The following is a 72,089-nucleotide window of genomic DNA, read 5'->3' as shown; positions in this document are numbered from 1 at the left end:
TAGCAAGAGATTATTATCAATGAGTGTATATGATAGCAAATAAGAATGCAACGTTCACGCACCATATACAAACATTATCCAAAGTAGGTTGAGAGTCTACTTACAAATGTCTGAAGCAAAACACAAGTATCACAATCAAGCAAGCTGAAAATATGATTTAAACTATTAGACGAAGTGACACACAAAACCTTAATCCAAGTGGGTGCATGTGTGAGTGTGTCGTGCCTAGGGTTTACTCCCTCATGGCTTATGAAATCCATTCCATAGCTAGAAGGGCTCTTCATGCATTCGGACTTCACTCATAAGGCTAAAACTCTATGGAGAAAGGAACCCTAGTTCAAACTCAAAAGGGTGGTCGTGGTCTTCCTTCCCTTCCAAGGTCTCATGCTCACGTGTATAATGCTAGTGGTGGTTTGTTCTTTCTCTCGAATATGTTTGTGCAAGTGAACACATGGATTCAAACCCTTTCATCACCCTTTTCACTCTAAGTGGCCATGTGTGTGTGTGTGTGTGTAAAAATGGTTGAGTGGTCCTTACCGTCCATGTTTCTTCCTCTTGGGTGGATTCATGACTTCCTTCTTCACTTGTGGGATTGGTCGGATGAAGATGGATGACACATACACGATGCTTAGTTGGTGAGAAATGGTGAGAAACTGAAGATGTAAATTTCTTCCCAAGCTGGTCGAGTGTGGGAGAGAGAGAGAATCCGTAAATCAAATGGGAAGAGTGTCCCCTTGGTGTGTGTCTCCTTTGGGTGCTGGCCCTTGGTCTTCCTCTTATATAGACCCTTAAGCTCCCACACTCCCAAGACATAGGGAATCTCAAATGGTTGGATGCATGAATGCCATGTGTCATATGGCTTTGGCTGAAACCTTTCATCTTCCTCTCTTAGGAAGTCCACGTGATTTCTATTGTTTAAGTGACAAGTGGCTCACTTTCTAGTTTAAGAAAACTGAATTTTGTAAGTGCCCTTAGGCGTGTGACACAAAGTAGTCTAGGTTCATTGAACCTCTAGAGCGTGTTGCTCATTTGACAAAATCCTAATCTTAGACTTTGGGCTTCTTAGGCATGTGCATGGTTGCCAAATAGCAAGTGGCATATAGGGATGCGTGTGCTAGTGCCTTTTTTCCGCCCATCCATTGCTCTTCACCACAAGAATTCTTCTAGAACCTTTGTGTGTGTATGTGTGTGTTGACACCCCTTGCTTTTTCTCACAAGATCTTTCCTTTCCTTTAGACTTGGGTGGCGTGTGATGCATGTTTCCTAGGCATCCTTTCCTCTCATCTTGACTTGGGTGGTGTGTGGTGCATGTTTCCTAGGCAACCTTTCATCTTCCCCATGAACCTTTTCCTAGGATTCCAAGTGAATGACAAGTGGCGTGTGTGAGGGAGAGTGGTATGGTGGCCGAAACCTAGGGACTAGGGTTTTGCTCCATCCCATGCGTCTCTTCCAATTCCAGTCATTTCCATCTTCTAGAAAGTCCCATGCATGAGTGACACTCGATAGAAAGGTAGTTGGAACCCTTAGGTAGGCGTGAAGCCCTTCTTGAAACTGAAACCGAAACCCTAATATTCATAATGGAACATGCCGTAGCCCCTTGAGCTCCCCCATGCACCACTTCCTTATGCAATCTTCTTGGAACTCACATGGCTTTGAAAAGTGGCGTGAAAAATGTGGGTGGTTGGTGAGTGGGTGCATTGATCAAGTGATCCATCGTCTTCCCTAGGTGCCCCATGATTGCCTCCTTTTAGAAACCCTACATGTGTGACAAGTGTCAAGACAAGTGGCCTTTGCCATGGTAGGTGTGCTTGGGCTTTTGGGTTACCAAAACCCTAAGTCTCTCACCCCTTCTTCTCACAATCATGTCTAGATTCATTGGGCCATGAATGTGTGACAAGTGGCCTAGAGGTTGGATGTGTTGGGCGTGTGCCTTGTTTCCTAGGGTTTAAGTCTTTAGCCCAATGGACTGGCTGAATTCCTAAGGCCTAGTTGGGCCTATCTTATGTGCTTAGATGCCTAATGCATTAGAACCAAATATAGTCCAAGCTTTCGAAATACAAATGAAGACTTGGCTAGGTTCGGGTTGTCAAATATTTCCTCAAGATGAAAACCATATATCAAAGTCCTAAGAACATCATATGTGAATATCAAGACCATAGGAGCATATTTTCACAACAAAAGATCCAAGCTTACTCAAAACATAAACTATTTTTACACCTCCAGTTTCCAACTTTCTCATATCATACAAAACTCTTAGTAAAAACTCTCAATGTGCAACAAATTTAAATGCAACTTTCATTTTAATATTATAAATCTAAATCATAAAAGGATCATACCAAGATCTTGTCAAGAATATTATCAAGAAAAATCAAAGAATCACACATTGTCCAGATTATCGCCCAGTATAATCTGGAGTTATGCCCTAATGCTTTCGTATGATGGGGAGGTGGTAAGGTGGCTTTTTGCCTTACCATCAACCACTATTTGGGGTTGAAATGGGCAGTGGAAGTACACTCATGGTAGTGGGGAAACTTCTCCAAGAAGCCATGCATAGGTGGTACAATTCGGTGGGCCTTAATGGTTCTAAACTTATTGGGCCTCATTTGGGGTTTTAAAAGGGTTTAGTTTGAGGTTTCGGTTTCTCTCAAACCCAAATTTAATTTTTCTTAATCCAATGAAAATACTATAGTATAAAATAATGGATAAAAATGTCATGACATAAATTTGAATGGTTAAAAGTATGTAAAAGTGATTTAATCAAGTGATTAAAAACTAAGCTAAAGCGGCTTCATTTAGTGTTTGGGAAACCATTTAGGTTTTCGATTTCCATGAGGTATTTGAGGTTTCAATTAGGTTCTAAATATTTGGGATTTCACTAGATTTGAAACCCTATTTGGTTTTGACACAAAAATGGATTGTTGGATCGAATAGTATTTGGTTTAGGTGGCATGATCACAGAGCTTGATTTTTCCTTCATTTCCTTCACATTTCCATCTCATGGTTCCTCTTGGTGCCAACCATCCTATACTATTCATCAAGTGTGGCTAAAATCTTACCAAATGTCTAAATGAAACTTCTCTAGACTGATTTGGACATTCCACACCATGATCAGAAAACAATTAGATTGAATGCTACATGGCACCAACATAGGAGTTACTATTCACTTTGAAAATGGTGAAAATAACTTAGCACCATAAAATCCTAAATAATCATACGAAACTAGGAGCATACTTCGTTTCGTAAATTTCAACTCTTAAGTGCCTCGAACAAATTAAAATGTATTTTTGAACAGTTGTTGTCCAAAAAACCAAAATCATTTTGTAAAATCTTAAATATTCATTAGAGACTAATGGTGCAAACCATTTCTCATTCTTACATTTCTAAGAACTTCAAATAAATAAAATTGCATTTTTGACACCTAAGTGGGCCAAAAACTGACTATACTAACATTTTCAATTCTACGCGATTGCTCTATTCGTAATACCTTTCTGGGATTTTCACGATGTTCCTAGAGCCTAAAGAAATTTATCAACTAGATTTATGGCTGGTTGTTACAACTTGGCCCATAAATATTAAATGGGATTTAAATCAAATAATTGACCTAATAAAATTATCCATACTTATATCCTACTAATTTTTTGATCGGGTTGTTACAGTCTTCCCTCCATAAAAATTTTCTTCTCGAGATTTGCTACTACCTCAAACAACTACATTATCACTCTAATCTCCATTACTAAACCTGCATAATATTCTAATCATTTCGGTGTACATGTCAGTACGCTATGTGTTTACCATAGTAATTCCGAATTCGATTCGAGCCTAAAATATAAACCTAAAAGATGGGTTCGCTTAAAAGTCTAACAATAATTTCTCCCAGCCAATTATCTTAACTCCACAAAATAGTAAATAATAATCTCCATATAAAATAATAAGTAAACCTCTCCACATGAAATAATAATAAAACCCTTCATATAAAATTATAACCTCAATAAATAATAACCTAAAACTCTCCAAAGTTCGGATCCTAAATCTTACAACTTGTACTTGATGATAGAATTGTGTTACCTATGGAACATAAAATATAATCCACCAATCATCATGAGATACGATACACCATACATGAATCTATGTCATAACTTCAAAACCCACTAAATTCATCTGTAATTTCCTTAGATAAAACTCCACAAAATATATGACTATGAACAAGATACACCATCAATATTAAAAGCAAAAGCTTCCTAACCTTAACTTTAGAAACTTAATTCCACATCGCATGTGTTAAAGCCCTTTCACGAAGTAGGTGCATTTTGACATATGTGTATCTAAAAATTTTATCGTTCATAATTTTCATTAAAATAATCAAATAATGAAAATTAAAAAAAAAAAAAAAAAACTTACTGTAGAGTAGGACATGCCTTGGAGAGACTTTGGCTGTGATACCCTAGACCTCGCTTGGGATTTGACTGAGGCTAAAGTGTCAGGACATATAACCCAAGGTCACATACCTTTCGTTCATAACAGTTAACATATAACGCACCTAGTACGTTTCTAGTAGTATGCAATATCTGTAATGGAAAAAATTCATTTCTAATTAAAGTTTGAGCAATTAGATATGGTACCAAATTAAACATCTATAAAATAATTGTTTCAAAATATCTCCCAACTACAACATGAGGGTTTTAAACCACAAACCCTATTTCCAATAGTACCATTATAATGTATCAGAACATAATGATTTATGTCATTCCACTTTCCAAGTGGAATCATCCTATGGGGTCAAAATGTTCTAAATTTCTTTTGCTTACTCCAGTAATCCTGTGATGAGGATTACTACTTCTTCAAGATTGTCCTTCCTAGTGAGCTGGGAACTAGATGCCGCCCCATTCGTGCCTCTCTTATGGGTCTCATCCCTAAGTTTCTCCTTCTTCTCTAAGGAATCCTCTCACTGGCTTTTTGCCATCACTATCTATCAGTCCTGTCACAACTTCTATCATTCCGCTAGAGGGGATGATAGTGGAAACTACTAAGTGAGATTTCAAAAAATCTCAATAAGTTAAACAAAAAAAATACACAAAGATAATATAAACATTTATAAGGTACACAATAAGTATGAATGCATGAGCATGAACATGTACTTTGACCAAAAACGTATTTTTGTCCCATATGCAACCTTCTTAAAAATTCATCAATCTTGTAACCATGTATCAATGTAACAAAGTAAACATGTAACAAAATACATCTTTCTATTTCTTATAAAGATTTTAACAACTTATTCCATATAACAATGTGGGTGGATAGCTCACAGCTACCCTTAGGAATCATGGGCTCCCTGCTAGTTATCACATCACATTGCTGGCCCCATTGACTGGATGTGAGTACATCAGAGTCCATATGATACGACAGTTCGCAATTAGCCTTCACTGCATTTTTCAATATGTTTCACCCACTAGCATTAGTGCAATTACTTCACTCATGAATCTTTTAAAAAGAACCCATTCAAAATTCATTGATTGTACTTCGTCCATTTAGGGATTATCACTCTAATTTAAGCACTCTAGAGTGGACAGAGGAGTTTCACAAGGATATTTTCCCATCCTAGCATTGGTGTCGTGACAAAATCATTTCTTTGAATGCATAACCCGAAAACATGTGACATGTGACCATGTAACTTTCATGCAACAATGTCATGTATTTATGTCATATACCAAGAGTGCATCACGTGTATAGCTTGAAAGATTTATAACATGCCGAAACATATACTTGTGTACAACATATGAAAGCTCAACAAGCATATACCATTTCTAAAAACTCCAAACAAGTCATTTGAACCAACAATTCAACAAGCAATATTTGAGCATAGCATGCACATATACAATACGAATCATTGCACGTAATAAGTAACAATTCCATAATCTAATTTGAGCAACCAAAATACAGAATTTACACATAAACATAAATACATTATCCAAGAGTAAGTTAGAGGCTAACTTACAAAACTTCAAAAGTATTTTTTTGATAATCAAGCAAGCTGAAAGTGTATGTTTCAATCATTAGACTATTGAAAGCAGTAATATTTCAAACCAAACATATGCTTCGTTTTTTAGGGTTTCTTTTATCACTTCATGGCCTTTCTCTTGCTTAAGCCTCATAGACCCATGACTTGAGGAAATCCTAGTTTGAATGTTATTAGCACTCCCCTTAGTTAAAACCATAGTGGTTCGGTGCAAGTTGGTCCTTGTAACCCTAATGGTCGTTTGTGTGTATTGTGTGAAAAGGGCATACTTGTGTGTGTATAACAACCCTATGGCTGAAAGTTTCTTAAAGATGTGCAAAAATCTCTAACTTGTGATTTACTAGAAGGAAACCCTTCATGGAAACCCTAGTGGTGGCCAAATGTGACCTAACTCTACAAGGGTTCCTTCTTTTCCACTTTTTGCCATTGATGATTCAGGTTCTTTGAGAGGAAAAACCCTAGAAAACCCATACTCAATAAAATTAAGCATGATTGCCTTCTCATGGTCGAACCAAGTACTCCATTAATCACGTTAGACTCACAACAAAGTCATAACACATCCCTCAACTCTCTTAAGTCGAATCTCTTCAACCCAAAAATCCTTGCAAGTGCATGTGTGTTCATGAGAAGAGAATGAGATACAATCTTGAAAGTTCATACTGTGTAAACCTCCCCAATGTGATGTCTTCGGTTTTCCTCTTATGCTTGTGTAAATAGTGTTTGGATGGAAAGAAAATGGTGTTAGAGTGGGCGAGATAGAGGAGGAGGGAATGAAATATGAAAATGAACAAAATAACCTTTGATCTTCCTCTAGCATATGTATGAGCATTGGCCATTAATGGCCTCTATTTATACCCTTTGTTTCCCACTTATTCTCTCTCCTATCATCACTTATTTTTGGAAAAAAGAAAGGTCTTCATAAAGTCCCTTGCATGGGCGCGAAGTGGCCCTTTCTTCTATCCCTAGCCGATACACTCTTTCCTTTCCCTTTCATCATTGTGCTTCTTGGGAACTTATGGGACTCACCTTGCATGAGAGACATGTGGCGCCTCCTCTAGGGTGACCTAAACTTTCTGCCCCCCCCCCCTATTCATTTCTAGTCAAGATGCAATGAACCTAAGGGAAAGGCAATTCATGGTTGCCAAATGGAATAAGGTGGGTGTGTGGCTCTTCCCATACCTGTAATCCCTCTTGTCTTCTTCCATCCATAGATTCTTCTAGAAGCCATCATGAGTGACATGTGGCTCTTTCCAAAACCGATCCCCCTCTTTACTTTCCTCATTATTACTTATTTTAGAAACCTAAAGCCCTATGCATGTGTGACAAGTGGCCATGTGAAAGTTGGCTTCCATGGGGTTAGGCGTGTACTCTAGTAAACCGAACCCTAAGTCCTTCTTTCATGTAACTTTTTATGCTTGCTTATGACTTTGATTATGCATTCATGCATTTGCTACCATACATGCATCATTAACCTATGTGGAAGTTCTTTGTCAACTTGCTGAGATTTGTATTCAAATCTCACCTTGGTAGTCCCAACTAACATTCCCTTCAAATGGTAGGAGATGCGTTAGGTCGAGGAGAAGGAATGGAGACTGGCCGATTGGAGGAGGTTGATTAGGCGCCGCCAACGCGAAGCGGAGCTTGTGGCCTCCTTTGTTAGATTTTTGGACAGTATTATACCATTGTTGGTCGAGTTATGCGAGTTACTCAACAAACTAACCCAAGTCGTTATATTTTTTTGGTGTTGTAATTATAGAACTTGGTCTCCCATGCTTTTGAGATTACAGTCTTCTGAGACCTATACTTTAATCATGGATGTTTTTCCTTTCAGTATGCATGGATCATGTTTTAAGTATTTGGGATATTATTAGTTTGGTGGATAGTGTTGCTCAAAGAAAAAAAGTATCTGCAACAAATATTGCATATTGCTAGATGTATGTTAGGAACATTGCATATTTATCTGTTATGAACGAGGTAGGTAATCTTGTGTTGTATGTCTCGACGCTTCAGATGTCTGTCCTATCCCAAGCAGAATTTGGGGGCATTACAAGTAGCATGATCATACCCTTACAAGTATGTACAGTAAACGACATGTGTTTTATAAAAGTATTATGCATGTACACCCTCCTTTGATAATTTGTAAATATCATAACTTATGCATAAGTTTCGTGTTAGATACAAAACATGCACTAAATATTTTATGAAAATCCATTATTTATGTGAATATTTATGCATTAAAATATTTATGAAAATTTATGATTTTATGAAATGAGTTGTACATCGACATATTTATGAAAAATCATAATTTTATGTGAGGAAACATGTATCACGACATTTTATAAAAGAATGTGATTTTATTTGAAATCTATGATATGAAAATTATGCAAATATGATTATGATGAAGTCTGAATGATAAGATATGTAACAACCTATGTTATGATATGAAGACAGTACCATATGTTATGGGCATATTGCATTGCCAGGTTGCACATACTGGTAGTGCACCCGTGTGTCTTCTTTATGTATGGATTCTACAACGGACGAAAGCAGAATCTACTTAGATCCACTAATCTTAACTCACGAGGGTCAACACTGGGTATCAGCCTATGACAAGTGAAAGATAAGTTCATTTTCATGCTATTTACGTATGTATTTATGAGTATGCATATTTTTTAAGAAACCTTATGTTATTATGTTTACTGTATGATGTGTTGTTTATTGAGTATTCGACTCATTTTTTTATGTTTTTATATTATAACCTTCCCAAGTGAGATTTTTATGAGGATAGAGTTGTAGGACAGGACTCGGCCTAGGGAGGCAAGAGAGAGGCCTAGATAGTTTATGTTATGCTAGCTTTATGATTTCCAGTTTAATAAGTTATTTTGATAAGCAAATGAGACTTTATGGATTTGCAATAAGTACTTTCGCAGACTTTCTTTTGAATTTTAAGTATTTAATAAAAACGACTTATTTATTTATGGAATCTTTTGTATCTAGCGCTTTGTTAAGAAAAAAAGTTTTTAAATCAAAGTTTAGTAGCACACTAGTTCTCAAAAAATTCAAAAAATAATTTTATTGGGAAGCGGGATGATACAAAATAAGACACTACATAAAAAGTACGATGAAAGAAAGCATGTTATGATGCCATTAAGTTCACTAGATGTTTTAATAGGAATATGGATGGAAGAAAAATACACATTCAAGTTCATGCATACATGTTCATGTTTATCATATTCATGCTCATGTTATATCAGTGTATGTTTATGACATAACTTATTGAGATTTCAATAAATCTCACCATGGTAGTCTCACTACCATTTCCACCAAGAAAGGTAGAAGTTATAACAGGGTAGGAATTAGTTGGGCATGACGGAGAGGAGCAAACCAATTCGAATGAAGTTGATTGAGGACGAGCTCGATTTCGATAAGTGAAAAAAATTGAACTAATTATATTCTTCTTGAAAATTGTTCTGCTACTAATGGTAGAAGTTAGGGGAATGCTTTGATGATACATTTTATAACTTTTGGAATATGATACATTTCTATGTTACTTTGAATTGTGGATGAGGAGACTTGTTTGATTTGGGATAAATAATTATTTCGGTACCAATGATTACTTAGTTAGTTTCCACTGTGATTTATTTATACTGTTAGAAACATGTTAGATGCATTGCAAGTTAACTATCATGAACGGGAGTTTGCAATGTTTCATGTCCCGATACTTCGATCACCTCCAAATCCCAAGTGGGAGTTGGGGGTGTCACATCATTAGTATTTATATTGCTTGCCTAATATAGAATGTGTATTTCTTTGTTTGCCTTGTTAGTTGCTCGTCTAAGGTGACACTCAACTTTCTCACTTGTGCTTCTCATCTAGTGCCTTTGCTTTCCATGATGTGTTGCTCACCCTACAATGCTTTCCACTACATCTTGCTTGCCCACGTCGTTGTCTAAATGTTACTCACCCTCCACATCACTTGTATGTCCCTTCAATTAGGTAAGGTCCTCACATAGGCAATGGGTACTTTTTCTCAATCGTTAACTTGTTTAGCTCTCTGTAATTTATGCAAAGTCTCATTTATCTATCTTTCTTTTTCACCTAAAAGCATTTGTGCACCCAAAGGGGAAACACTAGGATGTATGTACCCTTTGTCCAATAGTTCTTGTTATTGCTCCTTGAGTTTCTTCAACTTTGCTAGTGCCATTTTATAAGGGGTATTGGAGATAGGGGTTGTACCAGGTAGTAGGTCGATAGAAAACATAATCTCCCAATCCAATAGTAATCCTGGCAAGTCTTCTGGAAAGAATCCTAGAAATTCTTTTACTACGGGAATATCTTCCAGTTTAGATCCATTACTCTATCTTTCAATTACACTAGCCAAAATTCCCTTGCAACACTTTCATAAAAATTTAAAGGCTTGAAGTGTAGAGATCATCACCAGATGAAAGTTTTGACGTTCTGGATGAAAATAAGATTCCTCCCCTCGTGGCAGTCTGAACGCTACTTCTTTCTGTTGCATTCCAAACAGGCATAATACTAGACTCACCAGTCCATGCCCAATATTATGTCGAATCCCGACATTTCAAAAATCACTAAGTCGGTGGGGAGGCATTGTCTTTGAATTGCCACCTCACAATTTCTAAGAATCGACCGACATACAATATGATCTCCTGATGATGTAGTCACAAACAACACACAATTAAGAGGTTCGAGAACCCTATTACATTTACTAGCAAATGCACTCGAGATAAACCAGTGCTTGGCGCTTGAATCAAACAATACCAGAGCTCTTCTAGAGAATAAAGGGTTGGTACTTGTCACTACATCAATGGACACATCAGCATCATCCATTGACAGCAAAAAGACTCGAATATAGACAATATTCTTTCTTTGTCTATTAGCATTGGCTTGGATCGTAGTGTTGGGGAGTTAAGAGCAATTGCAGGATATGTATTTGGGCTTCCCACATTTAAAACTTGTGTTCGGTCCATAGAGGCATTTACCCACATGCATTTTGCCATAGTTCTAGAAGGTTGGCAAATACCAGGTTCGATTTGAATTGGCTCGTTGTTCTACACATTGGTTGGCACATTTCCTCGAAAAGGTCTCTTGTTCTGCTAAGGAATCTGCCTTGTGGCTGCTGCTATAGTTTGCGCTTCTTCTAGTTGTTTTCCTCAATGTTAGTGTTGATATAATCCTCTACTACCGTGGCTCTGGTAATTAATTAGTAGAAGTCTCAAATACGAAGGGATATCTGTCGACTATGGATCCTTAAGTTTAGTCTAAGCTCAAAATATTTGGCCTTCTTTTCCTCATCTACAATTAAATACTCGAGGAAGTAGGAAAAGTAAAAAAATTGGTTCTAATACTCGTCTACTGTCATGTTTCCTTGCACTTAGTCAGCAAATTGTTGTGCACGAGCTTCACGAAGTATGAGAAAAGAAACGTCATTCAAAGAAGGTTTTCTTGAAGTTTTTCCAGGAATTAGGACTCCCTCACCATGCTCTTGTTGTAGGAGTCCTCTGGACGCCCTTTACCATTTGTCCGCCATATCAACTAGGGTGTACATGGCAAACTTTGCTTTATACTTGGTGCAAAAAAAGTGCTCGGAAGATCTTTTCAAGCCTCTCGATCCAATTCTTGACATCCATGGCTCCTTTTCTACCATCAAACGTTGGCGGTTGTTGTTGAGTAAAATGCTCCAACGTGCAACCTACTTGCGGAGCTTTGGGCGCTACCATTTGCCCATCCACCACATTTTGGAATAATATTGTCAATGTAACAACAAGAATCTCAGGGCTTTCACTTTGCCTACCTTTCTTGTTAGAGCTCTGTAGAGAATGTACATTATGTCTAGTAGTAGGGGCCATCTATTCTACATGCATTTAAAGCATTCAATTCAGTCAAGCAATTTAGTCGAGAGAATGAAACCTCAAATATCCCTTTTGCCGAGTGGGATCAACCTTGGGAAGAAGCTGACTTAGGCTTTTCTGCGTATTTTTAAAAGTTCTTAACTCTTAAAATAATTTTCCTCTCTAGTTTTTTCTAAGAAGTCTACAAAATCTTTTAAAGCCTGAGCTATAATACCAACTTTAACAACCCATCCTTCTGGGACTTGTAAAGCTAGGAAATAGATGGTACTAACTCGAACATACATCCTTTGTACTAGGTATAAAATATTCCTTGAATCTAACAACTAAAGCAAAATATTTCATTAAACATAAGCTCTTAAAAATAAAATTTTTCAGAAGAACTTAATAAAACAAGTAAATTGTTTTGTACTACAAATTTCGTTAAAAGATTATAAAGTGAACTCAAAGGTCTTCCTAAATTGCCTCAAGCCTCAACGTCATTGTCGATCATATGATCATCATCCCCGCCCGCAACATCCTCATAGACTTCCCCACTTGGGGTAGGGAAGACAAATAAAATAATTAAAATAAGTTGAATGCTCAGTAAGAATCACATCATGCAATAAACATAATATAAACATAGGGTTCAATTGTCATTATCATTCTTGAGGAAACATTACCTTAGAGCATAAAACATTTACCTTGGAGCATAAAAATGTACTTTTACCTTAGCATTTTAGAAAAATTTTCATTTCCTTAACCTTATAGCATTAATCATTCATTTCCTTTATCCTTATCCTTTATGGTCGTTCTACACTGTTAACTCTCGTGTGTTGGAGTTGGCGACCCTTGCGATCAATAATTCTTCCTGGAGTGACCGGATAAGAACCAAACCTCAAGAATGGTCTAGGTGCACCACTAGTGATGCATTTCGATGTTGCAATCTGTCCCAACCTCAAAGGTACCTTCTTCATCCTCATATAGCCCATTCCTTTTCCTCATCAAGCACATATAGTCATACGTTTTCATTTTCCTTTCTTTTCTTTAACCTTACCTTACCTTACCTTCCCTTTCATTGTTTAAAAATACATAGTTGTACTACATAGTATTCAATCACATCATCATTCATGCAGACTCTAAAATCACTTACAGGTACCATCATCGTAAATAGGATTCATAAATACGGGGTGCCAACAAAGGTTCATACTCATACATACTTTCATAAATACTACGTGTATATATATATATATATATATCTATAGTTTCAAAAGAGACCTTATAGTTTACCTAAAACGATGGAAGAATATGATCATAGTCACCCTTGGTCATTATGTAAATTATGTTAACAGTGTGTCTCCAAGCGTCGAACCTATAATAACTTAAGTAGTGTCATAAGTATTCTCAATCATCATGTGTCATATGAGATCTCAAGATACCTACATTCCTTGGTTATAACCCTTCCCTCACCCTACTCACATTTATCACCTAATACTCATGCCTCTCCATTGCCCAAATCTTTCTTTGCCTTTCCTCGCCTAGCCCTTTCCTCTTCTTTTCCTTGCCTTTCATCACCCAACTCTTCCTCATCTTTCTTCGCTTAAAACGTGAAACTTACATTACTCCATAGCACACATAAGCCTACGTTGCCTCATGCTTATCCCTTACACCATTTTTCCTTGTTTCACTCCACTTTACAAGCTCTAGCCCTAGGTCTTAAAGTTTGTCTAACGGTCTATATGTGTATGTGATAGGAAAGTTCATGAATCTGGGAAGGAACTTACTAATCATAGTGTGTGGTTGCGGGTAAAGATATGACAATCTTTCTTCCTTCATCTCCTTGTTCAGGCGGTCAAGTGATGGTCAACAACCTTTAATTGTACAACTCAATACGACAAAGGTACTTTATGACAACCTTTATCCTCCTCTATTTTTGGTTAACAAAATAGAGTGAGTGAAACATGATTTGTGTGCGTGTTGAACATGGGTGTTGTGTTACCATGACAAAATGGACTTTACCGATGGTTCGTGAACGTCGTATGAATGAGTTATGGTAGCTTCTGATTATCGTGGCTTCTCACAACTCCCTCAGTGTCGAAACATTATTCTTCCTTGTGAGGTTGAGCCAAGATTCACGAATCTCTCAACACAAAGACAAGAAGGTAGTAAGAGAAGAAGAAGAAGAAAAATGTGAAACAACTTAGAACTTTGGAAAATGACTTGTGAAGGAGCAATAGAGATATTTATAGGATGTTGAGTCGGTTGGATAAGCGGCACTACCTATTCCATATGTTACATCGATGTAGTTATCCTAGCAATTGGGATAGGTCACAGTTTGGGTCACATTATGGGCTTTCGTGAGAGTCTAGATATAGCTCTAGACTTCTAGGCTAATCTCTAACCTATATTGTCTTCTAGGCTCGTTTGGAGAGTGAGATGAGATGAAAATTTTGTGAATAGTAGTAAGATAGTTTGTGAATAGTAGTGAGATAGTTTGAGTTGAGTATTTTTTGAGTTTTAGAAAATGAAAGAAAAAGTTGAATCAAAAGTATTATAAAGTTAAAATACTGTTAGAGTAGAGTTTTATAATATTATTTTTGTTTGGAGATTTGAAAAAACTGAATTGTTTTTTAGTTTTTGTATGAAAGTTTGAAAAAATTATGATGATTAGTTTGAAAAAATAGTAATGATTAGTTTGAAAATGCTTGTATTTGAATTATGTTTGGGAAGGAGATGTGATGAGATGATATGATAATTTTGGAATGAGATCTATTTCCAAACAAGCCAAGAAAATATGAAACCTCTAAAAGTTGAAACTGCCCCGTTTGGATACAGAAATGGTTTCATCTCATCTCATCTCATCTCATCATTACAATTTTCTCAAATTTCTACACAAAATATAATAAATAATTCAATTTTTTTAAATCTCAAAAAAATAATAATATTAAAAAAATAATATTCCAATCATATTTTATTCAACTGTAAACTTTCACTTAAAACCATCTTATATCATCTTACTATCCAAATGTAGCTTAGTCTTTTCTAACTTAGACCAAATTCTAACAATAATAAATCCTAGTGTGTGTGTATATATTTACAACCAACAACCAATCATATAATAAAAATACTCTAATTATTACGTACAATTAACTGGGGTTACAGGTGGGGTGACAGTGATGAAAATGATGTGCTCTGCACATTTCTGAAGTTTGGCTAAGGAAACGAGGAGTTCAGTCTGCCACTTGTGAATGTAGCCCACATGGTGGAAAGCTCCTGCGTATGGTTAGGCGTATTCGAGTTTGTGATCTTTCTTTCCCATGTGTGCTTATTGGAACGTTGCCGTTTGAGTATGATTTTTTGTGAGGTTACCTGCTACTCTTTGAGCACTCCTAGGTTGCCCTTGGGCCCTCCAAAATTTTTGGGTGCTTAGTTGATCTTGCACTGCATTGTTTCTTGTTCACCCCAAATTGCGTTCACGCTACACATTGCTCGCCCATTGTATTCCTATTGCCCTTACCATATTGTACTCATTTATCTATACTCGACCATGTCGTTGTACACACGAAACATCATATTGCCTATCTATCCTTTACTTGCCCAATGTTAATCTTGCATGCCCTTTAGACTTTTAGTTGCCTTGCCTTTGCTCGCCCAAGGTGATCCTTACTCCATTTATTCATTACTCTTTTCTTGAATCTTTTTCTGCTGAGGGTCGCACTTGTCGCACTTGTCGCACTATTTGTTCACCTAGGCTTTTGCTCGCCTAGACTATTTTGGCAAGGCTTTTGTGTCTGAGATGTTGAATCTCTTAGATTGTGTTTGGATAGTGAGATGATCTCAAATATTCTGTAAATAGTAATGAAAAAGTAGTGAAATTTAATGATAAAATATTGAATAATTACGAATAATAATAAAAAGTAGGTGAAAATAATGATAAAATAATCAATAGTTCATTCCACTATTCAAACGGAGTTTAGTCTTATGTGAGGAGTTCCTACCTTCGAAGGGCATTGTTCTACACAATGAATATAATTAAGTTACTTTATTAAAAAAAATAATTAATCTTACAAACTACTACCATCAATTTACATAAAATTATAAAAATTATAAGTTGATATTTTTCCTATTTAAATGAAAGCTATTTTTTTTTTTAAATAAATGAAACCAACTTGATACATATCACCTCATCAACTGTAACGGGTAGTGATAAGTGCTAAGATAAAAAAATCTAATTGGTAGAGATATTTACCATGACTTACAAATAACGTGAACTTACAATGAGCGTGGCCGCCGATGATCGGAGCCGACTTTCAAACTAGGACGACCCATCTATAGTCGGTCAGAGACGTCAAATATGACAGCAACAAAGAGGCGAATAAGATTCAAACCCCTTCCAAACTTTTCTAATCTCTATATACCAACAAAAGGTCCCAGAATCATTTTCTCTTGAAAATTCCTACATTTTCTCGAGAAAATTCGGATCCCCAGATACATTCGAATATTATAGATAATGAAAATATTCTCCGGTCTTTGGCTTTTGCTCGTACTATTTTTCATTTCGCTTCAATCCAAGGCCTCCGCTGAATCTCCGTCCTCGAAGGAAGCCTACGTCACGCTCCTGTACGGAGATGAGTTCCTATTGGGCGTTAGGGTTCTCGGGAAATCGATTAAGGACACTGGATCGAAGAAGGACATGGTGGTTCTGGTCTCTGATGGTGTCTCGGACTATGCTAAGAAGCTTCTCCAGGTACCGCTTTTTGTTTGGTTTTAGAGAAAAATCGAGCTGTGAATACGAAGCTTAGTAAATTATGTCTCTCACTCTCTTTATTTTTTAAATTAAACTTCTATTCTTTAGTTTCTATTTCGTTAGTGAGAAAATTGGGGAGAAGAAAGGACGCAGAATTTTGCAGCCCAATATTCTTTAATTTTTTTTCCTCAACTTTGCATCCCGGTATTCTTTGATGACCCCGTTTTGCTAAAGATTTCAAGTCTACTAATTTTTGTTAATAATCGTGGTAGGCTTTAGCTGACTTTTTTGGGTTATTATATGAAGAATGTGTCAGTAAGATGAAATCGATATAAGATACAAATATTAGATATTATGTATTTCTTTCATTTGAGCGAGATTGAGAGTTAAGAGTGTAACTGTCTTTATGTCTAGAGGACTTATAAACCATTTGGAATGCTTTCTTTTCAGAATTTTGGTTGCTCGCAATGAAAATGCTTCTGCACAGTTTTGATGAGTTAAAGATATAGAGTTTTGGTTAAGACTTGGATTTAGCTTATTTTTAACTTATTGAATTTATTTGCTGTTGGGTTTTGGCGGAATATTGTGCAGGCTGATGGGTGGCTAGTGGAGAAGATTAGTTTATTGGCAAATCCTAATCAAGTGCGGCCGAAGAGGTTTTGGGGTGTCTACACGAAGCTTAAAATTTTTAACATGACTAACTACAAGAAAGGTAAAAGCTTTTGCTTTATTGTTCATTACATTTGGTTGCTTAGGAAAAATTGAGGAATTATGAAGGGCACAGAGTCTTATCTAAGTTTTGTTTTTTTATTTAAAATGGGCAATCTTTGACTGGCTCTCCTGGCCATCGAAACACAGATGGGTTGAACAAAAGGTTGTGGGACACAACCAATTGATAATATATTGGATAATAAATTTCCATTTTATCCCTGCTAATAGATCTACTCATGCACATCAGATCATGAACGCCCTTCATGGGAAAAGGCTTTCAGTTATACAAATTAATGAGTTATTTCATTTTAAGGCTTTTACCACATTGATGTTATATTTGTCGGGACCTTGTTTTCGGACACCCAGTGCCAATAAAAAAAAATTGTGAGGCGAAGATATTTACAAATATGGAACATGTTAGCATAACTTATTATGCATCTTTGCGTAGCAAATCGGAAACCTCAATTCAGGCCAGTTATTGATTATTGATTGAGTCGGGTTTTTCCTTTGATCTCCCATGGTGTGACGAATCTAAGATGGAGAATTTTTAGTTCATTGACTCTCCAACACTCATAGTGGTCCAAGTGAGGTTATTTCCAGATACATGAGATGTGGGTTCATTTCCTTTTTTGCTATTAGGACTAATTTGGCACGTCTTTTAACAGTTTGATTGATGAAATTCAATTTTGCAGTTGTATACCTTGATGCGGACACTATTGTGGTGAAAAGCATTGAGGATCTGTTCAAATGTGGAAAGTTTTGTGCTAACTTAAAGCATTCTGAGAGGCTGAATTCTGGAGTGATGGTACTCGAACCATCTGAAACTATATTCAATGACATGATGAGCAAAGTTACGACCTTGCCTTCTTACACTGGAGGTAAGGCATTTCTTTGTGCATTGCTTTTGCTGTTAAACAAGTTCTATTTTTAACCCTCTCTAGTAATCTTTTTTGCTTTTAATTGATCTTGATGATTTTGTGGTTAATTTTATAGTTGGAAGATATGGGTTATAGATTTTGTCTGATTTGTTAATAAACAAATCGCTGGATTCACATCTATATGCTTAATTCAACCAATTTGTGGAAAAAAACATGAGCTTCCAAGTCTAATTTGCTTTTCATGGCAAAGAAATCTAGTTCAACTTCATGTTACAATGTAGCAAATCAACCCCTAGGGGTTGGCTCAAGTGGTAAAGGCCTTAGGCTTAGGGGTATGCTCCCCCCAAGTCTAAGGTTCAAATCCCCTTGAGTGCAAGCAATCCTAGGGGCAATCGGATTAGGGGATTTTCTCCCTGAATTACCCGAGGTGCACTTGCGGGAAACTCATTGTCGAGGGCCTGTGTACCCCCAGGAATAGTCAAAACATTGTTCCCAGACACCCGGTGCCAATAAAAAAAAAAAAAAAAAAAAAAAAACAATGCAACAATTCAAAATAGTGTTGTTGCTAAGTTGACCTTATTACAAATTGTACTGTGGATATCTTTGATGTGCTAGTTTTTGTTATATTCATATGCAGTGTCTTAGTGCAGTTAATAAATTAATTTATTTGATAAGTAATGGAATTGTATTAGAAGCACAAAGGAAAGACCAACTAGCAAGAAGAAACAAAGAGCAAAAATATGTTTAGTTTAGACAACTAGAGAATTGGGAGCCATGTTGAGTAGCTATCCAAACATAGAGGATGGGTGCTAAAAGGATAGCTTTATTTTTGTCACTGTCATCTCTCAGTCTTCAAAAGTTTTAGTTGTGATCTTTCCAAGTATGCCACATAAACCATAGGGGAGCTACCCTTCAAGCTTCTAAATTTCCATGATCTAGTGATTCTGCCAACATACCGAAAACTCCACTCGTTGGGGAGTTTTTGTTGGTTACCATCCAAAGATAAATTATTTTTTTTATCAGTAAATATGAATTTTATTAAAAATAGGTGAAACCAAGTACACGAGACATATATAAGAACCACACCTATGCATGACTGTCAAAAGATACAAAAAAATCATGTACGTTCATGCCATTAAAATCTATTACAATTGACCAATGGAATAATGTATGAAGAAAAAAAAGTTTTAATCTCGTCCACTGTCCGTTCACGATCCTCTACTCTGACCATTCCTCTCCATCCATATACACCACCATAGGCAAATCGGTTTCATCTTCCACATCGCTTCGATTTGAGAATTACCTTGAATGCCTTAAAAGTCAACGACCCTTCTTGGCATTACCTAAACGAGTCCCACTCTAGGAAAGATATCATTCCATAAGCTCATGGCTACATCACAATGCAATAATAGGTGATCCACAAACTCCCCACTTTTCTTACCCATATAGCATCAATCCAATACAATTAATCGGCGTTTTCTTAGATTATCTAAGGTAAGAATCTTCCCTAGTGAAGCTGTCCGTATAAAAAGAAAGCTTTTAGGGGGGCCTTAGTCTTCCATATGTTCTTCCATGGGAATGCTCTTGTAGAGTGTGTCATGAGGGACTTGTAGTATGATTGTGCAGTAAAATCCCCCTTCTTGGACTGTGACCACATAATCTTATCCGCTCCTCCAGTCACTCGACAAATATACACAAGGTTGAAGAAGTCTGTAAATGTGTCAATTTCCCAATCTTGGGCTGCTCTAAGGAAAGTGATATCCCTCTTGAGAGATGAGTCATCTCAAGTGGTGAGGGATAAATCTTTGAGGTTTTTATCCCTCTTCAATGTGCTTCTTCCCTAGTTGACTCTTCATTTTTGTGTAAGTGCATTTGGAGAAACAAGGTGCCTTTGAATGTTTTATTTTAAATTTGGTTGGCAACCTTAGGAAAGATCTTAGCAAATTTCTTTATTTTTTTTTCATCTGTAAACAAATTTTTATTGATCAAAAGAGTAGGCAAAAGCCCAAAACAAATAATAACATGAGGATGCATATTGTTGCACCTTCGATGGTATATGAAGTCAACTAAGTAGTTGCACAACAACTAGAGTACTCAATTTTTCATTTGAGATGCTTGAGTGGTCTTGCACCATGGGTCTTTACAGAAACTGTACTTCAGTGTGTAAATGGAATTTTCCTCATGTTAACTCATTTGAGTTTCTCTTTCGTATGCTTCCTATGTATCTAGGCTACGCATATTTACTTGATCCAAATAAACTTTATTTTACTTATAAAAGGAATTGTATATATTTATAGCTTGATCTTATTTCCAGCTCTTTTTTTTTTCTCTCTCTGACAGGAGATCAGGGTTTTCTGAATTCATATTATACTGGATTTCCAAATGCACATGTTTTTGAGCCAAATTTATCCCCGGAGGTGTTGAAATCCAGACCAGTTCCTGAAATGCAGCGCCTGTCCACTCTATATAATGCAGATGTTGGTCTTTACATGCTTGCAAACAAGGTATGTTGGGTTTTTTTTTTTTTTTTTCGGTGTGGGGGGGGGGGGGGGGGGGGGTCTTTATTTCAGGCAAATTAGCTACTACTTAATGTTTTCACTACGCTATGGTGATGGTGCTATTTCCTTGTGCTTTTGCTCTCAATATATCAAGTACTTCAAGACTTAGTATTCACTTAATTTAATTGCATCAGCTGCAAGTTAATTTCTTAATGCAAACATCTCTACCATGCTTAGTGCTGGTGAATGCACTAGACGCACTTGACCACAAATGCCACCTAGAGCCTAGGCACAAAGCACCAAGAACAAGCGCACACCTGATTGAAGAATAGAACATTTTTGAAGATGTATAATAACAAAAAATCCATAAAATACAATAAAACAAGGTTTGAAATTTAGTTGGTATGCAGCATGAAAATCAAGTAACCAACTAATACATAAAATTTAAACATAGTTTGCCTCTAGAATAACCAGACGTCGAAAAAAGGAAACTTGAAATATGACGCCATTTGGTTCAGACAGGGGCATACAGCAAGTAAACCGAAGCAGTTTGAGGGAAAGGGACGCTTTTATGTAGCTCTTCATGTTCCTTTCCTAGATAGCTTTGGATATTTTAAATTTTCCCATTTTGTTTTCTTGAAAAAATTAAAACATAGCATTTTATGTATAGTTCTCTTTTTCTTTGCTGAATATACACATTGATGATATTTGATAGTTATAATCAAATTAAAGTACATGGTTGAATTAAAATATACCCTAAAGGCCATGACCAAGAAAGTTCAAGAATTATAAGTATTGACTTTTATGCTAATATGAGCAATCAAATATCAACCTGTCTAGAAAACCCACTTGGACTATTATTGGTCAAAGCATACACATTACATATGACAGCATTTGGCGCCATGATCCATAAATTATTTTCAATATAAACTGAATACTTAGAATATTGTTTACATCCTTTTCTGGGTCTTGAACTAATACTTCATAATTTTATAAAAATTACGAAAGCACACTTTTCTATCCTTTAAGCTTGCACAAAAGGCGTGCTAATGCGTGCGCTTCACTTTTGGTAAGCAAAGTGGTTTGGCCTAGGTTCTTTGCGCTTAAGCTTTTACCAATACTGATCATGCTAAGATGTACCTTTTGATTATGGCATATAGATTTTATATTATCTTAACCCCACTGTGCAGGGACCTTGCCAAAGTATGGATCTTTTTAATTTAGATAACACTATGCTTATATTTATACCAGAAGTTTAAAGGTCTATCTTCTCCTCAATACCCCACCCTCCACATGCATCTCCTTTTACTTCATTAGACATGATGTAGTGCTTTCGACTTGGTTGAGTATGGGAGCTATCTGCAATTTTTTACCTGTGGACTTTATGTATACAGAAAAATCTACTGTTATGCTAGTTATTACATTCTTTCAAAGAGGATAGGTCTTTTTTATAGTCTACCAGGATTTTTATAGCGTGATTGCAAATTTTGGATATTGCATGTCCCCGGCTGTTTGTAATTCAAGAGAGTGACTATTCAACTTGAAGGGGTGTAAATATATAGAAACCTAAATTATCTTATCCCAAGTTAAACCATGAAAAGATTGCTATTTGTTGGAACAAATTACCAGATCAATGTCTGTTGGATAACCTAAGGATGTTATTTATATTGAGTACTCATTTCTTAAAAACAAATCATATGTTTTCTGCTGCTCTATAATGGGATATTGGAAAATTTCACAGCGGTTGGATTTTATTTTACTGGATTGTGAGATCTCTAGCTGATTGCTGTTTCATTTTGCAGAGGCAGAGGACATGTGGCCCCCTTTTGGTTTTTTATTAGTGATTTAAATGCGGATGCTAAATGAAAAAATTGGGGTTTTTTATATACAGTGAAGGCTTAAATTGCTCCAATAGGATTTAAAGAATTAGATAGATGAGAATATAACTAGCTCTATGCACCAGAATCTGCATTGGCAGCTGTGGGGGGTTTTGGTGGATTAATGTAGTCCAAATGAATAATAAGTTTATGTGACGAGATGGCGAACATGTTAACATTCCTATATGAGTGTTCTAGGACTTGTAAAGAACAGTTTTCATCTACTAGGGGTGTTGTGCATATGCACTTATCGTTCTATTGATGCCTTTTTATGTGAAAAGCGTTATAACTTTGTTGACTGATGGAGTGTTGACTAAGTTTTCTTTTTATGTACTTTTGTTATGTATACAGTTTTCCTACATAAGTTGTCTAATCTTTTTTTAAATTGTATATGCAGTGGATGGTAAATGAGAGTGAACTCTGCGTTATTCACTATACACTTGGCCCCCTTAAGCCTTGGGACTGGTGGACATCTTGGCTGTTGAAACCTGTTGATGTCTGGCAGGTATCAGCTTCAGATTCTTTTACCAAATTATTTAAATTTTCTGATTTTCTATTTTAATTTATCAGTTCTCTATCCATCTTTACAAGTAACTGTTATCTCGCTTGTTTCTAAAAATTTTTAGGGAGTTTTTGTCTTTTTTCTTGAGAGAGGAATGGGAGTTCTTTTTTTTTTTTTTTTTTTTTTTTTTTTTTTTTTTTTTTTTTCTAGTTACAAGGGATATCTGCGCCTCTGAATTGGCATGCTATTCCACATGATGTGGGTGGGTGGTATAGGAAGAAGAGAAAGTGCACCTGCTAAGTATTTATTATTCAAGATGGTTTGTTATTAAGTTGTAATTACTGTCTTATCTAGTGGCAGAGGATTACATTAATATTCTGCGACTTCTATATGTTCTTTATTTATTATTATTTTGTTTGCTTATGTTGCAGAATGTTAGGGAACAGCTTGAGGAATCCCTTCCTGGAACTAGAGGGGGCGGAAATCCTAATGATGACCTTCTTGTCAAATTTCTTTTTCTACTGCCGCCTTTTGCTTTACTCTTTTGTTATTATCAGTCTTTTCTTCAGGTCAGCGCTTACATGTTGTATCATCACCATTATCTTTTATCAAGCATACAACGAAATGATTATTGTTCTTTGGATCTAATGTTTTGTTATGTTTATACAGACACGGGAGTACTTTGGTTCATTTTGTAGAAGTTCATTGTGCGATAGCATCAGACATATGTACTACAAAATTAGATATGGTGGATCACTTAGTTATAGTGGTGTTTCTACATCATCGACCATCAGTTCCAACCATCAGGTTAGTTTCAGATTGCTTTCATATCTAAGCTTCTCTTTTTTATATAAAATGAAGTTATACTCTTGAACTTCTTGCGCTTAGTTGTGCAATTGCTCCATCTATATTTTGTCTTTGTTGATATTTTTTGTTGTGATCTTAAACAGTTCTCTAATGGTGCGAACACCAAGGTGCCTATTTATTTGGGTGGAATATCTGTCTTTGTCTGTTTTGTGGCGGCTGCAGTGTCGCTTGCACTTGCTCTAGCAATTGTGCCTCGTCAAGTGATGCCATGGACTGGTTTGCTCTTGATGTATGAATGGACATTTACATTGTTCATTCTTCTATTTGGAGGTTATCTGTATTTGGTTTCGATATGGGGGAAGACAAGAGCTGCGGTGGGATCCTTCTCCTCTGATCCTGAATCTCTTGATTATGATTCTGGAAAAGGTTTGTTGGCTTGAAGTAGCTATGTATATCTAATTTACATGGTTATGTATGACTTGCTCCCATTAGTTCCTTGTTTATACTATTATGGAAATTCATTGATGGTTGTGTGTTGCAGGTCATCACCGGCAAGGATTGCCCTTTGATGTTGCGACATGGCATTATGGGTTGGTGATGGCCTTTTTGGCTGTTGCTGGCCCATCTTTACCGTGTCTTTTTGGGATCACTGCTCTTTTTGCTAGGTAATTTGGTTGAGCGTAGTGCTGATTATTGTCATCATTAATGTCTTGCCTTCCTTTTTTCCTTCTTCCATGAAAATAATGAGAAACAAAATCATGCAACCATAATTTTAATGGTATTCATAACTCAAGAAAAAAATGTAAAAAGAATCATGGAATTTACTTGGTAGGATTCACCTGGACCTGGTCTGCCCAGCCTGTTTGGAAATGGGCGGGCAACCCGCCCTTTACATGGGCCCAGTGGGCAGATCTGTACTTTTAAACATGTATAGTGCGTAGGTAGCAGGTAGAATGCCTGCCTGCCCACTTATATGTATATATTTAAAACGACCCTAAACTTCTTATCTTTCGGCTGCCCACTCCTTCTCTCTTCTCATTTCTTCTTCTCTTTGAGTTGGTTTGGACCTGTGCAATAGAAGCTTGTTAATCGTGCCAATGTGAAAGAGTGTTTATATTAATATCGAAGAATCAAACATGACAAGAGGGTGGTGAGATTTGCTGGGTGGTAGAGGTTACAAGTAAAGACATGGTTATTAGTGGGGCAAATGGGTAAATGTCCCTAGATATGGTCCTATGCATTGAGTTGAGATATTTTGCTTCTACTGTAGAGACAAATGGCTCACTTTGACTTCCATATTCATAATACCTTGCATTAAATTTAGAATTTTGTGTCCATGAAGCTAATTATCTTTCTTGCACCTTTCATTCTTTCAAGAACTACTTTTTATTTAATACTTCTGAGTCATTACTTAACGAAGAAATATTTAATTCACTTTTACTGAAGGATACATAAAAAATCATTGGATGTTCTTGCATTTGTTCTAACTTCATGTAGAGCTCATCTCCTTGGCAAAAAGGAGTGCTTAGCTTACTAACTTAAGTTTTTTTTTTTCTTTTTCTTTTTTTTTTTTTTTTCCTTCTTTTGTTGAATTTTTTTCCTCTCCTTTCAAGTAAATAATAGGGAGGCTGTAGGTGACTTGTTAACCCGCAATTTCAACGAGGCATTGCTTCTTATATATAATTTGTATACTCATTACTCATGCCTTTATGTAAATGTAGAAGCCAATCACATTCTTTTCTTTTTTTTTTTCTTTTTTTTTTTTAATGTGTGTAAACCTCTTTGCTCCCCTCTCTCTGCTCCAATTTCTCTCTATCTTGTGCCCTTTTGGGAGGCTTGTTAAACTGCATTAATTCTTCCAAATATGTTGTTATTCTCCTTGATCACAAAGCAAGTTAATGATTATGTACATAATTTTCTCTCTATATGATTGTCTGAAAATATTAGTGGCAGACTTGTGTTCTTCTGTTTAATTTGTTCTTGCTTGGCATTCCATCAGTCAAGCCCCACAGAAAATTAAAAGAGTAATCAAGAAAGAGTTTTTTAAACAGGTTAGCTTTGATGGGTGTGGGAGGACTGGTTTTGGCATCTTTCATGACTTACTCTTCAGAGCATCTTGCAATTAGAGCATTCTTGAAAGGCTTGGAAGACAGAGGCAATACACGAAGTAGGAGCTTATGTTTCTTATGTTGATCAGTGACACTTTCAAAAGATGTAAACTATTGCCAATGTCCGTCACTTCTAATTGTAATTTATTTGGCATATGGTGGCCCTATGCTTGATTTGTAAAATTGTTGTGGCCAAAATTTTCAATTTAGAAATGTATTTTTCCCTGAGGTTTTTTTAATATTCTTTTTGAAATTGATCAAAGTTTTAAATGTTTGTTACACAACTAAATTTTCAATCAATGAAGATGGAGGTGTATTATAGTTTCCAATATTTATTGTTAGAGCGGTGCTATCTTGTCGCCTGAAGGTGCCCATTCATTGTATTGCCCAGTGCAAATTACATTTTTTTTTTTACTTTTTATTTCAAACATTTTTTAAACATGTTTAAATATTTTTAAAAAATAAAAAATAAAAAAAATATAAATACGTTAATTGTCACTTTTTTAATTATTAAAAAAAAATTAAATACATGACCGATGAAAATGAGAGGGTAAATTGAGGAAGTATGGAAGCATTATTCTTATTTTTATGATGTACTGAAATACGTCAAGTTCTTTTTCGGTAGGATGGCTTTGCTGCTTCAGTTTGCAATCATGCTATCTTGCATGATCTTGTATTTTGGGTGCTCAAGATTCACATTTTAAACCTGTTGAGAATGGTAACAGGATTTCCAGGAGTTGATCGTACAAGCTTTAGATGGAGCCAAGTTTCAAGCCTAATGGGGATTCCGTCGCTTCTAAATTCAAAGGAAATCTATGCAACTGAAAGAGTATCTAAAGATAGAATTTTTTTTTTAGGCTAACGTGCATAAATGAATTCATTTATTACAATCAAAGCAAAAAATATTTTTCTAAGAAGGTAGCAATTCGGCATCCTATTTTCTTTTCAATTTATCTCCTTATTTTTCTGTGGCTTGAAATCTATGGTGTGAGTTCTATATAGGTTTGATGGTAGAAGTAAGACTACTCAACCAAGCTAAATTTTATTCCAGTGCTCGGATAATCAGGTTTTGGTAGCGGTTATCGGTCTAAGTTTAACTAGGCTGATAATTGGGTACCAGGTTTTATTTTTAAAAAAATAGGTTTAGCTACAAAACACTATTTTTTGATACTTATCGTTAACCTAGATGATTAGATTTCTCCCAGACTGCGATAAATCTCTCTCTTTCTCGCCGAAACCCTAGCTTCTCTAAAATCTTCTGTCGTCATTTCTCTCTCTCTACACATTTCGATCATCACCTTTGACAGACACTGTCACTAGCCTTGTCTTAAATTCCTCTCTCTCCGGTTTATCTCTCGTCGGTTTCTAGAAAACTCCCAATAACCTAATAACCCTTTGAACACAAACATGTATGTACTCGATCGGGTTTTTATTTTATTTTATTTTTTATTTTTTTGTCAATGTAAAAGTATAAAACTATAACAGCTTGTATAGATAATTTGGAATGGATCATTCTTTGCAAATTTGCCATATATCAATTGAGGACGTTTGGATGCGCTAGTGATGTTTTCGGATTTCCAAAAATTCTAAAATTCCCTTGTTCAGATCGCTATACCCGATTCTTTTCTTATTTTTTCCGTCATAAAGTTTTTTTTTTTTTTTTGTAAGTCTGGGTTGAGCTATAGTACCGTTATTATTTGGAACCAATTTACATTTCAAGATGATATGAGTACAGAATCTGTTGCTACCTTCTAGTGGTAGAACATGCTTACTCATCTCAAAGAATAAATCTTCACAACCTCCTCACACTCCACATTTTTTTTAATTTTTATTATTATTTTATATGAATAATGAATAGAAAATTTGAAATAATTTAAAAAGAATAAACTCAAAAACATTTTAAAAAAAATGTTAAAAAATTTAAAAATTTAAAAAAATATAGAGTGTGGAGTGTGGTGGAGGTTGTGTAGCAAAACTCTTTTACTTCACCCTGCATACTTATTCAATATGAAGATGTGTAATTATTTGTGTACTGCCCATGATCATTCCCCACATCTTATATTTTTTCTTTGTATAGCCAGCAAAGAGGAGTCATCTATAAACCTAATTTTTTCATAACTTCCCTCGTTTTCGGTTTACTTAGTTTTTGTTTCTATAACTATACTTCCATATTGTTTTCTTTATCTCATTATGATATTTATTTTTCTCATTGTTGATTTTTTTGGTGGTTTGTTATTTATTACTCAGATGGAAGAAAATACATTAAGTTGTAATGTTGGTACAGTACAGGGGGTGGTGACGACTCTTCTATTCCAGTGGATGTGGAGGAGTGTGGGAGTCTTCCAACACATTCATACACATTTATCATTCGGTAGTATGAGAACACTTTACTAAAGTGGAGCTTATTGACCATGATAATCTAAAAGCTTAGTACAATTATTCCGCTAAACTATTCAATTGCTACTATGAGAATGGTACTTCATCCATAATGCACCACCTCTACAATGCTTGTGAAACTTCTTCTCTTACACTTAAGAGGGATGTAGAGGGAAGAGTGTGTAGTCCACAACGACTATTGAAGTATGATCTTGAAAAACTTAGGATGTCAATTACTAAATTTTTTATTAGGTATGAATTATCTTTTAGGCTTGTGGTGCACGATGGATTAATAGATTATATGGTTGATTTGGAGTCTAGATTTACATTGCCATCCCGAACTACTTTACAAAGGGATTGGGTTAAGTTGTATTATGAAGAAAAGATAAAGTTGAAGAAGTTATTGGGTGGTCAAAGGATTTGTCTTACTATCAATACTTGGACATCAGCAAAAAATTTGAATTACATTTGCATTATCCACATTTCATTGATTGCAATTGGAGATGCATGAGAAAATCCCTAAGTTTTGTCAAATTCCTTACCATAAGGGCAAAACTATTGTGAGTGTGTTGGACTTGGGATTGCATGAGTGGGGGATTGATAAAGTTTTGACCATTACCATTGATAATACCTCCTCTAATGATGTTGATATTGATTACATGAGGGATAGGATAACAGACAATAATTATATAATATTGGGTAGTGAATTTCTTCATATAAGGTATGATGCCCATATATTAAACTTGATTGTTATAGATGACTTGAAAGATGTTTATGACTTTGTAACAAAAATTAAGGATGTCGTCAAATATGTGAAGTCTTCACTAACAAGATTTGCCAAGTTCAAGGCTTATGCGGTAAGGAAAAAGATTGATGATGATCTGCTTGAATGTTCCTACGAGATAGAGCTTCATGTATTTAAAGTTGAGTACTGCTAAAAAACATAAACAAGTATTTAAACAATGTGTATGAGGATGCTCAGTTCGTGAACTCTGCTTGTGATGATTGGAAAAATGCATAAAATTTTGTAGAGTTGCTAAGAGTTTTTTATGATGTTGCATTGGCATTCCTACTTCTCTGTATATGCTGCAAATGTGTATTTTCAAAATTTGTGCATAATTGAAGATGTATTTTGAGGCCCAACGCAAAACCGTTAAGCTCGGCCCACAAGTGCTAAACGCACCGTTTTGGACCCCCCAGGGTTTTGGTTTCCCTTTCCTTCCCCTTGTCCCAACGTCTCTCTCTCTCTCTCTCTCTCATTTTCCCCTCTTATGTGCAGACCCACCTCGATGGCTCTCTCTCTGCCTTCCTCCATTTCTCTCTCTCTTTCTCTCTCATTTTCCCCTCTTATGTGCAGACCCGCCCCGATGGCTCTCTCTCTGCCTTCCTCCATTTCTCTCTCTCTTTCTCTCTTTCTCTCTCTCCACTACGTCTCTTGGTAGCCAACCTAGTGACAACATATTGCTACCCTCCATCCTAGGTTTCCATCTTCGCTCGTCGTCGGTAAGCCATCTCTCCTCCACCATCTCTTTCTCTTTGTCTCTATTTGGTTCTCCATCTCTCTTGGACTCTCTTTCTTTTCTCTCCTCTCCCTCTGTTTTAGCATGGCGCCGCCATCCACCGTTTTAGTTAAGGTCATGGTGAGTGTCGCAGATCCTTCCCCCTCTTGATCTAAAGGGTCATAAAGTTAGGTTTTGAAAACCTAACCTAAGCCGCCCTCGGTTTCCTGTCAGCCACCATCATTGCCTCGTCGTGCCAACACTACATAGGCGACGATGGGATCCTCTGTAATGGCCAGAAAGAATGAATTTCTTTAGAAGTTAGAGAACTTTGCAAAAAGATTTCACGAATTGAGCAACCAAATAAGTTTCAGTCTATTAGCATAGTTAGATCTTAACTTGCTATGGTGATAGAATTGTCTTTCTATTTAGTTAAGACACTTAGGAGCATACGTTTGCAAAACAAATAGCACCATTAGTCTTGGATGATTATTTAGGATTATATGGTGCAATAATATGTTTTCCAGAAGAATAGTAATCAAGAGTGCCTTTTTATTTAATCAATGCACTTAGGAGTCAAATTTTGTGAAACGAATTGCACCACAGACTTGAATGATTATTTATAATTTTATGGTGCAATAATATTTTTCGCAATTGTTTGAGTGAATAGGATAGTGCCATGTGACACCTAGTTCAAACAATTATCAAATCACCATGTAGAATATCCAAATCCCATTAGAATCACTATGATTACTTTTGGATGAACACGCGGCACAATCCTAACCATTCATTGGAACAGTAATAGGACAATTGTCACCTAGAGACTTAGGTCTAGTTTGTTTGAAAACAATATCATCTCATCTAATCATTACAACTTTTTCAAACTCTCAAACAAAATACAAAAAAAATCAACTTTGTCAAATCTCAAGACAAAGATAATATTAAAAAAATTATATTCTAACAATATTTTATTCAAATTTCAAATTTCAGATCATCTCATATCATCTATGTAACCAAACGAGGCCCTAAGTATGATGGAATGGAGGGAAAATCAAGTCATCTGATCTTGCCATCTATGCAAACACTATTCCAACCTACCAAAACGCTTTTTTGTCAACGAAAATAGGGCTTCGACACTATTGAAATCCCAAACCTTTGGAATCCAATCAAAATCCTAAATCACATGTGTTGGATGAAACCATAAACTTGTTTCTGAACCCTAAAGTGGTTGGTTTTGATTAAGAGTTCAATCACTTGAATTAATCACTTGCACATGCTATTAACCACTTGATTATATACTTATACACCGTTAACCGCTCTTTTATATCTTGATAATCACATTGGGCCATGAAAAACTTGATTTGGACTTGATCCAACTGAAACCCTCTCCATACCCTAAATTGAAGCCCATCGGGTAGGCCCATTTTTGGCCCATCAAAAACCACCACTAGCCAAGGCTTCTTGAGGAAACTTCTTCCCCCTTCCAAGGCCAATATATGGCTGAACTCCACTCAAGTGATAGATTCCAATAGTCATTTTATGGGAATAAGAAAGACTACCTAAACTCAAGCCCATCCACTCAGTCAGTTTGGTAGTAAGGGACATCAGTTGTGCAACCCACTTTTCCTCCATCTTTTGGCTGCCTCCCATCCAAGGGTCACTAAAACACCTTATGCCAGTCCTTTACCTAATAACCCATGCCCACGAATTTTCTTTGCACTTCATTTTTTTCCATCACTTGTTTAGAGAGAAATCAAGAGAGCTCTTGCAGCTGATTTCTGGTAGTTTTCACCTTGCATTGCTAGCCCCTTTTAGCCCCTTTTTAAGTCAATTCTCATGACTCAACCTCATGTATTTTGTTCTTTTTTTTATTCTAGTTTAATTTGGCATATGTTGGATAATGTTTCATGGAGTATTGATTAGTGAAACCTTGGTTTGAACAGCAAACATCATAGTGGAGATAGTTTTAATGTTTGTGTAAAACTTAGATATTTTGATGAATGTTTTGGTGAAGTCTTGGGTAGAACTTGCTATGGAAAAGCTAACATGTTAATATACAAGTAGGTTTATATTTATAGCATGTTAATATTTCTATAAAATAGTTTTACATGAGTTGGGAAAGTTAAAAACTGGATGGCTCAAAATAGTTTCTGGTTTGGAAAAGTTGTGGTATTTGGTTATGGAAACTTGATCTAATGGCTTTGAGCTTCATATATGATGTTCTTGAGACTTTAATCTATGTGTTAAGAGTTTATTTTTAGTGAATGGTGGTTTAGATCTTTGATGGAATGATTTTATCATGCAAGTGGTTGCTTAGGACTCAATCTAGAGGCTCTCGAGTATGAGTTATGTTTTAATGAAGTTTTTGCCATGTGATGTTAGATTTAATGCTCAGGTTTAGTTAGAACTTGAATATAAGGTTTATGGTTATATTTCTTGTAGTTTTTTGTCATCAAAATCAAGGATTAATGTTTTTGGTTTCCAGTCAAAAGCATGATATACACGGTTTTCATATTTTAGTGCAAGCCAATTATGTAGATTGTATTTTTATAATTTTGGTTGTTTAATCATGCATGCAAACTGGATGAGATTGAGTAGTCCAAAGCACAACAGAGAAGGTGAGGAACTGAGAACATTGATTATCCACTTTTTGGATGTGATTTTCAATACCATAGCCAGTTGCATGAGCGGCTTAGAAATTTAGAACAATAGTTTTATTTTCAAGTTTGTAATCATGGAGCACGGTCTTCGATACTTTTTTGCTACAGACTTGCTGGACAAGTGTTGTAACCCTTTTGGATATCAGTTTATTATGTAAATTTATAAATATGTTTTTGTTTGGGATATAGTACTTCTGGTACAATGAGTATTGTTTAAAGAAAAACAAAATCATCCGCTGTGAATATTACATACTATTGATGCATGCTAGATGCACCGCATCTTTAACTATCAAGAACAAGGTATATAACCTTGTGTTGCATGTGAGTCACATCTTCCCTCTCTCAGTCTCAGTCTACCTCACTTACTCACTCACTCTCTCTCTCTCTCTCTCTCTCTCACGCATTTAACCTTGAAAATAACTGAAGATGGAAATTTTGAATTGTGAATTATGTATCTTTATGACGTGGTCGAGTTCGTGTGAAGTGTTGGGATAATTTGCGTAGTTATGTGATGTGGTTGAGTGTCTTGTTATGACGCCCCTAGATTTCGCTTGGGATTTGGCAGACTCAAAAGCAGTGGGACATGCAATACAAAGTTATTTACCCCCATTCATGACATATGAGAATGCAATGCACCTAGCATGCATCTAGCAATATGCAATATTCGTAGCAGATAAATTTTTTCTTGAGTAATACTATGCATCAAATATGACATCCCAAAATAACATAAGCATACTTTATAATCATATAATAACAGACGTCCAAAGGTTAAAGTGCTTATCCAAAAGATAGGTAACCGCATGAGTACTAGAGACAACGCTCTTTAAGTACAATAATAAAATATCAAAACTACTAAGCTAGCATAATGAATAGCTCGCACAACTCTGATAAGATATCCATAATCCTATCTAAAAATAGGAGCATCGAAGTGATGTACTCCTTGTTGTCACGTCGTGGCCTACTCGACTTTGTCCAGGGGATCCTCTACTAATTCTCTAGGTCCTAACACATGATTTACCATTTGGAAGGATGGTAGTTTGGACTACCAAGTGAAATTTGATTACAAATTTCATCAAGTTAACAACTAACATAAACTATCAGTTTACAGTTACTTGCATGACAGTAAAACGACATGAATGTTAACGTGAACATGAATAAGCATGACATGACTTGGAAAATAGCATGACATGTGCTGACAAAACTTGGAAATTGACATGAAATGTAACTGACATAAACTAGACTTGAACGTGAATTGAACATGGTGCGAACTAAAACTGAATGTGAACTGAACATGAACTTAGAATCTTGTTCCATAATTAAATTTGTTCATTAAACGTGACATGTGGATGTTACATTGGTCCCTTTGAGCCCTGTGCCCCTGCTAATACTGCATCATATCACAGGAATTTGCACCAACTGTGAGTACATTAACATACGCATCACACCACAAGTATCTGTAACTGTCTTGCGTTTGTAATGTATGCATCACATAACAGGTATCTACACTTGCTTAAGTATGTGTAATATGAAGATGAACTATGGTTGAAATTATCGACATTGGTGCCTGACTCCGCTTCGATGATCAGTTACTTAGGCCCTATTCGAAACCTGTTGATGGTACTTTATCAACCCAGAGAACTTCACACTAGTTTAAATGCTCTAGCGTGAATAATGGAGTTCCACTAGGACAATGTCTCATCCTAGCACTTTCAGTCATGATAAACATAAAAGATTCAACTGACTTAAAAATACTATTTTTCGTGACAAACTTTATACATGCGACATGACGTGACGTGAAATGAAATGACAGATGATACAATATAACACGATGTGACATGTAAATAACATGGCATGTCATAACATAATGTGTATATAAGCATAAAAAACATAAATGATTATTTATTACCATCATACATACACAAGTATCTTGAAAGTAAGTTAGAGGCCAACTTACGATGACTGTAGTGTAACATACGTAAAACGATGTGAAAGAGCGTGGACTGAAATGAGATAATTCTAAGTGTTAGAATATCCCATCAAATACTAAACTTATTAGATTATGATAAAATTACCATTTTATCCCTCTACATGTAGAAAAATGACCATTTTGCTCCTAGATTAAGGGTTTCAGCCATGGAAGCTATCATGTGATGGGTGGTGTTGAGGTGACTGATTGACCTCCCATCAGCTACTATTTGGGCTGACAAGAGAAGCGAAAGTGCACCTAGGGCAGTGGAGGAAACTTTCTCAAGAAATCTTGCTTGGGTGGAACTTTTCGATGCGCCTAAATGGGCTGAAATCTATTTGGCCTCATTTAGGGTTTCAATAGGGCTTGGTTTGGGATTTTGGTTTCTAACAAGTCCAAATCCATCTTTTCTTGGTTCAATGAAATTACGAAGGTTTAAAATAACAAATTAGGATGTAATGACATGAATTTGAATGGTTAATAGCATATGAAAGTGATTTAATCAACTGATTAAACACTAATCTAAAACTGACTAACATTTAGCGTTTGGGAAACCATTAGGGTTTCAGCTTCCACCAAGATTTTGGGGTTTCACTTGGATCTCAAAGGTTTGGGGTTTCACTAGGATTGAATGAAACCTTCTCTGGTTTGCCACAAAAATAAATGGTTGGATGGAATAATATTTGGTTTAGGTGACATGAGTACAATGCTTAATTTTTCTTCACATTTACATCTCATGGTTCCTCTTAGTGTCGAGTGTTATATACTATTCACCAAGTATAGCAAAGATCTTGCCAAGTTGTTCAAATAAAACTTCTTTAGAGTGGTTTGGACAATCCACGTTATGATTTGAAAATTGACTGGATTAGGCACCATATGGCTCTATCACAGATGTTACTATTCACTCCGAAAAAGGCAAAAATAAACTTTGCACCATAAGCACCATAAAATTTCAAATAATCCTATGAACCTAATAGTGCAATTCGTTTAACAAATTTTGACTGCTAAGTGCCTCGATTAAATCAAAAAATATTTTCGAACAACTATCACCTGGAATATGAAAGTAGTATTATTGCGCCGTAAAATCTTAAATATTTATCTAATGGTGCAAACTGATTTCTCAATTCGTAAGACCTTTTCGGACTTTTCATGATGTTCATAAAGCGTTAACAAATTCATGCACTGAATTTCTGGCAGGCTGTTACATTTGTGAAGTGAAAGGATATTTATGTGGTTGTGATGTGGTCGAGAGCCCTGTGGATTGTTGGGATTATTTTTAGAATTCTGTGTTGTGGCCAAGAACCCAATGAAGTTTTTATTTTTTGTGATTTCCCTGTTCAACCTTTACTGACTATCGAAATATTTTTTTTTATTACATAAATAGTGTTGTATATCCCATCTTTTTATTACATCTGATATTACATTATGAATTGTTTTACCCTTGTTCACGTTGTTTTTCAATCACAAGGGAGTGTTGGTAATTTCCTCACTTTTGCTTTAGTTTCTAGCTTGTGAACGTGAGCTCAAAATTCCATCTCCTATGCTAAATTACAGCTTGTGAATACTTGTTGAAAAATTTTTTACGTATACTGTTTATTACCACTTATTTTTTGCTGCATTGCTCTTAATCATGTAATTATTTGCCGAATATTTATTATTGATATGTTTTATATTTTGTAATTGTTTGTTGGAATTCTTACATTTGACTGTGAATTATGCTTGTAAATTGGATTTGTACTATTGATTTTTTTTATTAAATGGATTTTATGTAGGGTGTGGTAGTATCACGACCCGAAACTGAGATGAGACATTATCTCGGGGTTACTTCTCCGGTCAATTGGGAGTGCTTAATACTAAGTGATTAGGCAAGATGGAGAGGAGAAAACCAACTTGGACGAAGCTATTGAGGATGAACTTGATTTTGACAAGAGGATTGAACTAATCATATTCTTGTTGAAAATTGTTTTACTACTAATGACAGAAGTTAAGGAAATGCTTTGATGACACTTTTTTTTTTTTTTTGGCAACTTTTGGAGTTTTGATAACATTATTATGATATTTTGAATTGTGGATGATGGGTATAAGTAGGAAACTTGAACAATTGTATAGTATTTTGGAAGTCATGTTTTATTTAGGATAAATAGTTATTTCGATACCAATGATTACTTAGTTACTTTCCGTTGCGATCTATTTATATTGTTAAAAACATTCTAGGTGCAGTGCATGTTAACTGTCATGAATGAGAGTATGTAATCCAGTATTGTATGTCCCAACGCTTTGATCACAGCTAAATCCTAATCGGGAGTTGGGGGCATCACATTTAGTCTGATTTTCCTGACATTGTTGAAATATGTGAGAAGTTGTGCGTCTAGATGATCAAACTCAATCAGTTGTGTTCACTATAACATAAATGAATTTTGTGACGCTTTGACAATTGTGATAGTCCCCAAACCGTCACCAAAAAGTATTTTCTGTGACGATTTTTGGAAACCGTCACTAAAGGTAGCCGAAAAATTACATTACGTTCGAACGTATGCATATTCACGTTCAAACGAGCCCTGGACATTCGAACATTTAGGCTATTTACGTGCTAACGTGGAAATTTTAAGTACAAAATGGGATAAAATTTTGTAAACAACATGATAAAAGTGAAAAATACTCAGTATGAGTCGTTTACAAATATATTAAATTCATCAGTTAATGTGTTGACGTTTTCGTTTAGGATATCTAACCGATCCCCAACCTCGGTGGCACTCTGTTGTACTGACGTGATCTATCGGTCAATGTGTGCAGTAATATCTGAGATTATCGCATCAACCAAAGCTGGGTGCGTATCGAACCAAGCAAGTCGCGCATTTCTCGTAGATGTACTCGTCGGTGACTGACTAGTAATCCCAATATGGGGAGCAACACTGGGCTCAGGCTGGGTTGGAGGAACAAGATCTGGTATAGGGCTAGGCTGATGTATAGCATACCCTCTTTCTTGTCCAATGCACTGACGGTGTGTAGTCATGTCAATGGGGTTGATTTGCTCTATCAGCCACTCCTCCGCTTGGGGTGGCACACTTTGGGCTAGTAATAACCGGGTAATAATGACTCCATATAAGAGGTTGTATGTGGAGACGACGCTCACCTCGTAATAGATCCTCTTAAAAATACGAAGTGGCAAGTCGATAGACTCTCCATGTGCTACTCGTATAAGGAATTGTGCGCGAGTTTGGCTAAATGTGACCTTATGTGCCCCAAGATCTACATTTGTTGCAACAATAAGATGCAACATGCGGAAAAATGGAGGAGCTGTAACTGGCTGAAAGAGTTCTTCTTATTGAGCTGCTCTTGGTCTCTCCCAATGAGAATGTAGAAATCTTCATCTCAGTCATCATCCTCCTCATCAGTACCTTCAACCTCCGACTGGTCAACTAGGCCAATAGATGATGCATAAGTACCTACATCTGCATCTACTCAGGATCCATCCCTAAGCTGAGCATCTCCTGTAGTCGATGTCTCAACTACGTGACAGATCCCCAGTAGCTCGAAGATGACATTCATCGAGACCTTGAACTGAACACCGCGTATAGTCACAGTGTAAGAGGATGCATCCTGAAATATGTAGCACATCCGCATATAAAACTCCCCAACCATTATGTGCAGATACTGGTCCAGTCTCTGGTAGTGAACACATCTTTGTGGCTCTTTTACTCCCATCTGAGTTCGTCAAACTCGTTGATCAGGACTTTTCGTTCGGCCATCACTGTTCTAGCCCCGATTCGAGCAATGTCCTGGTTTGTTCATTCCCTCCCTCATTTCCTAGTAATTAGAAGATTAGTCATATTCTGAAAGAAAGAAAAAATTTCTAAATATTAGTACTATAGATGCATATTATGTACTGTAATCTAAATTGTTTCGGAAACACGTTCGAACGTATGTTTTAGGCTTTACGTTTGCATGTTAATTTCCTATAGGATAAGCATTTTAACGTAAGATGAGTTACGTTCGAATGCGATGCTAGCAAACACACGTTTGAATTAAACCAAGTATATGTTCGAACGATATAAATAAAATAAATAGAAAATTATTACATTCGAATATACAAAACAATTACATTCAAACGAGAGCAAGGTCTTGAACGTATTTATTAAGATGCTTGAACGTAAATTAACTATTAGTTAGAATGTTTCTGACCTTTCTTGAAGCTGAAAGGTTTTACATTTGAACAAATGTGAAATAAATGTTTGAATGTACAACTAACGTTTGAACGTATGTGAAGCTTAAGAATATGAACGATTTGACGTTCACAAGTCCAGATTATCAGGTATTCTAGATTTATCCCTTATAACTTATTTACATCTATATTGGTTTCATATATTATATTTAACACTGTTAATTTCTCCTGCAGCACTTAAGTTCTATCAATGTATAAAATAGAATGGCTTTGACAATCCACTATCGCGCCGGTTCAAGGTTAGTCCAACATCTTGCCGATAAAATGGTAATTAATAACTTATTAAAATTCACTCATATTTATCATATTATTTTATTTAAGTACTAACATTATTTTTTAAAATTATTAATGTGGCTTTGTTAGAAACGTGATGATCCTGAAAACTTATCCCTCATTCATTTCTATGTTGTTACTCACACTGATGAACATAGTGAGTGGGTTGATCCTGTCGCTAAAGATAATTATGCAAGTGATGTTATTTTCTGTGAATAAATTATGCAACATGTGAAGTCATATTATGTTTGATTCGTCATTTCTTTTAATATGTTACTTATTGTATGTTTTCGTTGTAATTGCATGAAAAAATTATTGAGATCCAATCAGCCTCTGAGAAATCCTCTCCTAGTGACATGGACATATTCACACGAGTACTCAGGAGCAAGTCTGGTTTGATATGAGGTTTGAGATGTTGTTTCAAGTATGTCGGTTCATCCTCCACAACCTCGACTTCGGAAGTTAATAATCTTACTAAAGATTTAGATGCAGCACGCCAAGAAATTGAGCAGATGAAGTTGAGACAACAGGAGTTAGAGTCTCTCTTATCGTGACAGTCTGATTTAGAGACTTGTTTGCAGGAAAGACAAAGAGACCAAGAAGAGAGAATACGCATTGAAGTTCAAGAGCAAGTATTGAGAGAGATGCTGGTCCAGATGGAACGTGTTATACCACTTTAGCAGGATTGCGGTGGGCAATAAATGAAGAAGAAATGAATATATCATTATCAATATTAGAAACATTTATTTTCTATTTTTGCAACTCTATAAGATATTATTAGTTGTTATATTTATGGTGTAATATGATACAATTTTGTATACTTTTTAATTTTATGAAATTACTATCTCTAATCAGTATGTTTGAATGTAAAGAACAAATGTTCGAACATGACTTCATATTCGAACCAACGTTCGAACATAATACCACCGAATTCCAACAAAACGTTTCAACGCAAGTCATTCTGTTCGAACGTTTCCACGCACAAACAATCTAAACATTCAAATGATTAGAATAGATACGTTCAAACGACAACCCAACATCTAAAAGTTAAACATTCAAACGTCTTTGACGTTCGAACGTAAATATTCATCGTGTGAAACAAAAACAACGAACGCCTATTTTTTTACGTTTAAATGTTAATCGGTCGAGTTAACGTTCGATTGTCTATTTTTACGTGCGAATGTTACTTTCTATGATAGATTTTAATTGTCACAAAAAAAATCATGTTCGAACGTTACATCTCACGGAAGACTTCCAACCGTCTCAAAAATTTTTTTTAAGACGGTTAAATAGTAAACTGTCACAAAAAAAAGTTTTTGTGACGCCTTTTAGGTGACGGTCTCAAACCGTCACAAAAAAATATTTGTGATAGTTTACTTATTTTTTGTGACGGTTTCGTTCATCACAAAAGTCAAAATCTATGGTAGTGGTTCTATATTTTGCACTATTTTGTACGTAGGCCTTCCTTACGCTGCGATTTCTGTTAGAGTCTATATTATCTAGTCAATGCCATTTCATATATGGTTATTATTTTTTCAACTTTTTTTTTAAAAGACTTTTAATAAAATAAAGGCTTTTAGAGAAGGGAAAAAAAAAACAGTTGGTTTATTGCAAATCCAAGTACAACTCATAACCCGGGATGGTAGCCCGATTTACGGATTTTCGAAAAACGAATTAATCCAGGTGCTGGGCCAGGTCCTAACCCAAGTTAACCCGAGCAGAGATGTCTAGCCTGCATTACACACACGAGTCCGGGCCCGAGTATACCCAAATACCTTGATCCGGATGAAATAGTTCTACGCAGAAGAGCACCCAAACGATAGTACTTGCATTTCGGGCACATTTCCTTCCCTCTGCAGAATTCTCCCGGTAATTGTGTATGAATACATGCATTGGCCAGCCAAAACTTAACACTGCTAGTGCTACCTTCTAACGCGTACGTAAAGTACTAGCTAGTAGCCACCTTTTAATTGAAGTTGTGTACGTACAAACCTACTGTTATATCTCATCTTAGTTAAAGAGGTTTGCTTACTAGGAAGTTAGAAGTTTACCCCTATCAAAACTTTTAAAACCATGCAGCTTGTTTCTCATAAAGAAAAAGAAGCTGTACCACCTCACGTTATTGGAATGCCACAAAGAGAGAGCTTTCTGCCATGTCCATTGTGCATGCCACATCCACTCGGCAAAAGTGGAGCTTCTTTAGCCTAATGGCCCAATAATGAACAAAATGGAAAGCAAAAAGAAAAACAAAGAAACACCGACGGCCTCCTGATCCATTGATGCCATGCATGCACTTTCAAGTGAAATCATATAGACAAAGGACTCCAAAATCTCAACTGCTTAAAAAACTCAACCTTTATTGTCCGTACAATCATGACAGCAAAGTTAATATAATATATAATATCCATCCACCAAAGGGTGGTGGGGACGAAAAAGGAAAAGTAAGTGCAAAGAGATATGATTATTGCACAAAAAACTCAGATTCCAAATCTAAAACCCTAAAAAATACCATATAAAAAGCTGCAAATTAATTAAGAAAACTTTTAATTTAGATAGTGGAAGGTATCTCAATTGGTATTTGCTTCTTAGATTCTGAATCTCCTACAACTTTTAGTAGCTGTCATTTATAATGTTATGGGCCATTTGTCAAAGATTAAAATAGCTTGTCAATGAGTCACAAACCAATTAAAAAAATGCTAAACAAATTGATGGAATAGTTGGGAGTCATTTTCCACTCGAAGGGATAGACATGGGGCAGGGCAATAGCTAGCTAGAGCGCTAGCTTCAAATTAAATAAAGACACAAAGGACATGATGAAAGTTGAAGACTTTATAAGTGGATCATCATCATCATCATCCTTATCCTAATGTCTGCAGGTTAATTGATTACAGCTATGGTTTTCTTTAACATGAACGTGTATTAGAAAGTTAAAAAAATCTAATGAACCAGCTTTATTGTGGCTTTCACTTTGGCACAAAAGTTGGAGCAAAGATTCCACTGTCCCCATTCGTGAATGTGTGTGTGTGTGTGTATATATATATATATATATATATATATATATTTGTGTGTTTGTGTGTCTAGATATATATATATATATATATATATATATATATTTATATAATTTTATGGCCATATTGCATGCGTGCTTGGATATCATGTAAACATGTTGACCAAAAACTATTGATGAAAGATTTAAAAAAAAAAAAAAATTGATAGATTTAGGCTCCATTTAGATAGTAAGACAAAATAATATGGTTTTAGATGAAAGTTAAAAGTTGAATAAAATATTATTAGAATATTATTTTTCAATATTATTATTATTATTTTGAGATTTGAAAATGTTGAACTATTTATTATATTTTGTGAGAGAATTTGAAAAAATTAAAATGATAATATGATATGAAACCGTCTCTGTATCCAAACGGTGCCTTAATTTACAGCATGGATATTGTTGGAGAGCATGCACACATACTTTAATCCAGTATAATTTGAGAAATGATAGTTAGAGTCATGAGTGTGCAAGCACCGCGCAATCATTTTGAAAAAAGTAAACAAATACGTGATCCATGTGAAAAGAAAATTAATTTTTAAATAATAGATGTCATTTTTTTTCAAAGTGACTATATGATACTTGCGCATTTCATGACTGTATGTAGTATTACTGAATTAAAATTAAATTTATTAAAGGTGAAATAATATAACTAACTAATTAATTAGTTTGTAATTTTTATTTGAAGTTAATTAGTAATTAGCACCCTTTTGTTTTTGTTTTGTTTTATTAGCTCATGCGTCTATATATCTAACTATCGTCCATGCGTGTGACGTCTAATGGATAAGACGTGTTACCAACATTTTATGATCGGATAAGATTTTTACGCATGCATTCGTATTCTAAGAATTTAAACCAGACATTGTACGCTCAAGGTCTACTTTTTTTTTTTTTTTTTTTTTTTTTTTTTTAAGGACAATATTCTAATTTTATTAATAATTTTCACTTATGACAGATGAATACGCTCTGGTACCTTAATTTGGTCTGTTAGTAATGACCGATGGGTTAGTAGAGGTCTAACCCTAATCCAAATTAACCCTGTAGTACGTCCGTACATACCATGGTACAACCTCCACTCTGCACTTGATAACTACAAGATTCGAAGACATGCATGATTAGTTCCCGACCTAATATTGTATCCATCGGCCAATTCGAATGATTAAAGTTTATATAAGAGATCAATACCCTACATGAGTATACCAACATTTGATTATCTTATAACCAAGCTTTTCTAGCCATAGGATTTTTAGATTTGATACACTGCATGCATGTCAACATTTTGGCCCGGTTTGAATACAAGAGTGATATTAATTTATCTCATTTAATCATTACAACTTTTTTAAATTCTCTCACAAAATATAATAAATAATTCAAATTTTAAAATAAATAATATTAAAAAAATAATATTCTAACAATATTTTATTCAAATTACACCTTAATGAAATAATATATTCCTCACTTATATTAATATGCTCTTTATAATCGGCCAACAGGTATCAGCTTCTCTCTTCATAATAACAAAGGAGAGTTGGGATCGTAGATTTTAATTCTACAAAAGAGTCATCTTTTTGTAGGAAAAAAACATAGAAGTAATGGATTTAATTATTATTACGGACAAAATCATGGATTTAATCGTCACATATGAAGCGTATATGTTGTAGAGATATATACAAAGTGCTGGAGATGATAGAGATATACTAGAAGTAACCCTACATTAAAGGAGTCTTCTCCAATTTTTTTTTTTTTCCTACAAAAAGAGGTAAAGTCATGCATCTAATGATCATGAAGGGTGAAGTGGTGAATCTAATCATCAATGGTCATGTATATTGATGCGTACCTTGGTGCTGCACAAGGATACAAATTGCATGCTAGTGGAGATGTTCATGGAGATCATAATAAGAATCATGTATGTATTTAATATGTTACCATGATATATAGTTGTGATGTGTCTTAAATTCAAATGACAGTATGTGCATGCATTGTGCTGATCCTCAATGAAGTACTTTTTACTTCAAATAGTTTGAAGAATTGATCTCATTCTAAATTTAGCTAGTAAACCCTGTTAAAATGCTAACTTGATCATTGGTACGTGCTTATGTTAAAGCTGTGAGGTGACACTTTGGTGCATGTGTCAACTCATTAATTGTGTTTATAAAGCATTTTTAACGGTCTATTAAAGGAATTCGGGACTAAATATTCGATCATTTAAAAAATTCAATTGAAAAGCATATATATATATGAAGCAATTTAATATATATATATATATATATATATATATATTTATATTTATATATATATATACACACACATACACTCTCGTTACTTCAATGGACAATAACTATATATTAATTAGTTTGGAAAAATTCTACTCAACATTCTCACACCACACATCATATATAATTTGTTTTTTCTTATCAAATATGCAGTGTATGAATAATAAATAGAAGAAGTCAATTTGTTTAGAAATAATAAATAACAAAAAAAAAAAGTGTGGTGTGTGGTGTGTATGGATGATGGGTAGTAAAACTAATTAATTTATGAAAAAATCTATCTATCATCCTAATTCTCATCACCCTTTCATCATCTCATGATGTGGTATTAAATGACAGGCTTACAAATGAAAAATAATAAATAGTCTCTAATCATCTAATACCACATTATAGAATGATGAAAAAATGATAGAAATTAAGATGATGAATAACATTGCTCTTATTGTTAGGCCGATATGAATTAAATATAATTAATTAGTTAGCCTTGTTGTAGACAAAGAAAATCAAATCAATCTTATTGGGAGAAATCTTATTGTTTAGTTTTGATATATATTCACCGCAATCCAAATTACTGTTTGGATTGTGTAGTACAATAACATTCTTTCAAGTTTCAACGCAGAGTCAAGAGGTGGGGATATATCTATAGATGCGAATTAATTAAATTATACCCCCATCAATTTAAGTAAAAATGGCAATTCTAAATTGTATGCAAATGATCTTATTGTCCGTCTCTTTAAAAATTCTATTTGCAAGCTTGATCTTTTATGGACACATTGAATATATTGTTGACTTGACAAACATGTATGCCAAGCCTGCAACAATATTTATTAAAATTTTAGAAAATGAAAACAAAAATGCGGTGTGACTAAGGGCTTGTTTGGAAGATGGGATGGTTTCTCATCTCATTTTATTTCTTAATTCCAAAACATAATTTAAATACAAACATTTTTCAATCTCAAATTTTTAACGTTTTCACCTAATCATTACCCACTCATTATAATTTTCTCAAACTTCCAAACAAAACACAAAAAATAATTCAATTTTCTCAAATCCAAAAACAAAAATTATATTAATTAAAAAATCATATTCTAACAATATTTTAATTTTATAATATTTTTATTCAACTTTTTCTCTCTCATTTCTCAAAATCTCATAAAACATTATAACTTAAACATTTTCACTACTATTCATAAATCATTTCACTATTATTCACAGATTTATTATCTCATCTCATTCCTGAAGCATCCAAAATTGTGATTTTTCTCTCCATCCCTAGGGTTCCTTTCAGCTCAATAAAAATTGAAAGTAATTTAGAGGATTGCTTTTTAACTCCATCGAAAGCACAGTATGACCAAAGACGAAGCCTAGCTCCCAAATTTCAAATCTTCGATCCATCCTTTTTATTTTCTTAATGATTTAAAATTTAAGGAACGTTAGCTGAGATTTGACTTTAAATTCTTTTACATGGCGTGCATTGTTAAGGATAACGATGATTCAAATATTCAAACAGGATTAACGTCAAACCAGTGAGCTGATTTTTCGAGTTTAGCTCCTACGACTCTATCTTATAATTTATATCTGAATGTTTGTAATCTATATTTAAATGTTTGTAATCTATATTTGAATGTTTATCTCTTGTAACAGTTGTAGATCTCCTCTTGTAACAATCTTAGATTTTCTTAGATTTGTTCTCATCCGAATGTAATTACTCTACTTATAAATATACGAATACATACTCTGTCTCTGGCAAGCAATTCCAAAACAGTTTTGGTTTCTTTCATGGTATCAGAGAATTCTATATAGCTCACGCTTTTCTCGATCCTATGGTTGTTTCCAATTCTTCATCTAATGCTTCCGCTGCCTTTCATCTTCCAACACAAGTTATTTCTATCAAGCTTGATGGTACTAACTTTCTTGCCTGGAGTGCTCAATTACTCCCACTTTTTCGGAGCTATGGCTTGATGGGGATTGTTGCTGGTTCTGATCCCTGCCCTCCTCAATATTCCAGTGATGAGCTCCGCGCCCAAGGTGTTCTTAACTCTGCCTATGTAGCTTGATAGTATAAGGATTAAACCGTGCTTGGTTGGATTGTCTCATCCCTATCTCCTTCGAATGTTTCTACTATGTATGGTCTGGAAACATCTCGGCTTGCTTGGCAGGCTCTCAATTCATGTTTTGTTGCACCTTCCACCTCTCAGATTTCTCTCATCAAGAGAAAACTCCAATCTCTTCAGCAAGGCACCATGTTGTGCCAAAGCTTTTTGGATGAAGCCAAATCCCTCTCGGATGAATTATCAGTGGTTGGCAAACCCGTTGAGGATCTTGACTTGATTTTTTCCATGCTCAATGGACTCAACTCATCCTTTCATTTCTTTGTCACAACATACATGTTGCTTGCAAAGGAGAAATCGATGCCCTTTTCTGATTTTCATGTTGAGCTGCTCAATTACGATCTCATGCAGAAATTTCACAATCACACCATTAAACCTGAGACTGGTTCCTATGCTCTTTACTCCCACAAATCTAGTTCCAAACAAGGAGCACACAATAACAACAACAATCGGTCTTGCTCTTCAGGTATGTCCAAATATCCTGGCTCAATTTCATCTTCTTCACCATTTTGATAGCCTCTACCTCACTTGCCAGCTTCCTCATCTACACCTGTGTCTAATGATTCTTAGGCTCGATCACCTTGTCAAATCTGCAAAAGAGAAAATCACCAGGCATTAGATTGCTTCAACCGAATGAACTATGCCTTTCAAGGGAGACATCCTCCAATAGAGGTGGCTGCTCTGGTTATTGAGGCTAATACCGCCTACCTTAATCAGCACCAATGGTACGCTGATAGTGGTGCAAATGTTCATGTTACTTCTGATGCGGCTAATTTGGAAATCTCTCAGCCTTATGAAGGCAATGATTCTGTCGGTGTAGGTAATGGGACAGGTTTGATAATCTCATGTACTGGCAATGCCACTATTAAAACTCCTTCTACTCTTGCTTTGAATGATGTTGCTTATTGTCCTCAAGGTTCTGCCCATCTCCTTTCCATCAATAAATTTTGTAAGGATAATAATGTGTTATTTGAACTTATTAGTTCCAATTTTTCAGTGAAGTACCTCAAGACGGGGGACATGCTCATGATGGGGCCCAGTGATAGAGGATTGTACCCGATCAACCTTCATCAGTTATCGTCATCTAAACTTCATGCTTTCACCATGATTGTTGGGGTCAAGGCTTCTACTGCCACTTGGCATTGTCGTTTGGGACATCCTTCGTCGGCTACTTTGCATAATGTCCTTAATAATTATTCTCTACATATTAGTGAGTCATTCAATAAAACGTTCATTTGTATGTCATGTCAACTAGGTAAGTCTAAGTAGTTGCCATTCTTTGATTCCTCAAGAGAATCAATTGCTCCGAGATAATTCATTCCGATGTATGGTCCACTTCCACTCAATCTTTGAGTGGTTGTCTCTATTATGTCATCTTTATTTATGACTTTACTCGCTTTTGTTGGTTATATTCCATTTCTAATAAATCACGGACTCTGGCAGCAGCATTCCCTCGTCAGGTAATTCTCAACCCTTACTTCCTTCTCCTCCTTCACACATTTTACCTTCCTCTTCAGTTTTACCACCTCATACTACTCCCATAATCCCCAATGAACATGACCTTTCTATTTCACCCAACACTCCGCCAGACACTGACCCTCCCAATTCCTCATCTCCTAGCAACATCCTTGAGTCCCCATCTACTGCTCCTACCAGTTTAGTTCCTTCCTATCGTATTGTCACTAGATCACAAACTAGTCATCTTAAGCCCTGTACATATCCTGATTTTAATCTTTATTATTCAACACATCACTCCCTTCGAGCTTTGCATGTAGGTGTTATTATTTCTGAGCCCCGTTCCCATGCTCAAGTTGCGGCTATACCTGAATGGCATTCAACCACGGAGAGTGAATCCCAAGCATTGTTAAAGAATGAAACCTGGACTCTACATCCTTGTCCACCCAGCAAAAATGTTGTTTCAAGTAAGTGGGCTTTTAAATCCAAATGCCGGCCAGATGGGAGTATTGAAAGACTCAAAGCATGGCTAGTTGCGGTGGGCTATCTCCAGCGTAGTGGCATTGATTTCCATTACACATTCAGCCCACTTATTAAACAATCACAGTTCGCATGGTACTCGCACTTGCGGTCTTATTCAATTGGGACATTCGGCAACTCGATGTGTCTAACACCTTCCTTCATGAAATTTTGAAGGAGGAAGTCTATATGGCTCAACCTAAACGTTTTGAAGATCCTACCAATCCACAATTTGTGTGTAAATTGCATAAATCTATATACGGGTTGAAACAAGCCCCTCAGGTTGATCCTTCTTTGTTCACCTATCACTGTGAATTTACATATGTGTTCCTGCTAGTTTACGTGGACGACATTCCCATGACGTCTAATGATCGATCCTTTATTGATGAGCTGATCCCTAATCTTCAGCTTGACTTTGCTATGAAGGACCTTGGGCAGTTATCATATTTCTTAGGTATTGAAGCTACCCGTGATTCTTCCAGTTTGCATCTTCGGCAGACAAGATACATTATTGATCTGTTGGATCGTGTCAAACTCATTGGCATACGTCCTTATCGTGCCCCATGTGTTTCGGGTACTAAGTTGTCCAAATTTGATGGAGACCTCCTCCCTAATCCTTCATAATATCGTTATACAGTCGGTGCCTTACAATATATGACTATTACTCGCCCAGATATTGCATACTCTGTGAATCAACTTTGCCAACATATGCAAGCACCAACTACAGCTCATTGGACAACAGCCAAGCGAGTCCTACGTTATCTGAAAAATACTCTGAACTTTGGCCTCTTTTACAAACTTGGTTCCTTCTCCATCAATGCATGATGTGACTCGGATTGGGCCAGTGATCCCAATGACAGACGTTCAAAGTGTGGCTATGGAGTTTTTGTTGGTCCCAACCTTATCTCATGGTCGGCGAAGAAACAATCGATGGTCTCTAAATCCAGCATTGAGGCTGAATACAGATGTCTGCACTAGTTACAACTGAAGTGTATTGGCTGCACATGCTATTATGTGAACTGAAAATCTCTCTTGGTTCTCCTCTTGTGATCTGGAGCGATAATATTAGTGCTCATGCACTTGTCTCCAATCCTATTTTTCATGCACAATCTAAGCATATTGTGATGGACTACCATTTTGTGCATGAAAAAGTAGCACACCGAGACATCATTTTAGAACACCTTTCGACTTCTATCCAACCTGCAGATATTTTCACCAAAGGGCATACAACTGATAGATTTTGTTTTCTTTGTGACAAACTGGCCATCTCCGATCTTCCCGCTAGTTTGCGGGGGAATATTAAGGATAACAATGATTCAAATATTTAAACAAGATCAACGTCAAACTAGTGAGCTGGGTTTCCAAATTTAGCTCTAACGGCTATATCTTATAATTTATATTTGAATGTTTTTAATCTATATTTAAATGTTTATCTCTTGTAACAGTCGTAGATCTCCTCTTGTAACAATCTTAGATTTTCTTAGATTTGTTATCATTCGAATGTAATTACTCTGCTTATAAATATAGGAACACATACTCTGTCTCTTGCAAGCAATTCTAGAACAGTTTTGGTTTCTTTCATGCATGTCACGTGAATTATACATTCGAGGTAGCAAATAGAGTTAAGCCACTCTCGCCTCTTCTAGAAAGAGAAACTCTCTCTTCTCTCTAGAAAGTTTTCTTCTTCGATTAGTGTTTCCATTGGAGAGGACTCTGTTCCTTTCTCAATTCTTGTTTATGTATAAATTTTCCAACTAGAGTTTTTAGACCCTCTTTTATTGGGTATGGGTGGGGACCAAGTTTTTAGTCCAGAAACCTAATTTCTTTTTCATCTTAGCACTATGATTGTTGTAATGAGATGTTTATTGGGGAACCCCACCCCCTCCTTTTATGTATCATGTTTTCTATTTCTTAATGAAATATTTGCTTGCTTAAAATAAAAATAAAAATAAAAATAGGCTGCCTCCAAATAAAAGAACTCTCCCTACCTTATATAAGATAATTTTTTTTTGTAAAAAAAAAAATGCTCTATCTTCCAATAGCTTGAATCTAGTATTTTACGGCATATGTCTTTATCTGACTACATGATTTCGTAACAATTATTAATTATGCTAAAAATCAACGGAATAGTCATATATTGAGTACTCTTGGTAATTTCACGCCAAATATGGCTGCACAGACATTTTATAGACATTTGATCCTGTTTTATTTTTTTTTTCTTTTTTTCATTTGGTATTAATTTCTTTGAAGTATTTGTTGATCTTCTCCTTCCCTGTTTAATAAAGTTACTATCTTGGGCATAATTGCAATGATAATTTTTTTTAATAAAAAAAAATCAGAGACAAGAATTTTGGCTATTTGATTGACGTTAGGTGTGACTTTTTCAGGTGGACCAAGATATTTCATGGGTGGGTCCAATCTAGATTCAGTGGAATCAAATTAAGCCAATCTATGCCCCTATGTAAGTCAGTTGTTCCCTCCATATCCTCCCTCATCACTCTCCTGTTAACCCATCTTCCTCAAGTAGTACTCTGCGCGCATCAGAAATTTCCATTTGGGGCTACTTCCCTGCAATATTATTATATTATTTCTTGATCTGCTTTACTATGAAACCTGTTATATGGACAACAAAACATCATGATTTCCACCCTAGTCGTTATTATAACAAGTAAAAGTTGTGTTATTCAGATTAATGGGCAGATCGAGTAGTACTTCTTTGATTTGAGAGCACCTTTGCTGATCGATCTGATCTACCCAGAAATTTTGTTTTAGGCACCGTCTAGATTCATGGACGAGAAGAGTTGAGATGATTTATAAATAATAATAAAATTTATGATCTAAAATTTGTGAATAATAATGAAAAACTCATCTCTCAATCCGAACCGTCTCTTAATTTCTTTATTTGAACTTCAAAAAGCACTTCACGGCCCCTTTTTTTTTTTTTTTTGTTAGAGTTCCATTACATAAACCCTGATAGCGTTCTGTCTCCCTTGTGCAACCCTTAATATTTCAGAAGCAAGATCTTGGGTTTTAGGTGTCTATATATGGGTTTATCGATCGAGAAGATGTGTTGGAGAGATTCAAAGAAGTAACTTCCCCCGTGAATTGTGCATACTGAGATGCTGATAACTCAGATTAATGTTTTAACTTTTGATCTCATTCCAACAAAGTTTCGAAAATACTAGTCCATCTGTCGGTCAATCATATCAACATAAAATTATGGGAAAATCATGCATCTGTTTTCAAGACCAAATTATCGATAAACGCCAACGATGGAAACAGAAAGATGATTAACCCAGCATCCTAAACTTTTCCTACCTGCCAAACATCTATCTTGCTGTTGTTTTACGTCGTCGACGTAAGTGATGATGTATCGATTCCTTCGTCCAGAAGGAAAATGAATAAATAAATAAATAAGCCAAGGATGCCTTCTGTTGCAGCAGCGAAGAAATCCAAGCTGTGTTGAGACTTCAATGACCGACATTGATATTATAAATGTACGACAACAGGAAAACAGTACTGTTCTTCTATATGGATGCTTTTTGTTGTTGTAGTGTGGAAAAGAAAACACAAGGACACGAAAGAGGCCGACAACTATATATTAAACTTGTGTGGTTGCAAAACAAGACAGCAGATGAAATTATGGAATCTAACATGGAATCGAGATCCCAATTTTCTTGTCCTCCAAACTATCATGGGAAACAAACGGAAAAAGAAAAAAGAAAACAAAAAGGAAAATAGATAAAAGAAAGAAGCTGCTAGCAGGCGGTGGAGAACTGAAAAAGCCAAGCATTAGACTTGCCTAGAGGTTATAAATTTCCTCAAGCTCACCTTTCTTGTAATCTTCATTTCGGCCATGGCTCGAAAGCAAATCCATATCCCCCATAAAAACAGTACTCCAACATGGAAGAAAGATCAAGAACTTGTGATCCTCCCGGCCTTGAGTAATTTGAGCTCGACATGAGAGCAGGCATGAGCTCCTCAATTTCTCAGATTATATATAGATATATATTATGCAGCCAAAAGCTTATATCTTCATACGAAGATCACGAGAATCAATCGGCCGGAAGAAACAGCAGACGAAAGAGATAGATATATAGACAGAGATGGATAGAGAAGATGCAAATAGTTTGGATAGAGAAGATGCAGATTATATAGTACTTTGGTTTGCGATGGAGACGAAAGAAACAAGAGCCCCAAGATAAAAGTAAGTTGGCCACGTATGAACATGTGGACCGGAAGGCCTACTTCACATGTTTGTATATGTTAGACTACTACGAGTAAAACGAATATAGCCAATTATAAATTAAATTAAAAAAAATAAAGTAAGCCCTTGTGGATTAATAAGAGTGGGAATCTGAGGTGAACCATTAATTTTGGGGTCGGGTCCATTTAGCTATAAAACAACAAGGTGCATAGTCTAATAAATAAAACAAATTAAAGTACTGATGATGATTTAGGGGTCCATTAGTGCTCATTAATAATAGTACATGCACGCGTGGCGCCCAGAAATGATCACCACTAGCTATATATATAATATCCTTGATCAATCTGCTCATAACTTAATTAAAGCTTAACTGTAATTAGCTATATATATAGCTCGATCGGTTAATAAATTCAGGTGAGAGCTGGGCCACTAATATATACGTACGTACTTTATCGCTAGCTAGCTCCTACTACATATGTACAAATTATGCAACCTTGTCGCTTTTGTTATGTTTTCACTTTTACTAAATGATGATCTTGAAAAAAGAATTACAGATCTCTCTAAAAAATATTTCAATATAACATGAGAAATTGCAGTGCATCCACAACTTACAATCACTTCTAGCGATGGCTTACTTAAAAACTATCATCTTTTCAAAATTGTAGGGTATGGATGGGGACTAGGAAATTGGTTTCAAAATTTATTTTATTTTCTTTTTTTTTCATCACTTTTGTATTGTGATTATTGTATTGGGGTGTTTATTGGGGAACCCAACCCCTCCTCATGTATCATCTTTTCATTTTTTAATGAAATTTGCTTGCTTAGAAAAAAAAATTATGCAACCTTAGTTAATGCATATAATATATGATCCAGGAGCTGATGAGACTAATTAATATATTATATTTTCCCCAAGTGGATTATGTTAGGTTTTTGTTTAATTTATTTTATATAAGCAAATCATATATATATATATATATATTAATTTTAATATTAATTAGTCAAAGAAGGGGTGAGACGTCCAACAAGATCGGTACCCCATTACACGAGTCTCTGCAGAAACGTATATATCCGTAGGTAAAATAAGAAGAAGAAAGAATTAGCAAAGTACTATATATTAATGCTCCTTATAATATCCGACGGTTTCTAATATAATCTATAGAAAACGACGGTTTCTAATTTAATCTGTAGAAAATGCGACGTACAATAAAACTGGCAAAATATTTAATTAAAAGTCTATAAAATTGTGGTCCGCTTTGAGAATCACTCTAGAATATTATGGGATATTACGTTTGATGATTATGATATGTAGGTTAAAGATTTCATTTGATATGGCTTGTTTGGATAGTGAGATGAGATGCGATGAGATAAGATAAGTTGAATAAAATATTATTTTTAATATTATTATTATTTTAAGATTTAAAAAAGTTGAATTATTTATTATATTTTATATAGGAATTTAAAAATATTATAATAATAAGATGAGATGAGATGAAATCAGTTGAGAGTATTTTTGTATCCAAACATAGATTAAGTTTTTTATGAACTCTAAGCATGCATGCAGCATGGATATGGCCGGGGAGGGGCGGTTACAACGAGTGTGGCACAAGCATTAAAGCCTGTAAATTATTATAGGGTTTGCCGGAAAGCGAGTGAAGTGGCCGTGCGACAATGTGGCAATGCATGTATTGTAGTCTTGGATCATGGCTAATTAGTCTACCAGCTAGCTAGTCTTCATGTAGATCAATGCTTTGCGATCTCGTGGTGGTGCACTTATAAAGTACGGCCGTACGGGACTCCCAAATGCTATCAGTTAAGGACAATATTGATGCACTACTAACTATATTACAACTTAATTACTACTATATCACATTAAAATATTAATATTTTTTACTTTAATTCAAAATATCTGTAATTAGTTCAAAGTAAATAAAATAATAATTTTTTATAATTAGTCGTAAACAAATTGTAGTATAGTTGTTGTTATATCATTTTCCATCAATTAATAGCCTTAATTATACTTAAAACTAGATAAAAAATAAAGGCAAAAAAATACTCTAGCTACAAAAAAATTATATAAAAATAATTTTATAAATTAATATGGTTTAATGTGGTTGGTTAGATTGTAAAATTAGTTAATTTATTGTAAGTATAAGATCTAACAGATCACATAGAAGTAAATCAATTTGTAAGATTATTTTTATATAATCTTTTTATAATTGTAGCAGTACTAGTCTTAAAAAATACTATAAAAGCGTCTGTGAATTCTACAAGAAAAATTAGTATTTGTGATTATTTTTTTACAACGAAAATGACTATTAATTTGTGACAAAAATAGATTCATTTTAATTAAAAATAATCATTGTGCTAGAAATAATTAGTCGTAAATAAATAATTTTCTTGTAATTATATATATAATTAATTAATTAATTTAGTGCTGCTCTAACTGCTGATCAAAGTAAAATGTATTAGCTTAAAAGTAGGTCGAGGTATACATGGCGTGAGGTGGAAAAACATAAAGAAAAAGAAAAGTGAACAGGAAAAGATAAGGAGAAAAGAGGGGGTACATACATATACATATATATATATATATACATATACATATATATAACATTGCTTGCATATGGAGATTGATTATATAGAGTAATAATTCCCTCAAATCTAGTTTGTTCCGCTAGCTGTGGCTGCGTAAGTGTAACAGCTAGCGAGTTTACACTTTAAAAAAATTTCACTTATTTATCACACCGTACCCTTGTTTTGGAAAACACAATTCATCACTTCGTCTTCAAATTACAACTAACAGATTAAGCATTTGTAATCACCTCCCGAAACTACAATTTTTGATAAATACAATTAGTACCGGCCCCTAATTAAACTACAAAAGAACAATATTCCTCATTTCTAAATTAGAAGTTGACGTACAGTACTTCGTTAAGGGTACAAGTGGATTCACGGATCAATCTGTACATCAATATTGACGTAGATTATTTTGTCAAATGTTCATTTTCAAATCCGCATTGTTTCATTAAAGTCTACATTTCCACTTTAATATTGATGTGCGTATTGGTGCACAAATCCGCTTACAACCAGATTATATATATATATATATATATATATATATATATATAAGAGGGTTTAAATCAGAATATGCGGATAATTTTTTAGTTTTGGAAGAGATTAGAATTTCCATTAAAATTTTTAATGTATTACTTGTCGGAACTAGGAAACTAATTTACTCCGGCCAGTTAAGCCTAATTAATTTTTCATCCAATCTTCCATTATTTTATTAAGAAAAATAAATAATATATGTAATTAAGTTGATGATCCATGTCTCGAATTAAGCGATATTGTTCATAAGATTTTCCAACCATAAGAATATAGAAACAAATTAGGAGTGCAAGCTAGGGAGTGATCTGAGTATAGATCATCAAAAACTTCAACTAAATTAGTATATCAATTAGATATATACTATAACTATCGACACTCTTTTAAAGATTTTATTAATTTATATACTGTATGATTGTTCAAGATCATCAGCACCCTAACTTTTTTGCCAAAAACTTAGCTCCATATGTGGTGACATTTCATCGTAAAAACCACATCTTGACTACGTACTTTCATCTCTTTACCTGCAATAATTGAGAAGGTGACAAAAAAACAAAAGAAAAGATAACCCCAGAAGGAAAAAGATTAATAATGCATATTGTATTCAGTGCCAGCGGAATTAAATATAGATCGACAGTACTACTGTAAAAAACTCACGCAGAGAACAGTGGCTGACGGAAGGCTTCTGATCTTAAAAATTCTACAGGAGCAGTCAGTCAGGCTGCACTAAATGCTATATTTCATTCCAATTTGAGAAATAATTCTTAAAGCTAGAATGTACATGCGTACCGCGTATAGATCATATTCCCGCTGAATCGTGTGTTGTTTAAATTAGTTTTAGGAATGTCAATATCCATGAATAAGTACAATTTCATGCATGCTTGTATCTGTTCTACATATACATACACACATTTCAATATTTCAATATATATCATGTTAAGAACATGAACTTTTGAAAGGAAATAAGGTTCGATCGAGTAGTGGGAACTTAAGGGTTTAGGAAAAAACAAATCAGTCGAGATATCTAAGACCTATCTATATATATTATATAAATATATATATATATATATAAATATATAATATAATGGTGAATCATGACGTGAGACATGAAGTCATATGCATGGTAGCTGACGTCAACACTTTCCAACACTATACCCCATATCTGTTCTTCAAAACCTTCATTTTTATATTTCAACTCGGAGACTTTTGCTTTTCCTATAGATTATTTGGTGCTAATTTCAAAGACTTTATATATATATATATATATATATATATATATATATGCGTGTGTGTGGATAATTGTGATATTTCATAGAATAAGTATAAGGGTACGTAGGTGGTATATATGAGATTTTACATTATTTGAAAAAGAGAAGTTTTGTTTTTTATAATGTTTCAATAGAATTTTAATTGTATTATTGATTAGTTCTTTTAGAATATAGGTCATGTGATTAAAACTTTCCATTTAGACATTACAGTACTTTATCTGTAATTCAGAATATATCTAAATATCTACGATCAGAGACCACTACACACGTACGCACGCGCACATGTGTGTTTATATATAATATATATATATATATATATATATATATATATATATAATGTTATAAACTTATGCTTCGCTGTGTATTTTGATCAAAGCGTTTAAATTTTAAAAAAATATATATATATAATTTCATCCAATACGTATTGAGTAATGTTAGATATAGTCTTAGCTAGACTATACAAGTACTGCATATCTCTTTTGAAAAAGGATGAGACTCACAATTAAAAACTAAATTTAGTTAATGTGAATCTCATATTCTCATTTTTTTGTTCAAATGGATCAAGTACACAAAATTTACATATTCTAAAACTGCAAATATCATGTATGGAACCGCAATACTTCCATAAATATTATTTGTTTCCGTTGGATTAATGCAACTACTCTCAATTTCTAAGATCTAATTAATTTACGTACGTTGAATTATTTATTTTATATATGGAGGGTGACTGTAATTCTTTATTTTTTATTTAAAAAAAAAAAAGTAAAACGTGTCCTCAAGTCCTCGAGACCAAAATCCAAAACCAATAATTTAAAATTATTAGTGTTTTATAATGATTAAGAAATAACAAAAAGATATCTAAATGGTAATTAACAACAGATCAATGACTCATGTTAAAGCAGCCATGCATAAAAAGTCATGGATCTTGCAGAAAAATACCAATTAAGGTCCCCACCATGAGATCATGATCGTTTCCACCAAACAAGATTTTTTCTTTTTCAACACCAAACACAAACAAGTTTTTTCAAGAAATTTGTTTCAAGCCATATTAAACCACATTAACAGATAGCAAAGCACTACAAAGATTAGAAGTAGCAATGGCCGTTTAAAAAAAAAAAGAAAAAAAAAATCTTCTAGAAAATTAGGTAGCTTTATGGATCAGCTTAAACTGTGCAGATTTTAAAGTCCATGCATGCTTACTTTGGATTCTCTGTTACGCATGCACTAATGACCTAATGTGGGGACATGATCACTAAGAAATTCTATCATGAACGTATGAATATATCCACAAGGTAGTGCTAGTCAAAAAGCCATGCGTTCTGGTTTTATATATTAAATTATTTAGTATTAATTATTAATATATATTTTTTGTGGTTTTAGTGCGTGTACTATATATATATATATATATAAATATATATATATATTTATACACACACACACATTAAACATTCATGAAACAAGAATTCGATCTTTGATATTGGTTGATGCAAATTGTACGTTATTTGGCACTGATCATGATTAGTATTGTATGTCTAGCCGTCGGGATTTTTATGAAAAGCCTCTACTCTTTTTCATTTTTTTGGCAAAGAATATGAGTTTTAAAACTTATTTTAATGTGTGTTAATAACCTAATTGATAATTTCTTTGTCTAAACAAGAGATGGGGGTGCACGTAGCATGCATACAACTGATGTGGTAGAATTTAATTTGTAAGAAAATTTTTAAATTTAAATATTATAAATCAAATTGAACATACTATATTAATGATGTGAATAGTGTCTTTTTTAATAGAATGGCTTTTTAGATTTTCATTTTTTATCATGCTCTTTTGGAAGGTAAGTGTTTTTTAATTAGTGCATGTTTTAAATTTCTTTCGCAGCAAAATAATTTGTCGCAAAAGATAATTATTTACTAGCAAATAAAAGTCGCGAGAAAAAATTCTATCCCAAAAATCACTATTTGTTGTAGTGAGTACTTGACTCTATATTATTCAATTTTCATGTTTTTAGTTTGTTATAAGAAAGACCTCATGATCACTACAACAAATTAACCTTTTTTCCACGAGTGATTTTGTTGCAATTAGTCTATATTTTGTCCAAAATAATTTTTTCCCACTATTTCAAGTTGTACCTGACTCCTCATAAATGCGTGGCAACTTACAGTACTTAAAGTTATGAACGAAATATATGTCAGAAATACTATTTTTCCTGGCAATTCTTTTCCTTGCAAACGTGGAAACTTTCATCGCAAAAAGTATGCTAACCATGGTTAACTAGGGTCGGAAATACTTATCTGCCGCAGTGGAAATCGTAGGAAATATGCATTTGTGACAAAAAAAAAAATTCTGGCAAGGTATGTTCGCCGAAAATAGTCTTTTATGAAATAATAAAAAAAAAATACCAGTAGAACAGTATCGAAACCTTATACCTAAAATACAAATGTGAATAATATATTACTAAGTTAGGGAATAATGGCGCTATAGATCATTTGTTCAATATAATAAAGTTATCTAAAGAGGAGAAGAGTTAGGGAATATTGTTATTCAATATATATAATAATGGCCTCATTGTCCTGATCAGCGATGGACTTTGTTAATGATCTAATTCTATGAGGGTGCTGTATAGTTTGGGCATTATAGAAATTATTTCTTTGAAGGAGAGTTGAGTTTGTCATGTCTCACACTATAGACATGTCCATTTCATGTAAATTATGTTGGCAAATTAAGGATATTGGGTTTGATAATAACAGATTTATATATACCTCATTAACTCATGCATGTGAAATTAAATTATATATAGCCACAAAAAAGCACAAATATATATTAACATGTTACTATTGCCTCCCCATTCTGTTGTTCATGCTCTATGTTTTAGTGGTGGAAAATCTTACAAACTTGTTTGCTTTAATGGAAGGAGGACCCCATTATGTCTCAATGAAGTCAGAATTTCTAAAGTTTTGTGTGATTACAAGGGCAAAAATTAATTTCCTTTCCTTTCTCCTCACAGCCTATATATATATATAGGTGTTTCATGTTTCATATAAATCTCTTTCATTTAGATTCCCAATGTGAAAATCATTTTTATATCCATTTGTTTTTACAATAAATCATAGTAAATTATTAAAGCCACAAGGATTTTGTTCTAAGTGATTCTTTCTTTGAAATTGGAGAGATAGTCTAATTGTAACAATTTGTAACAATCAACATTATCTTTGTGGTTGCCCTTTTGCATTGAACCGTGGTAACTCCTTTAGGTAACAACCAAGTGCTAGGTTTCACTTTTGTTCATGGATGTAATTTCTTCTTTCACTGCATCTGAGAGTCATTGCTAAATATGGCTTGTGAATATGTTATTATATCATATTTGATTTTTATTTCAACACCTTATTCCTACAAGTATAAAATGTAGTCATTCGAAGTAATTAGTTTCCTATCTTTAAAACTTCTCAAATTTCCCAAATTTACTACATTCTTTCGAAGATATATATGTACTTTCTTTTAGGGATTAATTACTATTGTCTATCTACTTGAGATATCACCCTCAAGGTTTATCCTCTAATTTATATTAACCTATAAGTATTTTGAAATTTGTATGCCTTTGAAGAATAGATCTACTCATTAAGAACTCATGCACATAGCTAAACATCATATTATATGCAACATTCAAAACAGTAACTTCATGATGTTTCGTTTTATAAATAAATACTATGGATTTCATGTGATTCAATATAAGATGCATATAAATAAGTGTGACATCCCGAATTAAAGCTAGTAGTTGGAGGTCATATTAAGTTTCTATTGGGCCCAACTAATTATAGAATTAGTTGACCTATGGCCCATGTAGTCAAAACTTGCTTTTTAAGAAGTTTATTTCCTTACATTTTGGAGTAAGTAGCCACCCAAGGTCATGTTAAGTCTCTATTGGCAAGAGGATGCCATGTGGCATCCATGCATGGGTGTCTCTTGGCTTTTCGAGAGGGACAATGATGAGGGGGAGAGAGAGAGTGATACTAGGCCATAACAAAAGGGTGCCATTTGGCATCCATGCATGTGAGTTGTGATAACCCGAACTTAGCCAAGTCTTCGTTCATATTTTGTTATCAGGCTATGTAAGGTTGTTGGGCCAAGCGAAATGGTAGAGGATACTTAGGAACTTTGGACCGGATACATTAGGCATCTAAGCCCACAAAAGAAGCCCACAAGGCCCATAGATTTCGGCCATCACATAGGTTTAGGGTTTGAAAACCCTAATGGACCTTAGGGCACACACCCAACATATCACATAGTGCCACATGTCATTCCACTTGTGTCCTACACTAGATGTAATGAACCTAGACGTGATATATATGAGGAAAAGGGGGTGAGAGACTTTAGAGTTTTAGTAACCCAAAAGCCTAGCCACACACCTATCAAGGGATGCTCACCTACCTTCTGTCATGTCATGCATGCAGAAGATCCCTTGTTTGAGAGAAGCATCTGACTTGACACTTGTCACCAACATAGAGGGCTTCTAAAGGAAGAAAATGATGAAACAAATTGGGAAGGCCAAGGATTTCACTAGACAACGCACCCCTCACCAAACCATTCATGCTTGCATGCCACTTGTCAAGATTGTGTGAGTTTCAAGAGTATCCCATGGGGAAGTGGCACCTAGGGGAGTTCAAAAGGCAAGGGCACAACGCACTAAAAGGATGGAGTTTCGGTTTCAAGGGGAAAATGCTAAGTGTCACTCATGCATAACTTTCTAGAAGAGTGAAATGATTGAGAAATGGAAGAGTTGCATTGGGATGGGGCAAAAACCCAGTCCTTAGGTTTCGACCCACACACACATTTCCTCACATGATGCTACTTGTCACTAGCTTGAATCCTAGAGAGGGAACCAAAGGAGAAAATATTTTCTTTGGGAGATGAGAGGATTCTCAACAACCACACACACCCACTTGCCAAATGTCAAGCATGCACACGTGTAGTTGTCCAAGATTGATTTAGGGTTTGAGTTTGACCTTTTTGCCACCAAGTTCAATAAACCTAGACACATGGAGGAGGGCATAGATGGAATTAGGGTTTTAGATTTGGGGAAAGCCACACGCCACTTCTCTAAAGAGACATTTGGGTTTTCCAACACAATCCCATCATGAGGGAGAGGGAGAGGCACTTGACCAAGATGCCAAGTGGCATTCATGCACCTAGACCTTTGGTTTTCCAAGGAGGGAAAAGATGCCTATAAGAAGGGAGAAGCTGAAAAGGGGAAGTCCTTTGGTCACCTTTCTGATTTTCCCTTGTGTCACACGGCTACACCACTCTCTCTTACTTTCCAATATTTCCTCTCCACCCAAACACCACACACGCACCTGCCTTCTTCCTCCAACCACCATTTCAAGCACACCAATGAGTACCAACGCCATCCAAGGGGGAAGAGCACACGAGGTAAGGACCATTCACTCATTCCATGCAAACCCACACACGCGGCCAGAGGGGAACAAGAATGTGGTTTCGGATTCATGGATTCTTTCACATATACACGTGAACACACACACATTCGGGAAGGCTAGGGTTTTCTTCAAGCGGGAGAGAGAGACCCAAACCACCACTTGCCTTAAGCAAGTGAATATGAAACTTTGAAAAGGAAGGAGAGCCACGAACACTACACTTAGATAAGCTAGGGTTTATTTCTTCATGAAGTTTCAGATTTGAGAGTGAAGTCTAAATGTTAAGTAACCCTTCTTGCCGTGGGAATGAGTTTCATGAGTTATGTACACAACACACACTCACACAAGAGATTAGGGTTTCAGATGGCCATGTTTAATGAATCTCGATATACATTTTCAGCTTACTATTTGTAATCATTAGATTTTTGTAAGTAGACCTTCAACCTACTTTTGGATAATATGTGTATATGATGTGTAACCTTGCATTATTTATTGTTTGATTTGGATGAAATCTCCTATCATATTATATATGCGGTTCTACCTAAATATATGTTGCGATATTGATCGTTGTATATTATCATGTTGATTGTTATTAAGTTTTATCATGAAATCTATTGTAATACCATGTTTTGTATTCGGATCTATATGATCGTGTTACCATGTTGTTTGATAATGCTATACCAAATATGTTAGAAGTCCTAAGCTCAGGTTCTTGTTGAAAAATCATGCTTTCAAGTGGTCTATGTTTCAAACTAGTATCATGAATGTTGTTATGAATATGTTTTACCATTTGTTAATCGTTGAACGCCATTGTTCGTATGAGTAAGTTAAGTATTCACATGTTCTAATATTTTCAAGTTGTAATGCGGGATGTATATTATTTGTGTATGATTACATGACATAAGATTGCATGATTCTCAGCATGCATGATTACATGATTCACGAAAAGAGCAAAGTATCAGAAGTCCATGTCACATGCATTGGGTTTGTGCACTATTTTCAAGAAAATGAGTTAGTAAATATTTTGTCACGACCCCAAATGCTAGGACGGTAGAATGCCTTAGTGAAACTCCTCTATCCACTCTGTTGTGTTTAAAATAGAGTAGTAGCTCTTGGGTCGATGAAGTACAATCGACAGACCTCGAATAGATCCTTGTGGAAATGATACTGGAGCAGGGATGCACCTAAAGCTAGTGGGTGTCATATGGTGAAATGAGCCGTTGGATGATGCGGTAACTAACGAGAAACACAAGGTGCATAGGGGAGTTATGTGGTATCTATAAGAAACGAATAAGACAATGAGCTCAAAGATATGATATGTGAATGACCAAGAACTCGCACTCAAATGATATGTTATATGTTTAAAAACCAAAGATGAAAAGATGGAAAGGTGTTTTCTTGAAAAGGTTAAAAGGTCTCTATGGCATGTTAGTTTGAGAAAGTAAATGTTGCATAGGTCAAGTTTTATGTCAAAATACATGTACATGCATTCATTATGGTTTGCCCTTATATGCTTATGTTATCTGTTGTATGTTACTTGTTTACTTACTGAGATTTTTTGAAATCTTTCTGTGGTAGTTTCTACTACCATTCCCCACCTAGAATAGCAGAAGTTGTGACAGGTACCCAAGATCATGGATGCCATTAATGACTTGATTGAAGATGAATTTACCTTAAGGGCCTGCTATGACTTTACTACTTCTCTATTGAAAGTCACAGCGCAGCACCTTAGGAACCTTTTGGAAGCACTTAATAAGGATGGGGATGAAATCGAGAAAGCCTCTATGATCAAGGACCATTTGGACCTTGTAACCGAATATTTAAGTCAAGCGAGAGATTCCTCGGAGGAGCCTAATGGAGTCATTGCGAGTTTAGGATTTCTGGAACGCGAGCCCATACGGACCAATGGATTATCTTTTACCCTCACCAAAGAAGGGGGCTTAGATCTAGTGCAATGGTTATAATTGGAGGTTTAGAAACTACTTTTTGATGGTCCATTATTTTGGGAGACTTTTGAAAATGATGTCTATTTTGGAAGTACTTTAATGGAGCTTAAAACTTTGGGATGCTTACACTTCGGTACCATATTATTACATTGCCACCAAGTTTTGGTAGTAAAGAAAATTTTTTGCTGCGATTTATTGCATACTGCTAGATCATTAGGTGCATTGCATCATAAATGTCATGTACGGGAGTATGTAGCCTAGAGTTACATGTCCCAACATTTCAGTCACCGTCCAATCCCAAGCGAGGGCTAAGAGCGTCGCAGGAGTCCCTTAGGTTTTGAAAAAAGGATTAATGATGAGGAGCAAGAAATGAGGATTTGGTAATGCTAATTGGCATCCATGAGTGAGGTTTGTCTGTAGATTTAGTATTCTAAAGAAAAAGCAATGATAGGAGAGAGAAGCATGGGAAATCACAAAGGATATTTAAACCCTAGCCATTAATAGCCAAAGGTTTACACTCTAAAGGGAGAACTGAAGAGTCATTTTGTCCACCATCAAATTTTCTCTCATTCTCTCATTCTCTCTTTCTCTCCCACCTCAAGAGAAAAACTTCCACCATTTTCCTCTCAACCAAATACCATTCAAGCACATTTACGTGAAGGATTCAAGCAACACATGAGGAAGCTCTAGCTCTGTAAGAAAAACCCTAACTCTACTCACTCTCTAGTTCATATCACGAAAATGCTAAGGGTGGAATCTAGAAGTTTCGGCTTGTAAGGGAAATGGGTATTTTTGTGTATTGTAAGAAACAAAAAGGAAGAAAAGAAGAGTATGATCTTGACTATGAGGATTTCAGATATGCTTAAACCAGTTTGAGTCTGATCTTGTCTCTAGGTTTTTCCTAATAACCAAATGCTAAATGGTAAAATGGCTGGAGAAAACCCCTTTGAGTGAGTGTGTGCTAGTCGACCATCACTAAGGTTTAGTATTTTCGTTGCATCATCGAAAACCCCTACGCAAACTCACGAATCTAGCAATAACATTTGTTTGCAAGTTTTTATAAACATTTGTTTTCTTTTAAGCAATCTCACGAATCTAGCAATAATATATCTAGTTCATAAATCTCTCTTTTCAATCAAGAAAATAAAATCACAAGTTTCTTACATTTTTATCCTAGAAATACATAAAGCATATAATGCCTATAATGTTAGAGAAGTTTAGTGAATTTTGTGGAATCATTTTTTATTTATCAGGACTTTGATACTAGAAAATAGTTATAGGACAACATATTTTATAATGAAAACAACCAATCTATATTTATCGAAGGTCCATTGGATTACTACAACTCTATACTTGGAAGTTCAATCGTGCAACCCGCATGCATATAGATATAACCTATTTTTCTCTTTGAACAATCGACCAAGGATGTTCATTAACTCTTTGACTAGCTTGCACTAGTAAACCTATATACTAAAAAATCTTACTTTATCATGTTAAATCCCGATCTACTATCTTGTCAAAGTTGCCTTTCTTTTTGTTTAAGACACTTAGGGGTATAAGTTTGCAAAATGGATTACACCATTAGCCTTAGGTGAATATTAAGTCATTTACAATGCAATTTTACTTTTTGTGTTTCATGAATGAATAGTGACCGGAGTGCCTTTTTATTTAATTAAGGTACTTAGGAGTAGAATTTCACGAAATGAATTACACAACTAGACTTGTATTACTATTTAGGATTTTATGGTACAGTAATAAATTTCGCATTTTTTGGATAAATAGTAACACCTGAGATAGCGCCACATGTCAACCGGTTCAAAAGATTGTCAATTGCCATGTAGAATGTCCAAATCCACTTAGAATCCTAGTATTTTTGGACGAACACGTGGCACAATCTTAGTCACTCATATGAATAGTGACTAGTTTTGATTAAGTGTTTAATCACTTGATTAAATCACTTTCACATGCTATTAACCACTCCATTATAAATTCATGCACCCTTAACCACTCTTTTACATCTTGATAATCACTTTTGTCAATGAAAATTTTGATTTGGACTTAATCCAACCGAAACCCCATCTATACCCCAATTTGAAGCCCAAGCGGTTAGGCCCATTTTTGGCCCGCCGAAAACAACTATCAAGCCAAGCTTCTTGAGGAAGTTTATTCCCCCTCCCAAATCCAACGCTATTTGCTAGCTCCAAATAGTGACTTGATGGGAATAAAAAAGGCTACACAAGCACTAGCCAACCACACAACCAAACTGCAATTATGCAACCCCTTTGCCCCTTTTTGTTGGCTGCCAACCTTTTATTTAAGGGTCACTCAGCCACCCTCAAATCAACCCCTCTCTCTATATCACATGTCCCATGCATTTTCATTGCACACTTAGCATTTTTAGAATTTTCCGTCACTTTTCTAGAGAAAAATTGAGAAAGCTTTTAATGCAAATTTCTGGTTGTCTTTGCCCTCGCATTTCGACCCTTTGTAAGTCGATTTATATGACACAATCTCCATGAATTTTGTTCCAGTTTGTGTCTAGTTTACATGGATATTTTTGAAAAAAAATTCGTAGAGTTTTGATTGGTGATAATTTGGTTGGATGATGCAAAGGTCACGGTGGTGACAGTTTCGATGTTTGTGTGAAACTTTGAAGGTTTACATTTTTGGTGAAAACTTGGGTATAACTTGCTATGATGAAGTGTTAACATGTTAATATGCAAGTCACATTGGATTCATAGCATGTTAATATCTTTATAAAAATTTTTTGCATAATTTTGAAATGTTAGAAACTGGATGACACAAAACAATTTCTATTTTGGTGAAGTTGTGATTGTTGGTTATGGAAACATGATCTATATCTTCACATATGTTGTTCTTGAGGCTCCAGTATATGTGTTAAGAGTTTATTTTTGGAGAATATGGGTTTATATCTTTGATGGAATGTTGGTATACATGCAAGAGTTTCTTTAAAACTCAATCTAGAGACTCGGGTATAAGTTGTTTGGATGAAACTTTTGTCAAGTCAAGCTAGCTTTAATGCTTATGTCAAATTAGAACTTGAATGTGAGGTATATGACTTCATTTTTTGAATATTTATTTTATGAAAATCAAGGATCTAATTTTATTTCAAGTCCAAAGCATGTTATACACAATTTTGGGGTTTTCATGCAAACTGATTTTGTAGGCTGCATTTTTGTGATTTTAGTTTTTTAATTAAGCATGTTATCACTTATATTTGAATGATGAACATGTTAGGAGTGTGATTATGAACTTTTGGAGTCCTTGGAGTTGATTTGCAAGTATTAGACCATGAACATCAAGGGCTGGTAATGTTTGACCAAAACATGGTGTTTTGGCATTTTTGTTGATGTAGTGAGTTTAAGATTTTTATAAAATGTTTATTTTGATATATTTTCATGATTTAGAACTAAGGATGTGATTTTTGAGTGTTAAAAAAAATCAGTTTAAGCATATTAGTTTGATGGTTGGTCAAATTGCAACAAAAACCAAGTTTTTGCCTATAACATGAATCGACCAAGAGTGTTTTACTAGTTGTGTTATGTTTTACATTCTTCTTATTTGATATTTGATTTTACTACAAAATTTATATAAGAAATGTAAATTTTGATAAATTTTGGAGTTAGTATGGAAGATCCTTATTTTAGTAGAAAATTGTAATTTGCCACAAGTAGTGGGGTTAGCAATTCTTATATTTCTAAGTATTTAATAAGATATTCTAACCTTAGAAAATATCCTTTTATAGTTTACTCTCTTTCACGCTACGCTTTTCATAATGTTAATAACTATAACTTACTCGCGGTATATTTATGTATGTACGGTCGTAAGACTGTTACTTGTAACACCCTACCAAGAAATATGTAGGTCAAAATAGTACTATAACCAAATATTAAGAATTTGACAATGATAACCCATGACTTTGGTCAAGTGGAAGTTATGATCCTTAAGAAAAGTGAACTTTTGGATCATAATTTTGGCAAAATAACTTCCACAATTGCTTTAATTAGGACTTTTAGAGATTTCTAAAGTAATGAATAATTTTTGTGAAAATGGGTTGCCAAGTGGCCAATAGAAGGATGACAAGTGGCATGAAGAAGACTTGCCACCTTTATGGGCTTGGTAATTGATTCATAGCTAACCATGGAGGATAGTTGGATAAGGTCCAAAAGTTGGTTATAGTAAGAGTCCAAGCTTGAGAAGATGAAGGGTTAAAGAAATGTTCAAGACAAGGCCCAATGTGAGTCCCAAAGTTAAGGCCAAACTTAGTAAGCTATTGAGACCCAAAAATGGGCTAACAAAAAACTTAACATGAGGCCCAAGAGGAGGCCCATTTCGAGACCCATATTAAGTTCTAGCTCAATGAAAATTTTAGGGCCCAATGAGGTTACACCACTTGGAGAATAAGCCTAAGATTCTCATCACTATACAAATAGTAAATACCACCACCTAGCAAATAGTTTTCTTTCTTTTGTAAACCTCCCACACTAGGGTTTATTTTTTAACCATGGTCAGCCCTCCATCATGATTTCAAGTTTGCATTTCCAAAACCCTTCATCATGCCATCGAATAGTCATTGCATAGTAACATTAACAATCCATCAAACACCTTGAATGCTAATTATCCTTGGCTCTCTTCTCCACCATTTTTCTGAAGATCTCATATTTTCCCCTTGTTTTGAATCAATCTATTACAACTAGAATAGTGAATCAAGTGTAGTTCATGTCATGAGGTGAGAAGGCATGTGAATGCCAAGAAATCTCCAAATCGGATGCACTAGGTGCAAACCAATGCATTCCAAGAACAAGTGAACAAAACCTTGTTCTTTCAACAACCTCATCAATTGATTTTCTGCAATTGATTAACCCTGCTACCTAATTCTAGAAACTTTGGGCCCAAAATGAAGCCTAGAACAGCTCCCATGGTCACTCCAAGAATCAAACTATTTAATCTTGGAAATGGAGCATGTTTCAACCGAACTGCACCATTGTTTTTCTAACTATTTTTGCAACAAACTCAGCCCTCTTCATAAGCCTATTGCACAAAATCTAGGTCTAGAAACATATCATCAAATCATACCCATGTTGCCCTAAAAACTAGCCCTATCAATGATCAAAACCGAAGGAGACATTGGTAGGAAATCATGTGCCAATTCTCGGTTGAACCCTTCTCCATTCAACTCCCTTTCTTTTGCTGCACAACCAACACCAAGTTTCCAACATTCATGCACATTACTCCTTTGGAAAATCTACTCAAACAATGTGTGATAGTGACCAATAAATTTCCACAAGGATAGGAAAAGAGCTGATAAAAAACTAGACAAGTTTGGAGACCCAAAACTATCGGTATGAACTCGATTTCTCTTAGGGAATCAAATGAATTTGTTTTTCTCCCAACTTTTGAAACCACTTAGCTCCTACACCTATCACCCTCATTTTTTCCTTTTCCATGAGTCAATGGTGGGATGTATTTTGCTATGCAGATCTAGAAACACTAACATGCACTCCACCAAAAGCCAACACCAATCACCTTCACTCCACTTCAGCCAAACTGTGCACCACTTCACCTACTTGCACCTCTTACTTTCTCAATTGAATTCTATAAATAGCACTCCGCTTCCCTCACTTCCTCCCAAGCCACTCGCAAGTATTTCCTTAACTTTCGTGTGAGCAAAACACACATAGCTTTAACGAGAGTGAAACCGAGAGGTGAGAGTGAAGTCCTTGGAGTGAGTTTGTTCTTGAGATCTCCATAAGCCATGGATTGATGAGTAACTCTACCATATCCTTTTATTGAAAGTTCAAATAACATGTTAGGCCTTGATTTATGGTATGAGAACGGGATTTGGATTGAGTTATATGAGTTTAATCCATGGGAAAGATGTTTCGGTTCAAATTTAAAGTTCTTCATGAATAAATTATTTTGATGTAAAACTTTAGCCATGAAATGTCTTGATATGATGTTATAAGCTTGGCTAATGTCTTTTTTAATTGTTTAAAGGTTTATATTTGAGGAAAACAACATGTCATGATAGGTTTTTAAATTAATAATCTTGGGTTGATCATCTAGCATGTTTCAGTTTTCACTTGTTTGGAGGTTATCTTGTGATATCATGATTAAGTTTCTCAAACCATGTGTTCTAAGCATCTAGAAGCCTATTATCATCATGTTAAGGGTTAGAATGCATGATTCCTTCGAGCTATAAGAGTTTATATGTTAAAGAGAAATTACATACATCATGCATGATCTTTTGATATTGTTCATCACTTGGATGTTGATATGATTACATGTGGCATAAATCTGAGTTACTAGCATGTTAATAAGATCAGATCCAATGTTTAGTTTTGTATTAACTTTCGATTATAAAGAGTTCATAGAGATTATAGGCTTAAAATCACATGTATTGAAAATTAAGCCATAAGCATGCCATGGGTTGGATGAATTCCTCGTAATGGATGTTTAATTCATGAAATTCTAAGGTCATATGTGGAACAATAATATGTAATATGTGAAGTTTGTTCAATTTGGTAAACTTTGGGGCCAAAATATAAATAGTGAAAGTTTTGGGCCAAAATAGCAATTTCCAAAAAGCTAGGGGCAGTTTTGTTTGTTAAATTCTGGAAATTTCATGATTCCTAACTCTAGTGCATATTCTATTTCAGCCACAATGATCTTTAGAACTCACGAAGTTTGTGTAATAACTCTTATAACTTACTCTTGGATAATTTATCTATGATTCTTATATAAACACCACATTCATATTATAAATTTTATTTTGATCATGAAATGTCATATAATACATCATTGAGCATTTAGCTATTTGCATAAATGATATGTATTATGTTCCTTTTGGACAAAGCATGAAGTGATACTATTTTATCATTGATACATGAGAATGTCTTCTTTTTTAGCATGAAGTATATTGCATGTTATGAACTAAACAAGTCATGAAATATCTTTATCATGAAGTATAACAAGAAAATATTTCATCATGACCCAATGCTAGCATGGGGGAGTATCCTATTGGAACTCCTATGTCCACTCTAGAATAAGTAAAAATGGAATGGTGACCTATTGAGTTGACAACGAGTAGTCAATGAGTTTCGAATGAGTTTTTTTTTTTTTTTAAATTTTAGCTCAAATTCATATATGGCATTTAACGCTGGTGGGTGCACACGTCATGAAATATTTAAAATCAATGCATTGAATGAGATATTTGCACAACTGTGATGACATATTCTCAACATAAGTTGTGCTATGGTCACTAGCAAGTACTCATAGTGAAAAATGGGGAACTGTGATGATACCATATATTTATAATGATGAATGTAATAACAAGAAGTATATTTTGAAAATATGAGTGAAATATGTTTTCTATAAGAAAATATGTATCAAAGTTTTCTGAAAGATGTTGAGGAATTTGGATGGAAGGCAAATATAGTTTTTGTGCATATCATGCACACATCTCGTGTTTATCATCTGTCATGCATATCTTATCTCTGTATGTATTTGTTGTTTTAACTTTATAAAATTTGAAGCAATCTCACTGTGATAGTCTCAACTACTATTTTCTCTGAAATGACAGAAGTTGTAGCAAGACCAAACTTTGACGATCAAGATGGTGATGAACTCCAACCCCTGGCTACAGATGATTAAGGATGAGTCTGTCCCTGACCGCAAGTTGGAATTGATTGTGATGATTTTAGAGATTATCCTGATTACCATGCAACAC

General features: G+C 35.0%; 2 protein-coding genes and 1 non-coding gene across 3 annotated transcripts; all 3 read left to right on the top strand.

Annotated features, from left to right (window-relative positions):
* The first annotated feature begins 16,089 nt into the window (after nt 1-16,089).
* On the top strand, nt 16,090-26,319 carry LOC121260680 (inositol phosphorylceramide glucuronosyltransferase 1). The gene is made up of 10 exons (XM_041162634.1): nt 16,090-16,609; nt 17,201-17,321; nt 18,013-18,198; nt 20,539-20,702; nt 22,971-23,078; nt 23,507-23,644; nt 23,745-23,882; nt 24,026-24,308; nt 24,424-24,547; nt 25,934-26,319. Exons 1-10 carry the CDS (start codon nt 16,373-16,375, stop codon nt 26,073-26,075), a joined length of 1,641 nt encoding a protein of 546 aa, XP_041018568.1. The 5' UTR covers nt 16,090-16,372; the 3' UTR covers nt 26,076-26,319.
* LOC121261743 lies at nt 21,151-21,310 on the top strand. The gene has a single exon (XR_005939969.1). It is a non-coding gene; the product is annotated as a small nucleolar RNA snoR138 (small nucleolar RNA).
* Nucleotides 26,320-45,960: 19,641 nt separating the features above from the next.
* Nucleotides 45,961-47,729, top strand: LOC121258994. Its single transcript, XM_041160462.1, has 2 exons — nt 45,961-46,882; nt 46,987-47,729. Exons 1-2 carry the CDS (start codon nt 46,429-46,431, stop codon nt 47,106-47,108), a joined length of 576 nt encoding a protein of 191 aa, XP_041016396.1. The 5' UTR covers nt 45,961-46,428; the 3' UTR covers nt 47,109-47,729.
* The last annotated feature ends 24,360 nt before the right edge of the window (nt 47,730-72,089 follow it).

This window comes from Juglans microcarpa x Juglans regia, chromosome 4D (assembly GCF_004785595.1).
Source record: "Juglans microcarpa x Juglans regia isolate MS1-56 chromosome 4D, Jm3101_v1.0, whole genome shotgun sequence".
NCBI lineage: Eukaryota > Viridiplantae > Streptophyta > Magnoliopsida > Fagales > Juglandaceae > Juglans > Juglans microcarpa x Juglans regia.
The sequence above is the reverse complement of the archived record's forward strand: the minus strand, read 5'-3'. Positions and strand labels throughout refer to the sequence as shown.

Bases quoted from the DNA above. Each gene is read 5' to 3' on its own strand.
- LOC121260680 (XM_041162634.1), top strand. From the start codon at position 16,373: ATGAAAATATTCTCCGGTCTTTGGCTTTTGCTCGTACTATTTTTCATT. The intron at 18,199-20,538 runs GTAAGGCATTTC...TCTCTCTGACAG, and splicing joins CTTGCCTTCTTACACTGGAG to GAGATCAGGGTTTTCTGAAT. The intron at 23,883-24,025 runs GTTAGTTTCAGA...GATCTTAAACAG, and splicing joins CCATCAGTTCCAACCATCAG to TTCTCTAATGGTGCGAACAC.
- LOC121258994 (XM_041160462.1), top strand. From the start codon at position 46,429: ATGTATGGTCTGGAAACATCTCGGCTTGCTTGGCAGGCTCTCAATTCA. The intron at 46,883-46,986 runs GTATGTCCAAAT...AATGATTCTTAG, and splicing joins CAATCGGTCTTGCTCTTCAG to GCTCGATCACCTTGTCAAAT.